The 72,089-nt window shown below is 39.0% G+C and overlaps 2 protein-coding genes across 2 annotated transcripts; both read right to left on the bottom strand.

Annotated features, from left to right (window-relative positions):
• Window positions 1-30,765: 30,765 nt before the first annotated feature.
• LOC130986302 (uncharacterized) lies at window positions 30,766-42,769 on the bottom strand. The gene is made up of 33 exons (XM_057909678.1): window positions 42,485-42,769; window positions 41,900-41,961; window positions 41,671-41,763; window positions 41,103-41,274; window positions 40,916-41,031; window positions 40,538-40,624; window positions 40,329-40,445; window positions 40,119-40,182; window positions 39,854-39,996; window positions 39,445-39,492; window positions 38,818-38,886; window positions 37,952-38,027; window positions 37,535-37,665; window positions 35,602-35,661; window positions 35,444-35,504; window positions 35,280-35,344; window positions 35,121-35,182; window positions 34,927-35,050; window positions 34,797-34,854; window positions 34,550-34,662; window positions 34,283-34,360; window positions 34,141-34,203; window positions 33,957-34,052; window positions 33,738-33,847; window positions 32,955-33,144; window positions 32,316-32,430; window positions 32,100-32,212; window positions 31,952-32,029; window positions 31,751-31,813; window positions 31,528-31,659; window positions 31,378-31,437; window positions 31,226-31,306; window positions 30,766-31,134 (listed from the first exon to the last, which is right to left on the bottom strand). The coding sequence occupies exons 1-33, from the start codon at window positions 42,600-42,602 to the stop codon at window positions 31,075-31,077; spliced, it is 3,078 nt and encodes a 1,025-aa protein (XP_057765661.1). The 5' UTR covers window positions 42,603-42,769; the 3' UTR covers window positions 30,766-31,074.
• Window positions 42,770-49,338: 6,569 nt separating this feature from the next.
• On the bottom strand, window positions 49,339-53,758 carry LOC131025561 (uncharacterized). The gene is made up of 5 exons (XM_057955358.1): window positions 53,040-53,758; window positions 51,274-51,287; window positions 50,765-50,871; window positions 49,650-50,629; window positions 49,339-49,465 (listed from the first exon to the last, which is right to left on the bottom strand). Exons 1-5 carry the CDS (start codon window positions 53,756-53,758, stop codon window positions 49,339-49,341), a joined length of 1,947 nt encoding a protein of 648 aa, XP_057811341.1.
• Window positions 53,759-72,089: the final 18,331 nt, after the last annotated feature.

The following is a 72,089-nucleotide window of genomic DNA, read 5'->3' as shown; positions in this document are numbered from 1 at the left end:
GAATAAAATTTTCTTGGACAGAGGAGTGCGAGAAGAGCTTCCAAGAACTCAAGGAAAAGTTGACTACTGCACCAGTGTTAGCCGTCCCAACAGCTGATAAGGAATACGTGATCTACACAGACGCGTCCAAAAATGGACTTGGCTGCGTGCTAATGCAAGAAGGAAGAGTGATAGCATATGCGTCACGACAGCTTAGGCCACATGAACTGAATTACCCGACTTATGATCTGGAGTTAGCTGCAGTGGTGCATGCGCTGAAGATTTGGAGACACCACCTATATGGAGTTAGGTGTGAGATATTCACAGACCACAAAAGCCTGAAGTATTTTTTTCGAGCAAAAGGACCTTAATATGAGACAAAGGAGGTGGCTCGAACTAGTGAAGAATTATGACTGCGGTATTAACTATCACCCGGGTAAGGCCAATATAGTAGCTGATGCATTAAGCCGTAAAACTCAATCTAGGTTGGGATGCCTCGTCACCCAATAGAATGAGCTCATCAAAGAGTTTGGAAAAATGAGCATAGAAGTGGTTAAACCACCAGGGATGATAGCAAGCGATACCTAACTTGAAAAAGATGATTGTAGAAGCACAAAGAAAAGACGAGAAAATGGAGAAACTACGGGAAGCAGTAAGGAAAGGAGGAGTCAAGAATTATCAAGAAGCAGCAGATAATGCTATCCTCTTTGAGGGAAGAATATGCATTCCCCGCGATGATGAGCTTAAGGATAAAATCATGAGTGAGGCTCACGATACCCCTTATACTGCCCACCCCGGAAGTACTAAGATGTACCAAGATTTGAAGAAGTATTTTTGGTGGGAAGGTATGAAACGAGACATAGCATCATTTGTATAGAGGTGCCTAGCTTGCAAGCAAGTGAAGGCTTTACACCAAAGGCCATTTGGAAAGTTGCAACCTTTAGAAATTCCGGAATGGAAGTGGGAAAACATTGCAATGGATTTTGTGACTAGTTTGCTCAGAACAAAAAAATGAAACACTGTCATTTGGGTAATAGTGGATCGACTAACAAAATGTGCTCATTTTATACCAATACCGATCACACACGGGTCAGACAAGCTAGCTCAGTTGTATGTTCGAGAGATTGTACGCTTACACGGTGTATCCGTGTCAATCACTTCAGACCGAGACTCAAAATTTACTTCTAGATTTTGGATGAGCTTACAAAAGGAGTTAGGTACGAGGTTAAATTTCAGCACCGCCTTCCACCCGCAGACAGACGGGCAGTCTGAAAGGACAATTCAGACCCTCGAAGATATGTTGAGAACAGTGGTGTTAGACAGGGGTGGAAGTTGGGAAGCAGTGCTGCCGTTGATTGAATTTGCCTATAATAACAGTTACCAGGCGACTATCGATATGGCACCATATGAGGTATTATATGGAAGAAAATGTAGATCACCGCTTTACTGGGATGAAGTGAGTGAGAGAAAAGTTTTAGGACCAGACATGGTCAATGAGATGGTTGAGATAGTCCGCCAAATCAGAGGGCGAATAAAGGAGGCACAAGATAGACAGAAATCTTACGCTGATACACGTCGAACTGAGTTATGTTTTGAAATAAGAGACAAGGTCTTCCTAAAGGTATCTCCTACCAAGGGGATAACTAGGTTTGGTGTCAAGGGAAAACTTAGGCCCCGATTCATAGGACCTTATGAGATTTTGGAGAGAATAGGCCCAGTAGCCTATAGGTTGGCGTTACCACCAAGCTTTGGAAACGTTCACAATGTTTTCCACGTATCACAACTCAGAAAATACGTTTTCAATCCAAAGCACATAATCTACCAAGAAGAGATGATCCTTTGCCCAGACTTGAGTTATGAAGAGAGACCATAGGCCATTCTAGATCGAAAAGTACAACAACTCAGGAATAAGGCAATCACATCAGTGAAAGTCTTATGGAGACACCACGGACAAGAGGAAGCCACGGAGGAGCTTGAAGACAAAATGAAGGAGAAATACCCCGAACTGTTTTAGAAGAAATATGCAAATTTCGGGACGAAATTTTTGTTAAGAGGGGTAGTATGTAGTGACCCGCTCTTTTATATATTTTAAATCCAGTAATGAGTGTTTATTTTTGTTCATCAGTGAATGAAAACGGTTATTATTCTGATATGAATTCAGCTTATGATCCTGAATTTATATTGTTAAAGCAGTCAATGATATTATTTCAGAGTTATAACTGACTTAGCAAAGTCATGTTATTTATTTAAGCAAGATGGAATTAGATTTTATTTTTATTCAAGTCGTGGATTATTTCCGACTCGTGAGTTAATTAAATCTGCGGATTTAATTTATATTCATTTTATAACTTATCGATTTTAACGAGATATCACATGTCGAAATCGAGATTTATTTAAATAAACAGTACAAACAAATACGAGCACGCGATCCACTTTATAGTTACCGAATCACCGAGACAGAGAAAATACATCAATAATTTTCCTCTACATTTTTTTTTCCTTTCTTTTTCTTCTCTTTTTCTTTCCATTAATTTTGTTCCCCACTTCTTGCCTACCACTATACTTTGCCAATCCTCTATTAATCATCACCCCACCATCTTGTTGTTCCACCTGCAATTATCGAAGGAAGACTTCAATTATTGCTGCCAAATCCTTAAGCCATTCCAGTTCATATAACTCAAGCAACAACCAAGCAGTTGAAAACAAGTGAGGTAATTCACTATCTCAATCAACCATTCCAGAAAACATTCATATCAAAGCATGATCATGATCAGTTATACATTTGTAATGTGATTCCACAAACAAATAGAAAGGAACCACTTTAGCTCACCATTGTCACTAATAGATGAACGAATATATCCATAGCACGCTCACTATTAGATAATTGAATTCAGATTTTCTCCTGAAGGAGTCTTTATGCATATTGATTTCTAAAACGCAACGAAAACAAACGAGACTAGAGAACTTAGCTTTAGGATGAGTGGTACTGGACTGTCGGAGCTCTGCGACTCACAGCGACGGTGGCTCCGGAAGAGACGACTGCCGGATTCTTGCTGTTAACAGCAGCGGCTGACGGTGGCGCTCCCAAGCGGCGACGTCCGGCGATAGAACTCCAAGCCGCGACCCGGCGAAACAGCAGCTGTAGTTGGAGGCGTGGTTCGAGCCTTCGACTCCGGAAATAGCAGCAACGACAGACCCCCCTGCTCGCCGGACTCGTGCGAAGCGGCGGCATACCCATCGCCCGCATCCAGCAGCAACGGCTCGGTGCAAGACGGCGGTGGCGATTCCATGCCGGAGCAACGCTGGCTTGAGGCGACAACGTCGCCGAAGATTCCAGTAGCAGCAGCGGCGTCGGGGCTCGGGGAAATCGACGGAGGCGGCGGAAATCTCGAAGGCAGCCGACGACGCAGCAATAGGCAACTGTGAGCAGGCCTTTGTTCGCCGGAAATCGCACAGCAGCAGCGGCTGACTCGCCGGATTTCGGAGCGGCGACGGCGGCGCCTCGGCTGGAACGAGAGGAAGAAATATAGAGAGAAAGAGCTCGGCCGATCTGAAAATCCAGAGAGAGAGAGAGGGAACCGAGAAGTGAGGGGAGGAGGCAACGGTGAGGCGGCGCGCCGGAGGCGGCGCCGCTCTCAGCCGATTGAAGAAGGCTGAGCGAGAAGAGGAAAGAGAGAGGGAGGCGTGAGTTTGAGGGTGAAGTCTCGACTGGTTTGAGGAGAAAGAGAGAGAGAGCGGCTCCCTGAAGAGAGAGAGAGAACCGAGAGTTGGGAGAGAAATTCATTGGGCCTTTATTTTTCTTTTGGGCCGGAAATTTGGGCCTCCTATTTATTTAATTGGGCTTAATTATTAAATTCTTTGGGCCTTGTTGATTTATTTTCATTGGGCTTGAGTTGGGCTGGCTTATTTATTAATATTGGGCCTCTCATTTTATTTAAATGGCCGATTTTAATTACTGATTGGGCCTCCGATTTTATTTATATGGGCTTTGATTTAATTATTGTTTTGATTCGTATGAGCTTTATTTAATTGAGTTGGACTTTATTTAATTTTCTTTGGGCTTCATAATTTAATTAATTCATTGGGCCTAATTTAATTAATTCATTGGGCTTTGTTATTTTATTCCGATTGGGCCTTCTATTTATTTTCTTTAGGCCTTGGTTATTTATTCAACTGGGCCCTAAATTTTTTTTTAATTACTTGAGTCCATGAATTACTCCAACTAAACTTTTCAATTTAATTATTGGAATGCCACGATTTATTAAAATCAAGCCCATATTTGTTTGATTAATTATTAGGCTGTCTTATGTTGAGCCTTTTAATTATTTGAACTTATTATATTATTTCTATTCCTAATTATTAAGCCCGAGAGATTTTATGAGGTTATTCAGCGAATAAGCCGAATTAATTATATCTTAGTAACGACACGAAGGATGGATTTATTTAATTAGTGGGTTAGAACACCTGAGGCGAACAAATTATTTTAGTTAATTACTCAACCACGCAAGATGAAACCTAGTTGGTATTTATTTGATCTGATAGCGAGGATTAATAGTAGTAATTCTCTAATATCATCTCGGAGTAATAAAATCATGCATAAAGATCATGCATAATTAATTCTGTATTCTCATTATTTGAGGATTTTACTCGAGCAATATCTTATTTATATTCTCGTAATAAAGGTCAAGCACGAGATTAATAATCAGTCAAGGAGCTACTGTACCACAAAAAGTTTCTAACAGGTGGGCATTACTTTCATATATATCAAATGAGTTTAAATGTTATGTTCAAGCAAGTTATTTCATGACTAAATTAATTGAAGTTATTTCAAATATTGTCTTGTCATAAAATGTTTAAATTTCAGTATGATATCTATCTGATGTGACTTTAATCATGTAATCGAATTCGGGTCTTGAGCAGTTGATAGCTATCCTGCCTTGACTAGTGTACACCAGTGACCGTGAGTCATCTAGCGGGTTGGCCGGTCAAGTGACCGTGAGAGGTGGCCACCTCTCCGGCACAAAGTTCCAGATATGATATATTACAAGAGAACTTAGACTGCAGTCGAACTTTAAGAATCACAAATGAATTTAGTAAGCTTGGGCCTTTTAGCGAAAAACTCCCTTGCTATACTGTTTACTATGGCATGACAATTTACAGTTTTGAAGCATGTATTTTATACTTAGGCATACGTGCCCACTGAGTACTTTTGTACTCAAGCCCTGCATATATTTCTAAATGTGCAGGTTGAGCAGCTGCCGATGGTGATGAAGTGACGAGCGGGATTCTTTTATCTTATTATATAGTAATGAACTCTAGGGTTACATGTCTTCATACATGTAATCAGAATCATATTCCGCTGCGTACTCAGAAGTTTTATGTTTATTTGGCTAAGTCAGAGATATCTGAACTTACTAGTTATTTGAGTCTATATGACTAAACTTCTGTTATATAATAAATATCCATGTTGTTAAAAATGATGAAATGCGATCCTTTCTTGTTTGATTATTCCCCTTTCTACCCCGCTTCTAATCTCCCTCCATTAGTCACGGTTTCCCCGGCTTAATTATCCTTAATTAGGTCCGGTCGTGACATTTAATTTGCTTGATTCTATCCATTAAAAATGTAAAATTGGAAAAATCATAAAAATACTCAATCATATATATATATATATATATATATATATATATATATAAAGTAAACACCCCTTAATACACATTAATAAGCACATCACATAGAATTGGTCATATATAGTTTTATATAGGAGAAAGGTAAAAGTTATCCTTTACCTAATCACATAAACACTTGAACTTTCTTTTCGTCTAATTGAACTTTTCTAATGGAAGAAATAATGACTTTGCCGTTTTACAAGAGAAATCCACCATCGCTATTTACGGGGACTACATTAAATTGAGTAATGAAGTTTGGTTCATGTGGAGTACTTAGTAATAATGAGAGGCTTTTTTTTCATAGAATTAAAATTATTGAAACTTAAATTTACCAATCGGTCCATTTTGATTTTTCTCGTGAATTTAAAAAATTGTTAAAAGATACACAAACTTAAATATTATTGCAATATTTCACAATTTGAATTTTATTCACAATTGAATTTGACATGGTGTTGATGTGGCACCATTCCAATCAAAACGACATTGTTTTGATTCTGGAACATATTTTTAAACGGATTATTGACGTTTAATTAAATACACAAATTTTGGGCTCATTTCGATTTTATCCACGAACTCTGGAAATTGTCAAAAAATACACAACTTTAAATATTATTGTAATTTTTTCATAATTTAAATTTTAGTTAAAATTGAATCTAACGTGATTTTGATATGGCACCACATTAAAACGACGTTGTTTTGATTCTAAAATATATTTTAAAATTCATGTCATGCATTTCTCCTTCTTCATTTCTCTTATCAAATGAAGAACCTAATGACGTACATTCATTGAAGAGAATAGAAGAGAAAAGTCTCACCGTCATCATCCAACACTACCATGCAAATATTTCATTTACATTGATTCATTAAAAGATTTCACCATTTTCTGATAGGGAAATTGATGATGTTGAAATTATGATGAAGTTCTTTAGATTATACGAGCTAGGGAGAGAGAAGATTTGAGAACGAGGGAGATCCATAGTTTTTGTAAAATTAGTGGGGGAGAGAGAGAGGGGGTTTCGTGTATGTGGGAGAGTGATGTGGCTTTTAAATACGGAGTACTTTTTTTGTCCTTTAAATATTTTTTAGGAGGAAGGGGTACGTGTTTTAAATGAAATTGTTGAGTGTATTGAAAGTGATGAAAAAATATTATAATTAATACTGGCATTGATGAAAATATAAAAAGTACGAGTAAATAAGGTATTATTAGTGATGAGATAGTGTCCTATAAATAAAAAAGAAAATTATTGTGAGACGATCCAAAAAAGAAAGTTAAAAAGTTATTTGGAAAAGAAGGAATTAAATATTTTTGATCTTTTAATATATTTCAGGAGCAAAACCTTAGAGTGGTGTCATGTCAACGCGTTATGCTAGATTTAATATATAAATTTAGATATTTTTTTATATAACTTTCAAAGTTTGTGAAAAAAGAAATAAAATAGACCCAAATGTCATGTATTAAAAGTCTCCAATAACTCCTCTAAAAAAAAAAAAAAGTCTCCAATAACTATTTCATAGAACTCGTTTTCCTTGGCTATTTTAGGTACTCGCTACCTGCTATTTAATTTCTTAAACATTAGCATCGCTTCAAATTTAGAGCATATCTTCAATTTTCCATGCCTTCTTCACTAGTATTTCAACACCTTCTTTTTGGTATACTAATTTGCTTTGGAGTTCCCAAACTCATCACCTTATATGCTTCTTCTGAAAATAAAATACCGATCTTATTTGATGCAAGTATATTATGATCTTAATTAAATAAAAGAAAATATGTTTTAATTGAACAGATAGAGAGAGTTTAGGTGTCTAGCTATATGACACGAGCTCTTTAGGTATAAGATGAAGGGTTGTTTTGCAATGCAATTTCCCTTATTTATTTATTTTTCCAAGTTTTCAACTTCGCAATAAGTGGTACTCCCTCCGTCCCACAAATCACTTTCTTTTTTCGGCCGTCCACGAATCTTGAGTTATTTTTTTATATGGCAAAAAAAAGTCTCTTTATTCACTTTTTCACCTACCACACTTAACACACTAAATATTACTCTTAATTTTCGTGCCGAAAGGAATTGACTCAAGATTCACGGGACGGAGGGAGTATTTATTTTATTGTTTTTCTTTTCCAGAAAAATGACATAATTAAGATGGCACACGATTTATTTAATAGGCCCGCTCAAAATATTAAATATTTACGATTAGGCGCTGATTTGGTTAACTCTCAGCCAAATGGCCTCGGTATATAGACTTAACATCCCTCTATTTATGAATTGTCCTAATTAATGTGAATTTAAAAATGTTTGATCTTCGATCCACTCTGTCTTTAGCAGTTAGCACTACCTGTTATTACATTTTCGTATTACATGCACTTTTTTATACTCCCTCCGTGTTTTATTGAGTGTCTCCACTCGTCAAATTGTATATATTAATAAAATAAAAAAATTAGTTTATAATCTATATAATACTCCCTCCGTCCCGGTTTTTGGTATCCAGTTGAGAACGGCACGGGTTTTAATAAAATGATTGATGTGTTGTGAGTGGAATAAGGGTCCCACATTTTATGTGAGAGTTAAAATAATTAAAGTGGAGTAAGGGCTCCACCTGCTTTTACTAAAAATAGAAATGGATACCAAAATGTGGGACGACCAAAAAAGGAAAGTTGGATACTAAAAGTTGGGACGGAGGGAGTATATAAAAAGACAGTTTAACGGTTATTTTTTCTCACCAAATTTTAAAAATTAGTTTTTTTTTAACTGCTTCCTATTTTTCAGCAAGTATACAAAAATTACGTGTTCCACTCATTTTTCTTTCTACTCCACCTTTTTCTTTTATGTTTTGATTTATTTTATTTTTATACATCTTTCTAATCTTTCGATTTATTTAATTAGCTTTATTTTAATTTTATTTTCAATTTTAATTTCTTTTGTACATAGCAAATATATGACATCAATTTATATCTATATTTATATAATATACAAAAGGATAATTTTAACGGATACTTTTTAATGTAATTTTTTAAAATGATTTAATACTCCAGAATACCTATTTTTTTCACAATTCACATTCAATCATGCATGTTTTTTTCTTTTTCTTTTTCTCTTTTTTCGTTTCAATTGTAATATAATTTGATTAATGTTAAATATTTAATATACATATCAAATTAAAGATTATGAAAATAGCTTTAATTTGATATAAAAATGGCTTTTTCCCTCCATTTATTCCCTCTCTTTTTTTCTCTCTTCTCCCACCATTTTTTCACTATTTTTTTTATATTTTAATTCTTTTCTAAACTAATTCACATTATTTTATTTTTTTTTAAAATACACATTTTAAATTTAATATAGTAAAAAAACCATGAAAAATGAAGTTAAAACGATTAAGTTATGAAATAAATTAAAAGTTAAAATATTTTATTTTATCTCTTTGTTAAAATTTTACAATTTTATATATATGTTTGTGTATGAAAATACTTATTTATTTATTATGCCGTATATACTACTCGATGATAATAATGCCTAATGCTAATTTTTATTATTGATTCTTTTTTTCATTTATTTAATAACTTTAATTATCATTACGCTTTATACAAAGTTGAAATTTTATATTTTTAAATTCAGGATTTTATTAAATAATTGACGGACGTGGATTGTTTTAGTTTATTTATATTAAAAATATATTTTATATTTATATATTTTAATTTTATTTAATATTTATATTTATTTATTTAAATATGTTGTTTAGTTTCACTGTTCATCGTGCAATCCACGAATGGTAATACTAGTAAATATATATGTACAACTAATTACTATATTCTAACAGATACTCCCTTCCAATTCTTTATATATGTGATTTTGTGATCATAACATTTTTGCAATTTATTTGACGTTCTGTCATTTTATTCCACAGATTCCCCTGTTCACTTAAATATGTGTTCCCATTTTCTATCATTCTCAATTAATATTTGATGAATCTCATTTCCTCCATATTTGATTTTATTGGCTTCAAATTAATTTAGGGGATGATAATTATGGCTCTGAGTATTTCGGCAGCAACAAATGAGTTCATTTTACTTCGTACGAAGAGGTTTTCTTAAATTTTTACACCAAAGTCATGCATTTGATTAAGAATAAACAATTTTCTAATAAGGTTAATTTAGGTAAAATATTTTATTAATAAGTGTGCACAAGCACAAACAGACATATGTAAAAAATTGGAGGGTGATTTAAATAAGGATTAAATATAAAGAATGTTATAATTATATTCTCAAATTTTGAAATGGGATACTTATTAGGGAACAAGGAAAATATTTTAAAAAAGACACTTAATAAAAAATAGAGGGAGTATAAATTATATAGTAAATTCATGTATTGATAAAAGTGAACTTAATTTCATCTCGACAGATCAGATAACCGACCTCGAAAATCTCTGGATGAGATGAGTCGTAATTATAAACCAATTTATTGCATGAAATCTTGAACTTCCATGAGTTTCAATCTAAGTGCAGAGGATCTCGACTCAAAAGAAATGTTACTTTGATACTAGAAATTAATTAATGAATATCACATCTCATTGCACATGCATCCCAAGAGATGTGGATAACTAAGTTACGAGGCCTCCAACATATATATTTCGATACGCAAACTTAATGTATCATTTCATGCATGAACCTTAATTAATTTTCCAAACTTTTTTTCCATTTCAATATATATATTCTTTCGAAATTATCATAAGTATATTATATTTTGGTTGCAAGTTGTAACGCTCTCCTCTCCAGAGAGAGAGAGAGAGAGAGAAGTTTCAGGTGTTGTTTTAGAGTTCCTCTGATTCTTTATAGCCCAACTTATTAGAAAGAAATTTGGTTGGAAACAAACATTAATTGGCAACTAAATGTAGATTAATAATTGATTTGACTCAACATTATATATAAAAATCATAAACCTTTGGTACATGATTGAATACTACATGTTCGAATAGAATATACTATATTATCACAACCCAACCTACCTCGGATGGCGGGCCTTACCAAATCTTATAACTAGTGAACATAAAGCTTTCCAAATATGTTGGCCAACACAATTTCCCAATTAATACTCCATTATTTCCACTCTAAATGTCTCATTTTCTATTTTGGATTGTCTCACTCCAAATGTCTCAGTTTCTTTTTTGGCAATATACTCTCTCTCTATACTTAATATTTAAACAATTTCCACCAATTCACTTTATCTACTTTATACACATTTCTTAATCTCCGTGTCCAAAAAAAATAAGACATTTGGAGCGGGACAGAGGAAATATGTATATATATATATAGGGCTGGAAACATCTATAAACATTTTATTTTGTAGTAATATATAAATTATGCCTCTCAATAAATATACTTCCTCCGTCCCATTTAATATGACCCCCTTGCCATTTTGAATTGTCCCATTACAAATCCAAAAAAAAAAATTATCTCACAAAAAATTGAGAGTTTTCTATCATTTTTCTCTTTTAATCACTCTTCTTCTTAATAACTGTGTCAAAAGTAAGGAGTCATGCTTAGTGGGACGGATGAAGTATTAATTATACTTCTTTTATGACGATATCAATTTCTTGTACTCACAACAATAATTCATAGTATATCTTTTTACTATGGCGGATCATATTTAAATACATGCATATTACAATGTCTTGATCTTTTAACGAAAATATCCCAAAGTATACATAATTACAAAGGTTATTGGCACTTATTTTGGGGATAGTTTGGCTTTGGACATGAATTTTAAAAGGTGTAAAAAAATATATGAACTTTAATATTGTAGCAATTTTATCACAAATTCAAATATTTGATATTAAAACTCTATAAAAATCTTACGATTTATGGGTTTAGAGATATCTTATATGATATTTTTTAGAGATGTCTTACACGATGTCATTTTTCAAAACGTCCAATGAATGCACGTCGATATTTCGACTTGCCACGTCATCTTTAATTTGAGCAAAAATTGAATTTGACATTTCTAAAAGATATCATATAAGACATCTCTAAACTCGTAAATCGTACGATTTTTATGGATTTCAAATATCTAATATTTGAATTTGTGATCAAATTGCTACAACATTAAAGTTCATGTATTTTCTTTACACCTTTTAAAGTTCATGTGCAAAACCCAACTACCCCCAAAGTTGGTGTATTTAGGCACTAATAACCCTAATTACAATTATGATGTGGCTCGGCGCTGTGAAGTACATTGCTGGATTATGGGGCTTGCGAATGCACTCAGGATGTGATTGGTATGATTGAATGAAGGTGGGAATGGAATGCTGATTCCTACCTTCATTCCATTCATTTGCTTGATATATATATATATTTTTTTTATAGGAATCATCATTCCATTTGGAACCATCATTCCTACATCTATGGATCATCATTCCTTCCACCTATCAAGGTATTAGCCATTCCATTTCATTATTAATCCTTCTAATTAAATTTAAGTTTTGACATGTATGATGAGAATAAGGCTTGTATTAATGGAAAAGTAAAAGAGTACAAAACATCCAAGAAAGCGCAAAAGAGAGCAAACAAAAGACCGAGCCTCATTAAAACCTTCTAAGAAGAAGAGACCTTAGAAGGAAAAAGAGTACTCGTGAAAGACTCACATTCGGTTCAGGAGCGGGAAGAGACAACTTCAGGAGTTCCGGCCTAACCATCACCCCTAAGAAGCTCGGCTCAAGAAAACCGGAAGAAGAAGAACCAAGAAAGAAAACAGGAGACCAACAACAAAAGAAAACAACCCAACCAAAGCCTAAGGGAACCAACGAACCTGCTTATATAACCATACGGATATGACTATGCGTCGACATATCCCTTGCAACCGCAATCCTAATCTCCTCAATCGCAAAAGGCCACCAGCCTTCCTGCCGATCATCATTGGCCATAATATCTGCCGGTTGATTACCCTCACGGTAAATATGCGAGACCATCAAAGAAAAATCCCGAAGCAGGCGAAGAGTATGCTGCCAAAACGCCCTAAATCTCCAAGGAACCTCACTCGAGCGAGAGTACAAAAGGTGAACCACATACATAGAGTCAGCCTCAACCCACAGATGCCGCCAGCCTCGGGTATGAGCAATGTGAATAGCATAGATCACAGCCAATAATTCCGCCTCGAAAGCAAAGCCGTTGCCGCCTTTAAAATGAAAACAACCTCGGACATGAGACCACTTGTCTCGAAAAACCCCACCCGCAGCAATAACTCCAGGAGCTCCCGCCGCCGAGCCATCTGTATTAACTTTAATCCATTGACCAACGGGAGGCCACCAGTGAACCTCCACCATACAGGGGGGAGGAGCAGCACGGCTCCTCACCCCAATCGCACGAGTGATCGAATAGTCAGCCCAAGAATTAGAAATATTACCCAACTTCCGGAAAACCCCATCAATCTCCATAAAGTAAGCCTTGACAAAGGCCAAAACCGCACGTCTATCAAAGCACAAATCCCCAAAAATAAGCGCATTGCGTCCCGACCAGATACGCCACATCAGAGTGATAATTCCCGCCTTCCAAAAGGAACCAATTTGGGAACTCCAAGAGAGATTCCAAGCCAGAACTAAGAAGGAATGAATATCCATGCACCCCAAGAGATTCTCTTTACCAAACCAACCTAAAAAATCAGTCCAAATAGGGCGAACACACGAGCACTCCCAAAGCACATGCGAAATCGTCTCACTATCTTGGAGACACAAAGAACAAGCATTGGGCGCAATTAACCCTTGCCGGATCAGAACATCAAAAGTAGGCAAGCGCCCATGGAGGACACGCCAACAGAGAATAGATCGCCTCATCGGAATAAAGTCCTCCCAGATCCATTTGCCCCAGCTAACAGCAGGAAAACGATGGCAAATATTAGAAAAAGCCAAAGAGGCCGAAACCTCACCCTTAACCGACTGTTTCCAATATCTCGTATCCCTCTGGCCGCCCATCGGAATACGCAGAATATCATCCACAATATCAGGAAAACGAGAAACAAAGGATGTCGTGAAATGCCAAACACCATCATAAAAATAATCACTAACCGAGAAGCTCAGAAAATCCTGCATATATATCGGAATTTTAAGTTTATCCACAAGCTTGTACCCAAGCCAATCATCCCGCCAAAAGTAAGTATGCTCACCACGGTCAATACAAACATAAGAATCATCCACCAACTGATTGACTTCTTCTTTCATCCCAATCCAAACAGAAGAGTTCGACACCGAATCCTTTGCAACCCCAAAATTGTTTAGATATCTCGATCTCAGAATGGAATGCGCCCAAACAGTTCCCTGAATTAACTTCCAAGCCAGCTTCATCAAATAAGATTTGTTCATTAACGTAAAAGATCTAATGCCGAGGCCGCCTTCTTTCAAGGGGGAGCAGACTCTACCCCAACTAACAGCACAGCTGGGCCGTTTATCAATATTTCCCGACCAAACGAAATTACGACATTTCCTGTCAAGGGAGTGTAGTAACGATTTTGGCCATTTGTAAACCATCATGGAGTGAACAATCGAACTCTGAATAACCGACTTGACTAAACAAAGCCTCCCAGCCATAGAAAGATGACGACCTTTCCATCGAGCAAACTTCTGGACAATCCTATCATGAATTGCCTGAAAGAAAGAAGCTCTCGGACGCCCAACGAAAATCGGAACTCCCAAGTAATTGAAAGGAAGGTTCCCGGTAGTGAAACTGAGCTCACGATGAATAGCACTTTTCCTGTCATTGAGAACTCCCGAACCAAAGTAAATGCAAGACTTCTCCAGACTACACTGCTGACCCGAAAGAGAGTCGTAGTACGAAAAGATCTGATGAATTTTTCTAGCATTCCGAACCGTAGCTTTACAAAAGATCATAACGTCATCCGCATAGAACAAGTGAGTAGGGAACTGAAAAGTTCGACTATAGCGCATAGGTTCTAGATGCCCAGAATCAACGCAGCTGCTAAAAAGCCGACTCAAGATATCCTCCGCAATTCCAAAGAGAATCGGAGAAAGGGGATCTCCCTGACGCACTCCGCGAGAACAAGCAAAATATCCCCGCAGCTGACCATTATAGAGAATAGAGAGCCTCGCCGAGCTGAAAATAATTGAAATCCAGTAAATGAATTTCTCATGATAGTGATTAGCTCGCAAAACTTGCAAGATAAAATCCCATCGAATAGTATCAAAGGCTTTCCGGATGTCAACTTTACAAGCCATATTACGTCCCCTGTCCGTGCGTTTCATACAGTTGAAACCTTCCGAGCTGAGCATGATGCAATCATGAATATTACGCCCGCTAATAAAGCCGAATTGATTGTCAGAAACATGAGACGCAGCCACCACGCCAAGACGAGAGGCAAGAATCTTCGAGATAATCTTGAATAAGAAATTCGAAAGGACAATCGGGCGAAGATCAGCAACAGTGTCGACTGAATCCTTCTTGGGAATCAAAATCATCGTACTGGAATTACACCCAGAAGGTAAATAAGAATGGCGAAAGAAATTCTGAACAGCCGCAATGACATCCGCTTTAATCACATCCCAGCAACTTTGAAAGAAGTTACCAGAGAAACCATCAGGGCCAGGAGCACTTGAAGCATCCATATTAAAAACCGTCGCCGCAATTTCACTCTCATCGGGTATACTCACCAACCGCGCATTCTGATCATCAGACACCCCCGACTGAAAAAGCGCATCAATCTCTAACTGATCTCCAGAAGGTCGACCATCATCAGCGAAAAGAGACGTAAAGTGGTCAATAATATGATTCTCAATAATAGTGGCATCATAAGTCTCTCTACCATCAATCTTGAGGCGAGTGAAAGGCGCATTCCGTTTCTTGAACTTGGTCAAACGGTGAAAAAACTCAGTATTCCTGTCTCCATCCCGAAGCCAGTTCGCACGGCTTTTTTGCTGAAGCAAACAGTTCTTATGTGTCAACGATACATTTAGCTTTGCCTGAAGACTAACCTCCTCATCAAAGAGATCGTTCGTATATCCAGAAGCAGAAATCTTCCCCTGAGTAGTCTCAAGCTGTTTCATGAGAGAAGAAATGGAGGAATCCACATTGCCAAAAACCTCTTTATTCCAAACCCCAATCTCCTTACGAAGCCTTTTCAATTTCAACATAACACATAAAATCGGGCAGCGTGTGCTGACAGTCTCCCTCCAAGATGTCGCCACCAGCTCCTGAAAGGTCGGATGCAAGGTCCACATATTAAGAAAACGGAAAGGCCTCCGACCAGTAGGGTTTGTCAATTTGCATTGCAACACCAACGGAGAGTGATCCGAAGTGAGGCGAGGCAGGACAGCAGTAACTAACGACGACCAGAGATCAGCAAAACCCTGCGAAAACAAAGCACGATCTAAAACAGATTCCACATGGTGTGGTAAAAATCTACGTCCCGACCAAGTGAATCGAAGCCCCTCCGTAGGGGATTCAATAAAGCCAGAGTCATCAATAAAATCACAAAACTCCTCACAAGAACCTCTATGTGGCGAAGCTAAACTCAGACGCTCATGAGCACCTTTCACCGCATTAAAATCGCCCATGAAAACCATTTTTCCAGAAACGAAACGAAGAAGATCATGCCAGAGATCACGGCGGTCATTTTGGTCATTCGAACCATGAACAAAAGCAATACGAAAATCATAACTATGCCACAGGCAGTCCACCACAACCACCTGATTAGAAGAGAACAAAACATTAGTAACAACAGAAGAGTGAACAAAAACCCAAATATTCGAACAGCGAGGAGACCGGCAGTTTTGATGCACCGGGATAAGATTCAACGAATGCCAGTAACTCTGTCTAACTTTCCGAAACGCCCGTTTCGGTTCAAGAATGCCCAACACCACCGGGCTAAAAGAATTACAATGCTCCTTCAGCAGACGTTTGGATTCATCCGTTAAACCACGGACATTCCATGCAATAATATTCATCAGAATTAATTTATGTTAGCGGAGGCAGCTCCGCTTCTTTCAACCTCTTCCGCCCAGCTCTCTTTGGCGACGCTCTCCATGGCTAGAGCGCTGTCTCTATTACTTGTATCAATCACAAAAGTACGCGACGTATCCCCCGTGTTACGAAGTTTACTTTTAATGCTTGTGTCCGCTGGCCTGTTTGCTGTGTTCTCCGCTGCCCTAGCAGCTTGGTCCTGTTTGGATGGTCTTCCTCGTCGCTTAGCAGGAGCAACTGTTTCTGGCATGGGCGCTTTAGCTATCGCCAAAATCTGCTCAAGTCTTTGAGCTTTCAAGGCATTATTAACAGCAATATCATCCGTTGTGGAAACGTACTTCCCACTGCTGTTATAGTTCACTTCTTCATCCTCATCCGAAACCTCCTCCGAGATATGTCCATCATTGATCGCAGAAATGTTGACTGGCTGATCAAACACCGAGTTTTTACAAGGTTTTAGACACTCGGCCAACCTATCAGGGCCGTAGTGTTCAGCAGAATTGGAATCATCCAAAGATTTACCCCTAGAAAGAGGTACCCGCCGCTGCTGCTCCGGTTCTTCAAGCAATTCAGTGCCTTCGTTAGCCAACAGGGCAAAACTGTTGTTCGACGCCGAAACCGGCAAGCTTAACTGTTTATGGTGATCATTTTTCTGAAGTGAGTAACATCCCGGGTCCGAACGAGCTGGGGAAACCTGTATGTCGCTTCTCGAACCCACCTCAACCGGCCTATCTCCCTTGGCTGTCTCCTGCTCATGTTCTCTCTCGTCTCTAGCATCACCAGAGATAGGTTGCCACTGTTTCCCATTTTTAACCAAAGGCATTTGACTTCTATCTTGAACATCCTCTTCCACAACCGTCTTCTTAACGGAGATTTTCCGACACTTTTCGATGGGATGTCCTGTAAGTTTACATTTTGAGCAATAGAAAGGTAAATTCTCATACGTGAATTCAACATAAAACGAAAAAGAATCGTTATCAATTAAGAGAGTAGTAGGAAAGGATTTGGACATATCTAACTCAATAAGAAGGCGCGCGAACTGCCCAAAATCACGACGGGCCGAGGCTCCGTCAATTTTAATAGGATGACCAATGTACCGCCCAATCCCGGCTAGAATCTCAGGATGCCAATACTCAATTGGCAAATAATGTATCCTCACCCATACATTCGCCATGGAAGAATTCTCTTTAAATGGATCAAAGTGTTTGGACCATTCTCGAAGACGTACATGACCACAAGATAATTCCCAGACCGGCTTGGCTTTAGCACGAGTTTTGTCTTCAGGAGTCCGGAAAACCAGCGTATAATACCCTTTCCCAAGAGGAATAAGTTGCCACTCAGATTCTAATTTCCAAATTTTGTGAAGTTCTGCCTTGAGAAGCAATGCAGGTTGAGGTTTGTCTCCTTTACGAAGGAAAAGACGACCAATAATAGCATGAGAGAATTCCTTACTGACTTCTTGCGCATATAGGTGCTGTGGAACTTTTAAGGAGAACTGCTCTCCCTCTTTGGTGGGACGTAATGAGTGAAACCGATGAGCAGGTAGGTCGGGACGTCTCGGTGGCCTGTTCATCGTGATATCAGCATACGATTTGGATTTGGGCATGTTATCAGCCCCCACATCCGAATCATTAGGGTTTGAGATAGCTGTGGCGTTGGGTATAGCAACTTCTCGTTCCTCCACAAAAGCAGAATCTGCTCCGTTATCGCCAGCCAAGCCCGCACCAGTCTTTGTGTAGTCATTCATCGGGGAATTATTGCAGGCAAAATTGTTCGAAACTATTGGGAGATTCAGACCTCCCGGAAAAGTCATGTGGTACCAAAAAACTCCTGCAGCAAGAGCCAGAAAAGCAAACAGACAGCAGCTAAACAAGGGAGCAACGCATAGCAACTTTGGTGCTTTTTGTCAAACAGCTGGTGTGCTGTTTTTGGGAAGACGCCAAGGAGACACTAGCCACCAGATCGGTCCACCACGCTGTCGGATCCGGCCACCAGAGTTTGGCCACCAGAAACGCAGCCACCGCCTGTTGGTTGACTGCTGCCAAGGGGACGCCGGTCGCCGGGCTTGTGGCTAGCCGGTGCCGCGCAGACACAGAGGGACTGCAGCGAGCAGCGTCGGGGTGGTGTCGTAGTCAACGCCGGGTTCGCCGCGCTGGTGGTGCTGGAGCGCCGGTCCGCGCTGCTGCTCTGCACCGGTCGCCGCTCTGCAAGTCGCCGCTGCTGCTGGATCTGCCGGTCGCCGCGCTGCAAGTCGCCGCTGTGGCTGGACTGCTGGTCGCCGCTCTGCAGGTCGCTGCTGCAGCTGGATCGTTCTGCTGGATCTGCCGGATCTGCAAGTCGCGCCGGATCTCAAAGAAGCATCGCGAATTTAGAGAATATATCGTTGTGTAGTTGCCCACCGGAATTTAGAGAATATATCGCTGGAGGAGAAGAGTCCGCGCCGCACCGGAAAGGAGGAGGCCGTCCTCGTGACTCTGGCAGACACGCCGGAGAAGACGTCGCCGACGCCGAAAGGATGACCAAAATCTCTGTTCTCAAACGCGTTCAAGAGAGAGAGAATTCCATTTGAATCAAGTTTTGACATGTATATTTGTATGAAACATGCATTATTATTATTATTATTATTATTATTATTATTATTATTATTATTATTATTATTATTATTATTATTATTATTATTATTATTATTATTATTATTCATTTTTTACTCAAAATATAAAAAAAGTATTTTTGAATAAAAAAATATTTAGAAAAAATAAAATCTTATCAACTTTATATAAGCAATAGTCTAATATATGGATTGAAATTAATAAAATAAAATAATTTCATTTCATTCCTAAACTTTTTTTCTAGCTACCAATTATAGGAATTGAATTAAACAAAAAATCACAATTCTATTCCTTTGGTACAGAACCGATCACCTACCCACCGTGGGCAAGAATAATGTGCCCACCATTGATGTGGCAATGTTAATTAGAGTAAGATAATTTTAATTAGAGTAAGATTTATTAATTCTCCTTTCTAATTAACATTGCCACATCAGTGGTGGGCACGTTATTCTTGCCCACGGTGGGTAGGGGATCGGTTCTGTCCTTTGGTATTCCTTGTACATACAAAGCGTGGGAATCATCTAATGTTTGTCATTCCTTCTCACCCTCATTCCATTCCCACTTCCATTCCATTCAACTCGTATTCCATTCCATCATACCAATCATCTCCTAGAGATTGGGCCCAGTATGAGAGGAGGATGAGGAGGAGGAGGAGGAGGAGGAGGAGGAGGAGGAGGAGGAGGAGGAGGAGTGAGGAGGGAGGAGGAGGAGAGGAGGAGGAGGAGGAGGAGGAGGAGGAGGAGGAGGAGGAGGAGGAGAGGAGAGGAGGAGAGGAGGAGGAGGAGGAGGATGAGGAGGAGAGGAGGAGGAGGAGGAGGAGAGGAGAGAGAGGGGGAGGAGGGAGGAGGAGGAGGAGGAGGAGAGGAGATGAGAGGTAGGATAGGAGTAGGAGGAGTGAGGAGGAGAGGAGGAGATGAGGAGGAGTAGAGGAGGATGGAGGAGTAGTAGGAGGATAGAGGAGGAGGAGGAGTATGGATGTATTATGATATTATAGTAGATTATTATTATGATTATTAATTAATTATTATTATTATTAGTATTATTATTATTATTATATTATTATTATTATTATTATTATTATTATTATTATTTAATTATATATTATACAACTTCAAGGTTGTTCCTATTGGGACAAAAATAATAATATGGCAACGTTCGTCGCATGTAACACCCTAGAGTGTCAATTAGTATGCAAATTCATCCAACTACTTAACGGATGTTAACACCATTCAACTTTTGTTTATAAATATGAACTTGCTGCTCGCCAAAAATCGAGGGGGGTCGGGGTGGATGCCGAAATTTGGGTATCTAGATATTAAGAGGTAGATGATGGGGAGAACATGAGAGGCGAGAGAGAAGAAGAAAGCAAAAGCAATTGGCGGAGATACTGTCGCTGCCAACTGATTTAGAGATGTGGGAGGCTGCGGCGGCTTTCGTTGCCGAGGAAGGAGGAGGTGCCGGAGTACGTGTGCATCGTGAGTGTGGGTGGCACAAGGTCTATGTCTAGTGTGTGCATCTTGTTTCGAGAAAAGGGAGAGCGAAGGTCGTTGCTAGTGGTGGTGTCCGGAGCGGCGGCGACTCCGCCAAGGAAGAAGAGGACGACCGAAGAATGAGATGGAAGGAGAGTCGTGGCTGTTGTTGTTCATCTGGCACACCGTGAAGGAGAGTATAGTGATGAGGGCGGCGACCATATGGCTGGTGTTGTGGTTGCAGGAATTCGAAGAAGGAGTCAGGGGAATTAGGGAACTAGGATTTTCAGAGGCGACGCCATCGCTTGATACACAAGCGGTGATGGCTGACTTGAGCATGCTTGTGTCGAAGGTCGTGGAGTGAGATGAGAGAGGCAAGGGGGTGTTGTTGTCCGCCAAATAAGAGAAAGAAAAAAAAGAAAATGTTGAGTGGGCCCACATATTAAAAATTAAAAAAATAATAATTTTTGGACAGAATGGTAACGTATGTTGCGCCTCCGAATGAATTTGCATACTAATCGACACCCTGCGGTGTTGAATGTGACGAACGTTGCCATAGTGTTATTTTTGCTCCAAGGGAGACAACCTTGGACTTATATTTGGTATTAACCCTTATTATTATTATTATTATTAGTGTTTGATATTGGCTAATACACTGTATTAGCTAATTTAGTACAGATCAGTCTAATATTTGGTGGAGTATTATTTAGTAATAATGTGGATGACCCGGTTTAATCCCACGATCCAGTATTATTAATCCAGATTTCTTAGGATTAATAATATCACCTCTCCCCTAAGATTAACTTAAACCAGGATATTCTGTATTTAGTCATGATAACAAATACCAACTTATATCCACGCTAAATATCCTGGTTGCAAATTATCCTACATAATCCTTGATTGAAAACCAAACGAGTCCTTATTATGCAGCATTGTATACTACAGGAGTGGCGAAAAGCATAAGAGCCGGACTTATATGACTTAATTGGGCAGGGTTGATACTGACAACGGAGATGTAGAAGCTAGAAGGGAGGAAGCCCTATTATATACGTTATGTAGCATCTGGAAATTCAATCTTAAATCTCATCATCGATCGTAAGCCGCACTCAGCTCTCAACAATTTACGAAAAATACTTGATTAATTCAACACTCATATTCATGCATGCGGCGGAAGAAAAACAAAATACTCCTTACTTATTAATCGGATTTAATTAGATTTTCATTGTAACTACAACCGAACCATAATGTATTCATAAATGTGAGGAAACACGTACGATTTTATCCTTGCTATTTAGTTTAAGAGTTGGGTACCTCATTCATTCGTGCATGATTGTTTCTTCATCTAGATACCAAGTTCCTAGTATTTTTTTTTCTCAATTTTATGGGAGATCACAATTTATGAATTTACCAAATTAAACGTCCAATGCATTAACATTTTAACAAAAATGTGCTGATATTCAATTTCTAATCTTGAAAATTAATATTGCATATCTCATCTGATGGTGGCGTGGATCTTAACCAGGGACGGAGCCGGGGGGCTAGAGCCCCCTCCCAAATTTTGAGTTTTTTTTTTTAAAATATATAGATATATGTTTATACCTATTATAAAATAATTTTGTTTTATAAAAGAGTATTTGGTTATTATATTCTCTCATATATATACTTAATTTAAGAATAATTCTGTTATTTAAAACTATATAATCTATGAAATATTGTTTGTTATTATTACTATTATACTTGTCTTTTAATAAAAAATGCCTAATATGTATGAAATGCTAAAAAAATTATAATGTATTGAAACTAATTTGTAATATATAGAAAATATATAATCTATGAACATGTTGTTTGTTATTATTATTATTATGCTTGCCTTTTAAAAAATGTCTTAAATATACGGAATGTCCAAAAAAATTTGTGATATATTGAAACTATATAATCTATGAAAATATTTTTCGTTATTATTAGTATTATGCTCGTATTTTAGTAAAAAAAATATCTTAAATATACAGAATGCCCAAAAAAAAATTCTCGGGGCCCCCGTACAATTTCAGCCCCCCCCCCCGAACTTAATTCCTGGCTCCGTCCCTGATCTTAACACAAATACCAGCTAGCATCAAAGCGATATAATTTGTTTCCTTAATTTAAAAATAATACTCTCTTCGTCCACGAAATATGACATTTTTAGTAAGCACAAGTTTTAATAAAATGGATTGTGAATTTTATGTGGTGGAAAAAGGGTCCATTCATTATATGAAACGAGTGGTTGAGACTGAATAAAAGGTATTTGTAAGGATAAAGATAAGAAAAAGATGTGGAGTCATGTCTAAAAAAAACTATCGTGCTTTTGGTAAACACTAAAAATGACAAAAGTATCATACTTTTTGTGGACGTCGAAGAGATTATAATTTTTGACAAACCACGTAACCATTCCGTGGCCGGGAAATTAATTTTGAACATTTTAATTAGTTTTCAAATAGTTAATTTTGATTATAAGTATAATTTGAGATTTTTTGTTAAATTTTAATATTAATTATAATTATATATAGTTTAAGATATTTAATTTAAAGGTTGAATAATTTGGCATTAAACCATGGTGTATGGATTACTATTTCCCTAATTTGGTAATATTATATTTATATAGAGAGAGGCCACCTGGGGTGGCGGGCCTTATCCATATGAGGATGTAGTATATAAGAAGCAAGAACCCCACCCAAACCCAAACCTTATAGTTGTGAAATTAATAAATATGTTGTTGAAATGGATTTATTTGATAATTTCCCACGTGAAATGTGGTTTAGATTTGGTTGTGGAGCCATGCAGCCCCCACGTGGATCCCGACCACGACTGCGCGGTGTGCTTGTGCGGAATCGGCGCCGGAGACGAAATCAGACGGCTGAGGTGCAGCCACGTGTTCCACACAGCCTGCTTCGACCGCTGGATCGGACACGGCCGGTGGACTTGTCCGCTCTGCCGGAATCACCTCACGAATATTCCGGGAAGCGAGATTCGCCGGGAAATCTTGCTTTTCAATTTCGCACAAGTTAGTTCGTCGGGAAATAAGGATACGTGGTGGCTGCGCTAGCTTAACTTCAAGCTGCTGCGACTGTTTCTATCTTCTTACCTTTTTTCTTTTTCTTTTTTCGGGGAAGATGCAATTTATGTGTAGTGAGGGAATTTCAGTTGTTTCGTTTGTATAAGTTGAAATCAAGTTTTATTGATTACTTCTTTATTTTCACATATTTAATTTTATAAAAGAAAAGGATATTGGCGTCAAAATACACGAATTTTGAACATATTTTAATTTTTTCCACAAATTTTAAAAGTTGTCAAAAAAAATTTACGAACTTTTATTCATTTTTATTTTTCTCACAAACTTTAAGAATTATCAAAAAAATATACAAATTTTGACTCATTTTATTTTTTTCCATGAAATATATTATTGTGAAAAATGATCCAAACAATTATTATATAATTAACAATAAATACTGCTTCACTTGAAGTTAGGTATTGGAAAGTTTTTCAATCACATAATCATGTAATGAATATTTCACATTATTGATCTGATCAAGAAATGTTAATTAGATTATATAATTGGACAATAGGTTATCATACACTCATTAGATTATACAATTATACAGAATTTATCCAGTGCAACATTAATAGTAGCTTCAAATTTACCTCATTAAAAGAAAACGTGGAATGCGCCAATAAACAAGCACGTGTAATCGATGAAAATTTTATTTTGTTCTATTTTTTGTATTTTTCATATTTGTTTACATATAATGTCTTGTCGAATTAAGAAAGATGTTTAGTTAAACTTATTTTAGAGAGCTCACAAGATGTTTGAAGAAATAATAATTAGTATTCTAAGTATTTGAATAATTAACCTTATAATTAAGCTAGAGAAAAAAATTGAAGAAAAATGAAATTGATAGTATATATGAAGAAAATAACAAATTATAATAGAACTATTTTTGTAAAATGATTGTTCTTTATAAGATTATGAAAAATTAAGTTGAAATCATAAATTCATTTTTGAAGAGCTTATAAAATGTTGAAACTTATTTTTACAACTTATAAGCTATTTTGAAACTTATTTTGTCAAATATATAAGTGTTGGAAATATGGTTTTAAGACCATATCTGAATTTAATTATTTAATTATATATTTATTATTTAATTAAAATAATTATTGGATGTTAATTTACGTTTCGAGTAGATGAACATGGTATACTTGAAGTCTCAAAACAGATTTCCGGTGAGTGAGATATTGTATATCAAAGATTGGATGAAGGCCATGACGTCGCGCACGCGCACACGCGCGCCTCCGCCGTCGGCGATCGATCGAACGCCACCGGACGGGCGGGTCGGGCACGGGCCGCGGCCAAGGACTTGGATCTTGGCAATTGGTGCTTTAGATAGTGTTTGAGTCCAAACTATATAATTTTTTGGACAAAATACTTTTGGGCTTTTGGATTAACTTTATTCTCGGCCCAACTGATTTTTGTGCAGTCCAACCTTTAGAGCCCATGCGCTTGCTCAGCCCAAGCCTCCAGCAGCATATCGGTTTTCGAAACTGTCTGCGTAACAGTTCAGAATTTGAATTATGCAACTGCTATTTTAATTCTGTAACCACATAATTCAAATGGTTTGAATTTAGTAACATCCAGAACAGTTCCTGCTGTTAATGCTCTTCATGGTGCAGATTAATCCCTTGCATGGTTGAGCTAAGCCTATAAATAAAGGTCTTAGAGCATAGTTTGTTCCCTACGAAATTCTGCATTCTTCATTCTTTGCATAAACATCGCTCAGTCCTTGATCCTGTTACGTTCGTCAGAGCTCGCCGGATTGTGGTGCTACATCCAACGAGACGTCACCGTTTTACCTTTGGGGAAGATTTGCCAACACCGTGAGCACTACCGGAGCGATAATCTTCTTGCGGGAAGAGTTCCATCTCGACTCGGCGCCATTTCACGTTTGTTTTAATTTCTTGTAATCTGTTTTGTTTCTAGTTTGTTACCTCTAATTGTTCTATTTTCTTAGTTCAGTTTTTTTTTAGTTGTAAAAATTCGTTTAAGTTGTAAAGTTTACTCGATCGTGTACCCGGTGATAACAATAAAAAATGAAAAAAGAGAGTAATCGCCAAATTAAAAAGGATAAATATTAGTAATTACCCTAATGCTCGAGTGAATCAACGAAAACGTCACGACTTAATTATAACGGAAAAACAACACTCAACATTTAAAAAAAATCATATTTGTATCCCAATTTTTTGTTTTTTGCGATCAGAAGCTAATGTATCTCGCCAAAGCGTGCACACAACACATCTGAGTTGGTCTAAAAAATCTAATATGAAGATAGAGTAATCGTCAAATTAACAAGGGTAAATATTAGTAATTGCCCTAATGCTCGAGTGAATCAACGAAAACGTCACAACTTAATTATAACGGAAAAATAGCACTCAAGATTTAAAAAAAATCATATTTGCACCTAATTTTTTATTTTTGGCGATCGGAAGCTAATGTATCTCGTCAAAGCGTGCACACAACATATCTGAGGTGATCTAAAAAATCTAATACGAAAGTCTTATATTTTAAAAAAAAATCGTTAACCGTTTACAAACTTCATTCTTATTACACTTAACATAATAATATTTCAATTCCCAATCTTTTCAATAGAAACCGTTTTCAACAATTTTTAGGTCATATCAGACATGTCAAATGAATGATCTGATTAAACACATCATCTTCTGAACGTTGCATTTTTTTTTGAACGTTGGATATTTTTTACAGTTACACTTACATTGAGACATTTTCATGAATACGAATTATCATGTCAAACTGACTGTATAGGTGAAATAAATCAGGTCAGAACCGGGGAGTGGGACTGGGCACGAGTCACAAGTCTAGACCTATTAATTCAAAGTAATTATTGTTGTGACGAAAAGTAATAATCGAAATTTAAAAAAAAATAGTGTTTGAAATAAAATCTTTCTTTATGATACTCTCTCTGTCCCATTATTCATGACACGTATTCCTTTTTGGGTTGTCCCAACCTACATGACACGTTTCATTTTTTAGAAAAAATCAGGGGTCATTTAAGTATTAAAATATTCGTTAATTACACATTTACACTTAAAACACAAGCCCTTAATTAAATGGACTCTTTCGGACCTCAAAGCAATTTATTCCATTTTTGCTCTCTCTATTCCGCCGCATCTGTGAACCCTAATTCTCTCTCTCTCTCTCTCTCTCTCTCTCTCTCTCTCTCTCTCTCTCTCTCTCTCTCGAATGTTCCACCTGAAACTCTAGTCTTCATCATCCTCCTCTCCCTCGTCGGCTCTCTTGGGTTCCGGCGGCCGACCTCTCTGCATTCGTCTCTCACCATGCCCGAAAATACCTTCGCCATATCCCCCAAAATCCCTATGATTTAAACCTATTGATTTCATCGTGCCCTAGTTCTTTTCTGAAAATATTGTCTGAGGGATTTGGGTTTCTTTTGGCCGTGATTTGTTTGATTTCGCCAGTTAAATGTCGAGATTTTACGGAGATCTGTTCGATTTTGACTGGATGGCGTCTTTGCAAACGTGGGTTGAATTGTCGATGATAGAAGTTAGATGCAGAGAAGAGGCGGCTCGCTGAGCTTCAGCCCAAGAAGGTAAACGGTCGATTCCTCCATCTACTCCCTATCCTCTGACGAATTCCGGTGAACAACCGGTGTCCGCTTCAGATTCCATTTCCGATGCTTACCCTGATTCCTTCTTCTTTTGTGAGGAAAATTGGGAGCATCGAAACATGAGCGATGCTGAGCTTTCTATGATGCAGATCTTGCTTCCTGCGTTCTTTTTGGTGAGATCTTTCCTATTTTTGAACAACTCTTTATGGTGATCTGTGATATGTGGGATTATGTTGCAATTGTACTGTGGGAAATGATAATTTGTGGTTGAAATGATAGGATTATGCTCATTCTGTATATGTGTTCTGTCCAAAAATTTGTACATCGATGATTACAATTTGAAATTATATGAGATGATCTGAAAATTTGATCTTGCATATTCCCTTGTTGATTATGGTTTGGTTTTTTATGGGCTATGTGCTGTGTGTAGTGCATGTTCTTGCTTGGCCCTGTTGGATGGCATTCTTAACTGTTGGTATATGCTTGTAGCAGTATTTGTGATCTATGTGTTGGATCTGCTTGAAGCAGTGTGCATCTGTGCATTTCAAACCTGTGCATCTGAATTTCATTAGAACTTTGCAAGCATAAAATACATTACAAAAACATGTGCATTTGAAACTCTACATAGAGTGTGCAGTTGTGCATCTGTGCATATGTGCATCTGTGCATTTCAAAAACATGTGCATTCAACAAAAACAACAAAAAGTTTGAAATTCTTGAAATCTTCAATATGCACTTGTGCCTCCTTGAATTTGTAGCTGTTGCATGCTACAAGTCAGCCCATCTGTTGTGCCTCCAATCATGCCTATTTGCAGCTGCCTTAAGAAACCTTCACTCTCATTAATATTCCCCTGCTCAATTAGGTAGGCTATGCATTCCCTAACAAGCCTTGAATCAACTTCAAGGTTTGAAGGAAGCATATCCTGCCTAATCAAGGCATCCTTCTTCAAATGGGGAATTTTGTAACAGTTTTGACCTTTTACCTTGAGTATTTCAATCATGCAGCTTTGTAGACTAAGAAAAACCTTGTTCAAGGTTTGTGCACTTAACTGTTCAAATGAATTTTGAACAGCCATAAGTAAGTCACTGACATTGTTGCAAACTGATTCAGTTTGTAGCGATTGTATCGCCCTGAACCACCCCAAATCATTTATGTTGGTGTCGGGTGAGTTTGGTGGTTGATGCACCAGGTGTATGTCAAAGCCATCACTAGAGGTAGCTGCCTTGAAATCAGGGTCATTGTCTTTAATGTGTGGCCGACATTATCCTGCTGTATGTAAATGACTTTGCTAGCAAAACTACGCCACTTTGCCTTTATAGCAGGTATAATCTGAAATTACAATAAAACATGTATACTAAGCATCTGAAATTACAATAAAACATGTATAATAAGCATCTGAAATTACATGAAAATATGGATAATAAGCATCTGAAATTACATGAAAATATGGATTATAAGCAGCTGAAATTACATGTATACTACTCATAAACTGAAATTATTTGGATCCCAAGCATTTTATTTGAACATTCCTTACATAAATCATTCACTTGCCATACCTTGTTAATTAGGCAATCCTTCACCATTTCTTTGGTGATACTTTGAATGGGTTTCCACTCCATTGTGCCTGCCTCCCTGTTCTTACTCTTCCTCTTTGCTGGTACCATTTCAGTAAATGGAAAAATGCCTATTTTTCCATCAAATATGCATTCTCCATCGGGGCCAAAGATAGGCCTACACACTGCAAACATAAACATCACCTTCGTGATGAATTTTTTGCTTTTACAGGTTCTATAAGGCTCAGTCTCTGCAGGGGTTAAGTAAAACCTTTGCTTGGTTTTGGTTATGTAGAACTATTTCTCATCAATGTGAATTGTGTTGTGCATGTTTTTAAATGTGACACTCCTCATAATCTTATCATACTCTAGGGCCTCTAATGAAAATCGTAACCTAAGCAACTTGTTAGGAGCTGTAAGGTCGGGTTTAATAGCATTGGAATGAACTTTGATCAGCCCTAGCTTAATCCATCTTCCTACAGTACTTTTGCTACATTGAATCCCACATGCAAGCCTTTCGAATGGTAGATCGTTTGGACAAGTCTAAGTTAGCAATTAACTGTAAATATAATTGCACTCTCTTTTGTCTTGGTCTTTGTATTTTTCGACTCATGGAACATATTACCTCACCCTTCTGTATTTACTTTTTTGCAGCTGCCCATACCCAATTGATTGTGCTTCGTGAGCTGCTCCATTTTGCAACAGCTGCTGAAATCTTCCCCCTAGCAGGCTTTCCCTCCTTGCTGTCTTCAAGGAGGAATTGGATTATTGTTGCCCTCTCAAATGTGGAGAGATCTTTTCTCGTAGCCATAGTGTAGTTTTTGTGTTTTTTTTAGTTTTGTGTTGTTGTAGCAGCTGTTTAGTTTGGTCTTTGTAAAGTGAATTGGTCTCTATTTATAGAGGGGAGAAAACTTGTAAAGTGTGATAAATTTAAAATTCTCAAATTTTCATTGAAAAGGCAGATTGGAATTGGATTATGGCGCCAGAATATTCTTTAGTTTGCACACTTTTCTTTTTGCTCCAAGTTTTACTTTAATTTGCACAGGTTCATGTTCATAATTTAAATTTAATGTTACAGGTTTAGATTTAAATTTAAACTTAATGTTACGGGTACAGAATTTAAATTTAAGACTTTAATTTAAATTCCAGAATTTAAATTTAAATTCCAGATTTAAATTTAAATTTAAATTAAATTAATATTTCAAAATTTAATTTAAATTAGAATGCAGAATTTAAATAACTTAATTAAAGAATCTCTAAATACAAACCTAACCAAATGGACCACACACCTTTACTCATTAATCTACTACTTCTTAATCTTCGTGCCCAAAAGCAATGTCCCATGAATAATGGGACGGAGGGAGTAATAATTATTTTTTGTTACAATAATAATTACTTGACCAAAATAAATACACCATTGCTGCGGCCTTCAATCACGCCCGCACCCTCCACTGCTCCGCGAGTCAAAACTGGTTGAAAAATACAAATTATTCAAAGTAATTATTATTGTGATAAAAAGTAATATTTTTAAAACATTACCTTTTTTTTATATCAATAATTATTTTTTCTAAATGTGTGTGTGTTAGTCTAGCGGTAAGAGATTAATGTCCAACACATGAGTCCGCTGTCGCTCTGCGCCCTCCTCGTGCCCACACCCTTCAGTGCTCTCATAGTCCAGCACCCACGCCCGCACCCTCGATCGGGTTGGGTCAATATAGTCTAACCTATACACTCGATATCACAGGAGACCAACTCTTATATGAATTCGTGGAATGTGGAGACAATAGCTATTTATTCGATCAAAATGAAAGTATTACTACACATTAAACCCCATTTGCGCGAAAGAAAAAAACCTGTAAATGAAACTCAAATAACAATCTTGTTCATCATATAGTAAATAGAAATACACATTTCCGCGATGCGATTTTCATTATACACCATAGATTAGTAAAAGAAATTACAAAGATGAATATTTCAAAATTTTGTTGTCCACTACACGCTACACATGACACAATATACAGGCAAAATAATTTCGCTGTTTTCAGACAACTAATCCTCGCTTTCAATCCCGGAGCACTCAAAATTTCGAAAAAATAAAAATAACAATAAAAATAAAAATAAAAATAAAAAATGAAGCATTCACACTGGTAAACATACCCTGAACAACAATCATATTCCTCGTTGTCTCAAAACCAACTCAACAGCATTTTGCTGAGGCTTGGTTAAACTCTGCATTTAAAATTCAAACTATAATAAGCTGCCGGAACAGTAAAAAATCAGAGTAAAAAAATTAACAGACTTGAGAGATTTAAGTGGGGACCTGGAAAAGATGTTGGAAAAAAGATCTATCGCTCTCACCAAACTTTACTAAGGATTCGACGAGATAGTTAACCAAATTAATCTGTGAGAAAGTGTAGAAGATTATGTTAGCAATGCATTTTGCAGAAGATGGTTACTGCATCTAAGAGGTACCTCATTTAGGGGATCGGCACTACAAAGAAATTCATCTTCATCGTCATCATCTTCTTCGTCCTTAACCAAGCAAAAGTCATGGATTGTCAATAACCAAGGTGACAAAAAATCACGGTCTGGGAAAACTGTGAAAGGTCAGTAAGAGAAAACCTTATTGAAAGCTTTTGCCATGGCATCTAAGTATTCATAACTAGGTCTGCTATGTGATGTAGCAGCAGCTGAATATAGGAAATTCTCCTCGTTACCAGCATCTCCATTCTGAGTTTCTTCCCAATCAGTATCCTGCGAAATGAATTCCCACAAATTTTTTATTCCAGCCCATAGTCATAGTCATGGATATGATCATAGAGATGTTAAAAGAGATCGTAGGTACCTCATCATCTCCATCTACTTGTTCTTGGATTTCCAATAAAGCATCAGCCAATAAAGCCAGAATCTGTTGTGCCAGGAAATAGTATAAGAATATAACGCAAAATTAAAGATTTTATCACAACAAACATGCATCCATAGAAAAGTTATGAGCAGGAGCTAAATCAGAAACTGAATTTTGGAATGAGTCATTTATAAAATATACCTTAGCAGGAAGCGGCACCTCTGTCCATTGATCTGGCACAATTTTAGATCGCGAGCGGGTGGTTATTCCTGCCTGAGACTGTATTTTCATGAAGTTTAGTTAAATGAAAGGTGATAAATGCGTAATGGAAAGAGAAGTGAAATTCAACCTTGATCAGATGGCCTTGAACATTCACATTCCCCAATTCAGCATGCCTTGTACAGAGTAACAAAGCCAAAGCAGTAGTCGTTACTTTAATTTGGTAGGCTCCTTGAACTTCCCCTGGATTAGATAATAGACAGGATACATCATTAGCCAGTTGTTATGTATAACTAACCAGCAAAATTAAAGACCACATTTAAGAATTAACACTAACACTACTTACCTTGTTGTTTGGTCCATTCACACATAAGATATGCAAAGGAATTTCGATGACCTTCAGCTGGGACTGAAACCAGCAAATCAATAAACTGTTCGACATGAGGTGAACTCATGTGAACCTGCATCAGAGAATTAATCATAAACTGTCAAATGAGTTTTATCAAACCACTCAGACATAAGAAGCCACATCTGCAACTAAACAGTAATAATTGACCACAATGTCTAATATTTAAGTGTATTAAAGCAAACACATAGTTGTAGTTTGTTATTCTCTTGTTTAATAGCACACTGCGCACATGGATAGCACGAAAACATGATTTGTCGCTTATCATGACTGCAAGCTTCAGCCACTGAATGGCTCAAGTCGGAACATTTAAACAACTGTGTCCAGGAAAGTATGATCAAGACAAGAATAACAACAGAATCAAATCTTAACTTAATTTCATGTTTCTAGACTCACCTTCATATTGATTTAATTGCTCTCGATAAATTAAGCTCTACATAAGACTAATACTAGAAAAATTCAAAAATCAAGTTTTTCTGTTATAAATAATTATCAAAAGCCATAAAAAGAAAATGGTGCACATTTAAGCTTGCCAGATCATTTGCAGAGAAATCTATGAAATATAAATTTGAAGCTAACCAATCTAGCAAATATTAGAAGCAATGAACTTTTCAATCCTGCAATTTGAGAAGATTGCATGCGTCTGACAAGTGCGGTGACGAGATCTCTAATATGATGAGCCATTTGTGTAGGCAGATGCAGAATGAGTTGTAAAATGTAGCTACCAACAAAAAGTGATCCCGAGCTTTCCAAATCAGGGTCCAGAAGCCTGCATAGAAAAACATGATGCTGGCAGTGGTTTAATTTAATACTATGATGCACAAACACATCTCAAAATAATCTAAAAATAACATTGCAAAATGCATAAAGTAATATTCAATGTCCACCCAAGTAGGAAGAAAATATGATTTCTCTAGAAGGGTCTCTTAACATCCTGGGTTGAGGCTTCTGTAAATTCTTGGAAACTATTACTTGAACTCCACCTATCGAGGCTTCTCCAGTTAACTAATGTGAGAGCATGAGGGAGACAGACAGAGATGTTGAGGGTATGCAGGCACATTGTTTGAGCTTTCTTGATCGTCTACCTATCTTCTACAAAGGCGATCACAGAATAAACAAAAGCTCTGTGTGGTTGACAAAGATACTTTCAACTGGTACTGTGAGAGCATGAGGGAGACAGACAGAGATGTTGAGAGTATGCATTGTTTGAGCTTTCTTGATCGTCTACCTATCTTCTACAAAGGCTATCACAGAATAAACAAAACCTCTGTGTGGTTGACAAAGATACTTTCAACTGGTACTGCAAGATACGATGGTCCAGGCAAAGCATTCTAATCACTAAGATCTAAATGAGTTAATTACCTTGAGACTACATCAAGTAAACTTCTCATTGTAAATCCAGGATCTCCACACCAAGCAAGCATATCTTGTTTCCCACCAGCCACGAGAGCAGCCAAGCATTGGGTTGCATTCTGATACATGTTAAAACATTCCTGGTATTATTTTACTATTTAACTTTTCAAGATTGCCAGATGACATGATCGGTTGAAGGAACTTTAGCTAAGAGAAAGCACTGGCAACCTGCATCTCGCCATGGTCATTACTTTGTAGGACTATTCTAACAACAGATTCGAAGGAAACTTGATATGCTGCTTTTACCACGTCAATAGGAGCATTCTGAACAAAAAGAATCAAATATCAGAACCACTCTTCCAATCACATGTGGTCGTTCAAATATAACTGCCATCATTAACAGTAGAATTACCTTCACTAACATTGTAACAAGATCCAAAGAACCAGCAACTAAACCTTCAGGTTGTTGCTGTGGCTGAGAAATGTAAACAATATAATAAGAACTGAGCTACCATACATTTCCCTTTTGTTAGCAATGATTAAAGGATGCATACGTTACTCAAGATTGGCCCAACATATGGTAAAACTCGAGAAACCAGAGGATGAATACATCCAGGAGAGTATTTTATTGCCTGAAAGGATAGGAAATAGGAAGGAAGATGTAAGTAATCATATTGGATATTTTCATTTGACAAAATTTTTAATTTGTAAATTATGAAAGAAGTATTCAACTCACAAAACGTTTGGTATAGTAGGCATAACATATTGGATTATACAAAAACCACACACAGGAAGGATAAAGAGGTGAATAAAATGTTTACCTCCAAGACCTCTAGAGCATCAATACTGATGAAAGGGTCAGAAACATGAGAAGCCCACATGTTAAGAATGATAGGAGAGATAACTGGCTCTATTGAGGCTGAAATTTCATGACCTACAAGACCAGGACAGACCTTAGTTCGTAATGAATGAGAACAAAGTTAGAAAACATCATAGGCACCCAAGCTAAAAACTAGCAAACTAGCTCAGCATTAATATGAAGTTAAATATTACTCCACTTGAACTTACCAGCTTTAACTACTGCTTGTAAAGTTTCAAGTACTAGGTGCATAGTCTCATCAGATGCCTACAAAGCAGGATACCATCAAACTATGAACAATATAAGGACCTTCTGACTGAATGTTAGGTGTCACCTCACATTTTTAAGAAGATCTACAAGCGATGATAATAAATCCAACGCATGACTTTGGAAAATTCCTCTTGTAGCATCAGGAAGAAGTTGGGATAGAGCTCGACATGCACCAACTTTCACAGCTGGGGGCCTGTACCAAGGAATTGGAGTAACGTACTATTGAAATTTATGTAATCAAATATCCTAAATCAAATTCTTACACATCCATGCCAACAGTCTTAATAGCAGCATATAAGAAATGCTCTGTTACTTGGTTGCTCATCTGCACAATTAATGAAAGCAAATAAGATCTTTAATGAGAACATGAAAGTGCTTTGTTGGGAGGATGAAAGCCAGAAGAGAAGGTTGCTTAGTAATACCACAGATGATAATTTTGCAACAGATGAGAATAACCGAGCATGGAGAAAGGGGTAATCATGCATGCCTGCGTAAGTAAGCTAGCAGATTTCAGTAGCAAGTAAACGCATATATGGTCTAAAGCCAGAAGTAATGTGGCATATGCTTCTTATAGAGATTGTCTAACCTGTTGCCATGTCATCAGTTAAAATTTGTTCTAGCATGCTTCCTACTGCGGCTGCAGAAACCTAACAAAGACCTTAAATATCAATATAGACTGCCTGCATACAATAGATACCATGAAACAATATTCATCTCTTCATTATAAGAATATAAAGGACAGACCTCAACTTGAAGCAATTGCTCGGACACAGAAGCCAAAGCAAAGAGAGTAGCCTCCCTTAACTGTCATCAAGTGATAAGTTGAGTATATTAAGCAGACCACACAAAGAAAACAAGTCAACCGTTGCTTTTTCAAAGGTAATAGAGTGCATAAAAAAGTATGAGAAAAGAAAAAATGAAAAAGAAAGCACCTATCTTAGTTAATAATTTCTGAGATTCTTATGAGAAAAGACTTCATCGGAGCAATTGCGAAATAAGGACAAAGATAACTTCTTAGAAGTATAACAAGACTTCTGTTGTGGTTCAATATTCTTCAGCCCAATACTCCATGTTGTAGAATATTATTGTATATAGGTTTCCTTATATATTGTAACCCTAGTTCTCCCTATATGTATGTGGGAGTCTCTTGTATTTTCTTTACTGAAAACATAATACACTACTCTTCTTCTGTCCTACATGTCTCAATACATTACTACTCTACATGGTATCAAAGTAGGTACAAATTCATTACATTTGCTATGATTCCGTTGATCAAACCCTAAACCTTAAATTTTTTATTAAAAAAAGAGGCCCAATTATTTATGTCTCCAGCACGAGTTTACTCAAAAGTCCATTTCGCCCTTTTGTGAATTTGTGATTCTCATTGTATATTTCATCAAACTTCCTGCTCTCACACTTCTCAACAAAACAGGGTTGCTAAATGCAAACATGTCATATTTCGGATGTTGCTTGTACACTTATGTCTTACATGCATGTTGCTAAGTATTTATTGGTCTGGTGTTGTTCTTACTGCATGCTTCCTTATTACTAGGATGCCTTCTAGTGTGTTGCACGAGGCTATTCCTTTTTTCGTGTCTTCATCTTGATAAACCTCTTTATCCTGTTTCTCCTCGCATATTTGGATGTGTCGGTTTTGTTCATGATCTTATTCCTAGGTTGGATAAGTTGTCCCCTCACTCTATTAAGTGTGCTTTTCTTGGCTACTCTAGAACTAAAACGGGATATCGCTGCCTTGACCCACTTACCCAGCATCACTATATTTGTGCTGACATTACTTTCTTTGAGTCTCAGTCTTTTAGTTTTTTATACTCTAGCTCAACCACCTGATCCATTAATCCCTACTACTCCTTTACCTGTCCCTGAAACTATTTCTCCTAGTCCTCTTGCACAACCGTTGCAAGTGTATACACAACATCCTCGACCATGACTATTTCTCCTAATCCTACTGCACAACTGTTGTAGGTGTATACACGACGTCCTCGACCACAACCTGCCTCAGAACCTATACGAGAACCGACCTCATGTCCATCACCTGATTCATCATTGCCTGCATCCTCTGAAGAGCTTCCCGCAATGGTAAATGTACTTGCACCACTAAACACCCAATGTCTAACCATATTTCTTTAACTTTGTTTGAGTCCGTTTTTGCGCCTTTGCTCTTTGTCTTTTGACTACAATTATTCCAATGTCTTACCTTGAGGCACTAAACACCCTCTTTGACAGGCTGCTATGGATGAGGATATGTGTGCTCTACTCAGTCGGTGTACGTGATACAGGTGTCTCACCTCCATCAGCAAACATTGTACCTTGTCGTTGGGTGTCAGCAAACATTGTACCTAGTTCTCCCTATATGTATGTAGGACAAAGAGAGTATTTTTTTGAAAACATAATATACTACTCTTCTTCTCTCCTACATACACTCCACAAAAACCAATAAAGGATTGCAAGTAACCATCCATATCCATTTGCTAAGCCAAGAGCAAATAAGAAAATATTTAGCCTAAATATACAAAGTTCACGGATTAGGGTAACGCGCGGGTGTTGGCACCTGGTTGTAGTGTTCAAGCCTATACAATATCAATAATTTTAGCATTTATGATGCTTCTCCTGCGAATAGAATGCATTTAGATTTAATTGATGCAACTGTTCAACTTACTCTCCACCAGCCAGAAATTCCATTATCTTTCTGCTTTTGGGACTCGCTTATTCGTCTTTTTATGGAGTCAACTACAGCATCTACTCCATCCACCCCGCAAGAAGTTATTATCTCTTCCAGTAATAGAGCACCTGTAACAAAGAGAAAAAAAATCAGGAACATATCCTTGAGCCACAGCAGATATCAAAACACAGGTATCATGCAGTTTTCAGATATATAATCAAATACACCTGGCCATTGAAGACCTCAGCCTTTGCTAGTCTAAAACTGGGCTCATGCAATTGTGAGGCCATTCAAGAAGCAGCATTTTAGACAGCAAAATTAATAGAAGGGCAATCAGTAGATTCAATAGAAAAGGCTGTGAGCTACAGAAGAAGTAGTCAGCTGACTGCCTTTAGAGTCCCAGAAACAATTTACCCGATACACGACAACTATAAGTATTGTCATCCTCATCAGCAACATACTGGTTAGCATCCACCGACCAGGTATGAACCTATATCATCCAAGTCACACAAAGATAGGATTATGAAAAGTAAAAAGGGAGAAGAGAAAATAAATGACTTAATAAGTTGATCAATGACAAACCAATCAAAATCAAAGCAAAAAATAGATTATGTACAATATTAGCTCATATGAATTGCTTTACCTAGAAAACCAAGTGTTAACAAATTGCAGAAACAAAATTCTTAACTCAAATTAATTTCTCAAGTGGAATTTCATCTATATCACATTCCCCACACTATTCAAAGAGAATATTCCAGAATCTCATATTATCAGTACAATAGTTATGTCTCTAAACATATGCTGTAGCAATTATAAAGTAAAAAAGACATACTAAGCTAAAAAGGGAAACAGTTAGGCCAATCAATAGACTAAAACTCGGCTATAATACTATATCACCAGTCACCACTAGCTTAGATGTTTTGGCTTAAGTTCATCTACATTACTTTTATCTCCATTCATGATAAATTTGTATCCTTCACGACTAAAACAGGGAAGAGAACTATATCAAACTGTCAAATGAAATTAAACGATAATAACCAACGTATCACATAAGCTCCAACACTAATTACTCATTTCTATTATGTCAATGTTTCAATTTCAAAGGTATCTATTACTATACTATAAAGCATTATTTAAGGCAGAATCCTTTCACATGACGACAAAAATGGTAAGTGCAATGCTCAGGAAAAGTCGGCATTAGTTACCATGCAAACTTTCCAAAAAATAAATAAAATGACATTCGAAAACATGGAACTCTAGAACAACTAGATATAGAGTACCTGTTGTTCTGTCATTTGTAGGAAACCGATGGTATAGTATACTAATTCTTTCAGATTGTTCATGATAATCTACATCAGAAACAAAATTTAACAAAAAGAATATAATATCATCACAGATTCACATTGAATAATGGATAGACAGGAAGCCAAAACAATATTATTTTTATTCTAAATAAAGGGTAAATATCACTTCAAACCCCAAACTATTTTTGCATTATCTTATATCTAAACTATCGAACAATGGTTTTTTCAATCATGAACTTTCGATTTTGTATCAATTGTACCCTCCATCCATTTTTCAGATCCGGAAGTTAACGTGGCTCGCCAGATGTCACAGTGTATTTTTTTTTTTTTAAACTTACATAGCACAAAACGGTGTCGTTTTGTTTTTTGTGTTTTACTAATTAAAAAAATCCATGTTGGATTTTACAAAAGTGGATTTTTTTCAATTATTACCACGTCAACTTTCTGGAGCCAAATAATGGATGAAGGGTACAATTGATATAAAATCGATAGTTCAGGATTTAAAAAATGTTTTTGATAGTACAAGGTATAATGAATAGTGTGAAAAAAGATTGGGGTTTAAAGTGATATTTACCCTTAAATAAAAGATGATTTGAACCATACCTTCACAAATTTTGGGCTTCCAACAACAGTTAGCAAAAATTCAAATAGCTGTGAGACCAAAGACCAGGGAAACGTGTTATTAAATAACATGTATTTCAGGCCCACCAAGTGAGATGAGGTAAAAATATATTCAGATCTTACATTCACTACCAATTCATCAAAACTATGTACAATTTGTCATCTAAAGATCAAATAGCATTTCATCTTTGAAGTTCTAGATAGATTTTTTAATTGCAAACAGAATCACATTTTTCCACAATAAAGAAACAAAAGGAAACCACTGGTCAGCCAAGAAGGCAAAGATATTTAATAAGCGACTAGTTTGATATTCAGTGATTGAGAGTTGTTTTCTCTTTCATCCTATTTCTTCATGCCGAAACTCCATTAGAACATGAACAAATGTACTAACCTGGATAACAAAAGACTCAAGACTCTTTTCAGTGCCATCGGAGTCGTATCTTCCATCGTAGGAATATTCAACACCTTCAATAGATGATCGCTCATACACTTTCAAGGATGACACAAATGTGTGCCATAATGGCCCTACGATTCCTGAGACATCATCAATCAACACAAATTGAGAATTTTGAATAATCAAGGCAAGGCTGGCAAGCATAACAATATATCATCATAACCACTGACAGAAGTTTTAATAGTGAATTTTATTAATATACCGACAAAATGAGTTTCCACTATGGATGGAAAGTTTTGAATAAACTGATTCAAGCACTTTAACACCTGAAAGAAGTATCAAGATGTTTCTGAGCTTAAAGGTCAACAATTAGGCATATAGATGGCATCAAGAAATAAAAAATTATATATATATATATATATATATATATATATATATATATATATATAAAAGACACCCAGAAAACAGCAACCTCCATTCGGGTGCTCCAATCATCTGGATCTTCAGATGGAACTGGATGTTGCAAGATTGATGAGAATTGCTTCATCCAGGGCTGGAGCATTGGTAACATGAAGGCAGTAGTTTCTGTCTAATTACCAGAAATCTCAAGAAAATGGTTAGTCTAGCGACTAGTAGTTAAGGTGTATTTAATCATCACATTAACAACCTATAGCTGAATACCTTATAGACTCCACTCATAACCCCCACAACGGAGATACAATTATAAGCTATTGTAATAGCTTTAGACCTCAGAAATTTATCGTAAATCTGCAAATATATATATCACAGCGAAATTAGAAAATGATTTGAAATTAACATAAGCATGAACAAATTTATGGTTATCCAGCCAAGCTAACAGAATGTCCTACAGAAATACAGAAAGGGAGTGAAATGTATTCATTACTCTACATTTGAGGCAAGTAAAGGTCAATTTCTAGTGCCACACTTAACATCTACAGTTTACTAAAAACATCAAACAGTTTCATGCTTTCTATAGTTGCAGTTGCAGAGGAAATCTGTAAAATGAATCTAGCATGTGAGATAATGAGAGAGATTAACCTGCGGAGATGATACAATGGTGTGCAAGCTTGGGAACAAAACTGGGATAATTTTTGGAACCATTTTATCATCCATGTCCGACGTAAGAAGAGCCAAGCATCTTAAAGCCCCATGCACTGCAGTAGCTAATATTAAGCTTATTTGCTTTAAGGAGTGCCAGGGACATTATAGGATAGAAAGGACTTACCAGCATTAAGTTTAGGCTGGTCATTAATCAAACTTAAAAGGAAGGATAGTAGTTCAGGCCAGTCTTCAGGCCAATCATACTGTGCAATTATTGACACAGCCACACTTACTGCAGTACAGATCTTCTTATTTGGATCATCTAGTGATGCTAGAAGTAGCCCTCGTATAGATTCCTGATAAAATAACAGAGTAAGGGTATCCATCATGCAATCAATACAGTGTAACTTTTATCCTACACATGTAACACAGAAATGAGTACCCAATTTCAGCTGGTATGACTGCACAATTTGGAATGCATCACAAATTCAGCAGGAAATTTGACACCAAAAGTTCTAAGCTATATACAAGAACAGAGTTCTGCTCTTACAAGCACAAAACATCAATTTTAGTAGAAAACTCAATGACTTCATGAATATGATCATAGGCTCAAAATATTTTAGAGAAGCAACAACAAGGACTTACACTACAGCCAATTTTAATGTAGAATTCAAAGTGTCAACCTTAATATACCTTTGAATTTACAACAGCTTAAATGTGTTCAAAAATTAAATATTAGACTGGGTAAGAACCTTCTCATTGCTTGCAACGACAGGATTCTCAAAGCCTTCCTCATCCGCATCCCAGTGTTTCTTAATATATTGCTTCAGCAATACTGCTGCTAGGTATATGCATGTTAATCCCACAAGGCATATAATAAAAGGACGTGGACCAGAACAAAACACACAAGAGCATCCATTTATGAAACCAAATACTATAAGAAAATTCTCCATCAAAAATATATTGTAACATGAAGGATATCTGCCTCAGCCCAAATGGAAGTTCTCGGTTTGCAGCAACTCTAGCCAAAGCAACGCCATAACCTGCAATAAAAGACCACAGAATCAATCCATCACTCAATGAAAGATAACAAAATGCGAAAGTTGCTTCAGACTTCAGTAAGATAGCAAAAACTATGCCAGTTCACCAAGGAAGATATCCAAAGAATAACAACTTCTTGTATAAAGAGATACAACTTCTCAATTCTCTGAAACCCGTGAAGATATCCAAAGAATAACAATTCTTGTGGCAAAACAGTTTATCAGTGAAGTTCCCATATCTGCTCTTAGCGTGGTTATGGCACTAAAAATCAACACCATAACCAAGATTGCCACATCCACCAAGAACCAACAAAAATACATGCTTCATGTGTCCAAACTTCAGCATTTCCCTAGCATTTCGACAAATTCATAATATAGAATGCAATTCGCCAATTCCTCAAAGCCACAATTCAATTAATAATCGAACATAAATCATGTGATATATATATATATATAAGAAACATCCATTCAAGTCAGGAAACAGTATCATCGAATGCTCAATTGTGAAATGAATTGTCTGAATGACCTGGTTGAAGCGATGCTTGCTGGAGTGAAGTCTCCGCGAAATTTCGAACTTGATGGTTGGGATCGAGTGAGGCGTTCAAGCAATTGATTAGCCATTGCTGATCTTGATCCATTTGCATAAGATACTTGTATCTATATGTGTGTGGATGGTTAGTCCCAGTTGTTGTGTTTCGGAGGCGGGATGAGCGCGGCAAAAGGGAGGGAGTTTCAGACTGTGGGTTTTGTAATTGAGGGTCTTTTATAGGCGTTAGGGTTTTTGCAAGACTGCTCCAGTCAAATGCGTAACGCTCTTTCCCTTTTTCTATTTCTTTTCTTGTTCCTTTTCTTTTTCTTTTTTTTTTTGAGATAACAACCTTATATTGAAATCAATTCAAGTCCTCCAAAACAACTTCCTTCAGCCAAGAAGGGAACTCCTCAAACCACCAAGTGGCTTGAGTCGTCGATCTAGCAAATTGTGCTAATCTATGCACCGCACAATTAGCGGATCACTGCACATGAAACACACCTGTCAGCAAATATCCTCTCGCCGCTTGGAGAATGTCGCAAATATCATTTGGGAGGAATTTCCTATCTTCTTCAGGTTTCGCCATTGTTCTAGCCGCCAATAACGAATCCGTTAAGAGCTCTATTCTCTCCAGTCCCATCTCCACACTCGTTGTAATACCATGGACTACGGCCATGATTTCCGCCATCAAAACACTGGAAGAATGAGAGGTTGGTTTTGCCATCGCAAACAAAATGTGACCAGCATGGTCTCGCGCAATGACCCCCACACCAAAAGCACCTCGCTCACAGTGGCGGATCCAGGATTTTTAAATTGGGGGTACAAAAATATAATCTCATAAACATAAATATAAAAGATACTTTAATGTTAAAAATACTATATCTTAAAACATTGTTCAAAGATAGTAAGATGCAAAAGAAAATTAAATAACTATATATCTAGTTTATCTTCCGACGAGTCTTCATTTCTTCAAAGCGTTTGACGACCTCATCATCGGAAACTTGTAGAAACATATCTTTCTCAATGAAAGTGACCAAACAATCATTTAATACTTGATCCCCCATGCTATTTCGCAACTTATTCTTTTTAACTCTTTTTATTCCTTCAGAATCGTCTCTCACAGTCTCACTTCGTGGCTTTCAAAAAAAATTGTATTTGTGTGTATGTGTTTCTCACATACAGATACAGCGCCGCTTCTTTCTAATTTTTTTTTTGCAATCTGTTGCTCTCAATTCACATACAGCGCCGCCCTTTTTGACTTCCAATGGGCCCAAGCCCATTAATATTAGTAACAGATGTATGTGTTTCTCGGTGGGATTGTTTGGATTGGGGGGACAAAATACTTAAAACAATTCTAATACATAATACTACTAGTAAAAAAAAAAAATTTTGGGGGTACAGCTGTACCCCCATCGCCCCATATAGATCCGCCTCTGCTCGCTCAACGTCCATCATGGCATCCACATCCACTTGCGCAACACCTCTCCTCGGCGCTTCACATTTCTTCGCATCAACCTTCACGCCCAGCAAGGCCTCCGCCGAGAAAGTTGGTTTTGCGGCTTGGAACACCTGCCATAAAGTCACACACTCAGCCTCTGTGACCTCCACCTTCTTTTTCTCATTGTCATCGAAGGCTCTACACGAAGCAACCTAAATCTGCCACACCATCAAGACCCACACCTTGTTGAGCTATTTCCACTTCATGTGGAATGGCCCCACAAAGCCAACAATTTTTGACCTTAGTTGTGCAGATGTAGTGTTGCATTAATTGCAACATTTACATTGGAAAGAATTTTGCAGCAAACAGCCCACCATGTATCTCGGCAATGCTGCGGATAAAAGATTTGCAGCCTCCTCCTATGAGTTCCATTCTACAATTGCGGCTGTAGGTGGCTATAGGGGAAGAAATTTGCAGCCCAAAATTTCCTATAAATTGAGGCTCATTCTGCCAAATGAAAGCGTGCAGAAGTGCGAGAGGTGTGAGGCAAAACAAGAGAGAGTTTGGTGAGTGCATTTGAAAGAAGAAAATTGTGAGGAAAAATCATAGGATTTTTCATCTCTCTTAAAATAGTAGCTCAGTCCTCTTGTGTTTTCCAAGTTATTAAACTTGAGTTTTGTGTTTCCCCTATTTTGTGTAGGGAGAATTTTGTAAGCCTACTGACTCATCCAAAAACACCTAACGGATGGACTCGAATTTATACGAGGTCGTCCTAGGGTGGTAAGGTGACTCAAGTCGTCTCACAAGGAAGGCTAAACAGGGCTCTAATCGTATTGCTCACAAGAAACTTAAAAGAAATCTAAACACTCTAATCGGGTAATTGGGTCTGACACTTTCTCTCCGATTAACTAATGCGTAATTAAAATAAAGCATATAAAGTTAACTAGGCAAAAGATAGGAAGCCAATAAGAACGCAAGAAGGAAAACAAAGCTAAGGTTCTAAACTAGCAATCTAGAAAGCAATCATCAATTCAACACCATAAACAACGATTATCTAGGCGAAATAACATATTAACATTTAATCAAATGAATGTTAAGCAAACACACACAATCCAAGAGAATTCCGCAAGCAACTCAACGACGAACTAACTAGAACATGGTATTTGAACATTAACGAAATCAACAAGAGTTTCCAACTCCAACACTAAACCAAACGATCATAAACTTGTAAACATCAAAGATTAATAACTACCTAGGCAAGAAGGTAAATCAAGCATAAGATTCGAATGCAAAGAAAATCTTAATCTCCATAAAAAGAAATCTCTAAACTTTCACCAACAAGAAGGGAAAAACGTAAGCAATAGCAACGAACTACGAATCACGTAGATTATCTAAACTCAACAACAATCATCTCTAATCATTACATCCATCAAAAGTATAAAACAAAGATTCAATTAACCAAAGAATTCATAAACAAAGAGAATCAAAGGGAGTTCTTACAAAACATAGCAATCCAAGGAAAACCAATCCGATGAAGTGTTAATTGACATCCAAAGCAATCCAATGAATCCACAATCGAAAGTAATTGATTTGAAACTCTAAAAACCCAAGGAAAAATGTGGAAATCGCCCTTGGAGGCTGCTGGGTCGAGAAGTGATAAAGTGAAACCCTAGAAAGGGGTTTTTAAACGAAAAAGTGTACTGTCGGATCTGCACAGAGGCGGCGGCGCCGTGAGCGCCATTCGCAGTTTCCTCCAAAATCAAGCACGGCCCGCGCCGTAGAGCCGCGGCCGCCGTCTCTGCGGCGGCCGCCGTGGCACGGCGGCGGCCGTGGGGTTGTCTTCGAAAATTGCTCCGATCGATGCTAAAAACACTTGACAACTCTCGATTCCTGCACACGACAGTAATATATCCAAAAAGATCATCGAGCACGTGAAATATAAGGCAAAAAGTCATGAAACATGCTCGAATGCACAACAGAAATATACGCAAAAACTGCCCAAATACGAGGTAAACAACCCCCCCACACTTAAATCCTTGCTTGTCCTCAAGCAACATACACAAAATCGAAGGAAAACCCACAAGCGATTCTTCTCACCAAGCAAACACAAATCAATCCAAGTCCTTCAAGAAATCAATGTCCCCCAATCAAGTGTTCAAAGTTAAAATTTTAAAAGTGCAACAACAAGGTGATACAACTCAATCCGATCAGACCCAATTCTCCGCTAAGGGTGAATTTCCTAATGCAATTTCCTTTACAATCATGTCTCATTCCTTTTTCAAATTCTTTCACGTTTTGCATTACACTTGGCATTAAGTTATTTTCGATCTTAATAGATGGGCCAAAATTCACGAGATTGCACTTTTGGAGGTGATCCAAAATGTTTTCGTGTGGTTTCCCATGCTCATAATGAAATCATTAGAGGAGCAGAGACCCAGACTATCAGGACTCAACAACCAACCAGACAATTCAAAACAGAGACAGATATTAGGAAATTGCACTGAAAACACTCCCCTTAGCATCTACCGGACAAATCACGTCAAGAGTTGCTCATCAGGGTGTTGCACCAAAATCTTAAACTAATTACACTTCATTGGGAACAAATCAATCAGGAAAAACAAGGAAAACAAACCAACAGACACAATCCAGAATCGCCAGTGAATCACCATCAATCATGTGATGAACTTAAGACAGGCAAGAAAACAAGAGAAGGGGACCATTTGCCCCAAGACAAGTAAAATAGGGCACCACACCCAAGCATGCAACGCAAAGATAAGGTATCATAAAAACTGCATGCGGCACAACCAACAACGCAACCAAGGCAGAACCATAAAACCCCCAAAACTCCCCCAAAACTCATAAATCGCGCCCCGCCCCCACAGAGAAAAACATGCACTGTCTTCAGGGCACAAAAAAGAGAAAGTTTAAGAACATCCCTGGGTAAGAGTGCAGCCACACGGCGACGGCGGTAGAGAGGGCGGCGACCACAACCTGTAAAACGAGCAACCAGAAAAACCCACAAAAGAAGACAACATAAAACAAGAAAGAAAAGAAAACAAAATAAAATGAAATAAAACAAAATGTACAAAGGTGGGTAAAAGGAATGCTCAGTTGGGGCCCCGAGGGGGGCCCGGTGGAGGGTGCCAGAACTGGTCCTGGTTCTGCAACGAGAAGGCGGCCCATTGCCTCTCGAGGTCAGCGATGTAGTAGTTGGTGTCCGTGAGTCCCTCGTTGGCGTCGGTGAGGCCCTGGTTGTACTGGGCAAACCGAGCATCATATGATGACACCTGTTCACGCAAGCGCGTGACCTCTCCACCAATGGTGTTGACATGGCCATAGATGTCGCCCAACTGTTGCTGCATGGGCGTTACTTGGCCTCCCAGATGGTCCAGATGACCATAGATGTCGTCGATCCTTGCGTAGATGCCGCCCACCGAGTCCTCCACTGAATCAAAACGGGAGGAGACCTCCTGGCGGAACTGGCCAAAGGACTCGTCAAAGTGGGCCTGAAACTGCTGAAAGGCATTGCAGGGGCCGGCCTCAGGATCATAAACGAAATGAGGTGGTGGCACAGGTTCCTCGTACTGCTCCTCATCATCGTCCTCATCATCGTCCTCATCATTGTCATCTAAGACATGGCGCGCCGAGGATGACGTGCCCTCGCCCCGATTCAATTGTTGCAAAATGGAACGAACATTGGGGCGTTTGGCCTGTGGAATGATGGTGAAGTCTTTGGCCACAAATGTCTTGAGCTCAGATCGATCAATCAGCCTTGTCTCAGAGGCACGCAGGTGTTCGGGGACCTGGGTCGGCGTGAAGAGGCCGAAATGGAGGGCCAGGGCGGTAGAGATGGGGCTCAGGGAAGGCTTGAAACCCCCATACCGGGCCATGTTGTGAAGCTGGTTCCAAATTATGGTTGTGGCGTCAATCTTCTTCTGTCGCTTTGCACACCATAGCATATAGAGTTCGGTCTCATTGACTTTGTTTGCCTGCTCCTTGCCCAGAATGCAGAAAGACAGGAATTTGTGGAGCACGCCAATGTCGGCGTCAATGAGTTGGTTGCTCGGGGCACCCTGACCGGTCCAAGTGGACAATCCAGTCAATTCTTTCCAAGCATTAGCCGGCACCCACGTATCCGGGAGTCCCTTCAATCGCTTCGGGTGAAACCCAAAGACTTCACTCATGATCCGGTAAGTGACGACGCATGGCGTATTGAGCATGCGGCAATGAAGCTGGGACTTGTCCGCGGTCATGTTGAGGGTGCAAAGGAATTCCAAATGCAATGGAAGCAACCCCGGCGGCGTGGTTTGTGTAAACTTGAAAAGTTTCAAATTCTTCAAATGTGTCGTGATATCTTGGTCAAGTTTCACCCTTCGGAGCAGTGGCCAATCGAGACAGCGAGGCTGGGTAACCTTCTTCCCTTTAAGGGCCGTCCATCGAGTGCCCTCCCAGTCCTCAAAGATAGCAAAAAGAGCATTATAGACATGCCGGATGTCCTTCGGTGGCGAGGGAGGGCGGGGGATAGGCGAGGCCGGCTGGCGGCTAGAAGAGGCCGGCGGGCTTGGTGGGGACTCGTCCTCGTCTTCGTTGACTATGAGGCGGCGGAGGCGCTTGTAGGTTTTGAGGGGTGCCATGGAATAAAGTAGATGGAAACAGATGGTTGCGGCTGTGCTAACGGGGGGCGGTTCAGACGGCGGCGGCCGTGAAGGAGACGGCGGATGTGAATCACGGCGGCGGCCGTGTATACGTCGGCGGATGTGAATCACGGCGGTGGCCGTGTATACGTCGGCGGATGTGAATCAGCGGGAGGAGACAGCGGTGGTAGTGAGACACGGCGGCAGGCGTGTATGCGGCGGCGGCCGTGTATAGAGGGAGATGACGGTTGTGAGCGGCTCTGCGCCGCCGGCTGGTTGCAGAGACGGCGGTGGCTGCAAGAGTGGTGAGGACGGAGGTTGATGGGCGACGGTGGGGAGTGGTGGTCGGAATGGCGTTGAAGCGAGAGAGAGAGAGATGGTGCGGCTGGTGGCGTTGGTAGGGGATGGCGGTGGTGGAGGTGGACGGCGGTGGAAAGTGGACGGCGGTGTTGGAGGTGGACGGTGGTGGAAGTGGACGGCGGTGGGCTTGGGAGGGAAAGGGAAGGATGTGCGGCGCGGGTGGGCTGATGGGGGGGAGAAATAGGGTTTAGTTGTTTTTAAAGGGGGAGGGACGGGCTGGGCTTGCTGTCGGGCTGGGCGGGCTGGGATGGGGGTGACGGCGGCCGCCGTGGCACGGCGCCGCCGTGCACCCCCTACGGGGTTTTTGCTTGAATATGGGAGTTGGGTGGAAACAAATGGGGGGGACGGCGCCCGCCGTGATACGGCGGCGCCGTGGACGGCGGCCGCCGTGAGGCGGCGGCGCCGTGACCCTCTTTCGTCTAATGGTGATTTTGGGTTGCGGAGAACATATGGCCGCCGTCGTGGGGCGGCGGCGGGTGTCCCGGGGCGTCCAGCGGCCCCTTATCGCTGTCTTCGAACTCGGAGAGAGTCCGATAAACTGAAAGCCTGCAAAACCATAAAAATACACAAGTGAAAACCCAACTTAAACCGGCAACGAGAGGATAAAACACCTCGAGAACTCACTCTACACAAAACAAAAAGGAAAAGAGAAACGAAAGAAACGTAGGTTGCCTCCCACGAAGCGCTCTAGTTAAGGTCGAGAGCTCGACTATAATAAGCTTGTCAAAACAATGGGTCGTGGAGTGCTTGGGACTCCACTACGGCAGCAACCACTTCATGCTCCAAGTAAGGCTTCACCCTATGCCCATTGACGGTAAACGACTCTTCGTTGTTCTCCTTGCTTAAGACCACGGCGCCATGAGGGAGAATCTCCTTAAGAATGAAAGGGCCACTCCAACGAGACTTGAGCTTGCCCGGGAAGAGTTTCAACCTTGAATTGAACAAAAGCACCTTCATTCCGGGTTGGAGATTCTTGGGCACAATACGGCTATCGTGCAACCGCTTGACTTTGTCTTTGTAGATCCTTGCATTCTCGTACGCCTCGTTGCGCAATTCATCAAGTTCTTCCATTTGCAAGGCTCTATGCTTCCCTGCAGTTGTAAGGTCGCAATTTGTGGCCTTGATTGCCCAATAAGCTCGGTGCTCAACCTCTACCGGTAAGTGGCATGATTTCCCGTAGACAAGACGGTAGGGACTCATTCCCAGGACTCCTTTGAAAGCGGTGCGATACGCCCACAAGGCATCATTAAGCTTAAGTGACCAATCCTTACGGGAGGGTTGGACCGTCTTTTCCAAGATGCCCTTGATTTGCCGATTACTTGTTTCGGCTTGCCCCGAAGTCTGAGGATGGTAGGGTGTGGCCACCTTGTGAGTGATGCCGTTTTTCCTCATAAGCTTCTCAAAAAGCTTGTTGCAGAAGTGTTTGCCTCCATCACTGATTATGGCCTTGGGAAATCCAAATCTACATAATATGTTCTCCTGCACAAACTTCAAGACGACATTAGCATCACATGTCCTTGTGGGGATGGCTTCAACCCACTTGGACACATAGTCTACAGCAAGCAAGATATACTCAAAACCGTAAGACATAGGGAAGGGGCCCATGAAATCGATCCCCCACACATCAAAAATCTCAACCACAAGAATGCTCGTGAGAGGCATTTCATTCCTGCGCCCAATGTTACCAACTCTTTGGCATTTATCACAAGCAAGATAAAAAGAATGAGCATCTTTGAAAAGATTTGGCCAAAACAAACCAGATTGGAGGACCTTATGAGCCGTCTTTTGTCCACCAAAATGCCCACCACAATGGGCTTCATGGCAAAGCCTCAACACTTGTTGTTGCTCCACATCCGGGATGCATCTTCGAATCACCTCGTCCTTTCCCAACTTGAAAAGGTAAGGATCTTCCCAATAATATTGCCTGCAAGTAGCCAAAAACCTTTTCCTCTCTTGAGATGTTAGATCGGGTCTTAATTCCCCACAAGCAAGGTAATTGACAATATCAGCAAACCAAGGCACAGAGGCAATTTCATAAGTATGTTCAAACGGAAAAGACTCATGTATGGCATCTTTACTCGACTCAACCACATTATGCTCAAGTCTAGATAAGTGATCGGCAACGGAGTTTTCACTCCCCTTCCTATCCTTAATCTCAAGATCAAACTCTTGCAATAATAAAATCCAACGGATAAGGCGTGGCTTAGCTTGGGACTTAGTCAACAAATACCTTAGTGCCGCATGATCACTATGGACAATTACTTTAGACCCAATAATATAAGCACGAAACTTATCTAAAGCAAAAACCACAGCAAGCAACTCTTTTTCAGTGGTGGTGTAATTCACTTGTGCACTGTTCAAAGTCAAGCTAGCATAGTAAATCACACGCAACATTTTGTCAACACGTTGACCAAGAACGGCCCCCACAGCGGAGTTTGAAGCATCACACATAATCTCAAAAGGCAAAGACCAATTGGGTGCAACAACAACAGGTGCAGTGCTTAATTTGAGCTTCAGCAATTCAAAAGCATGCATACAGGTTTCATTAAAATCAAATTCCACATCTTGAGCAAGTAGACGACATAAAGGTTGGGTAATTTTAGAGAAATCCTTAATGAAACGCCGGTAAAACCCGGCATGACCTAGGAAACTCCGTATACCTTTCACATCAATTGGTGGGGGTAATTTTTCAATCACCTCCACCTTAGCCCTATCAACCTCTATACCATCTTTTGACACCACGTGGCCAAGAACGATGCTACTAGTCACCATGAAGTGACTCTTTTCCCAGCTAAGAGTTAGCCCACTCTCTATACACCTTTTCAAAACCAAATTAATTTTACCCAAGCAATCACTATACGAATTTCCAAACACGGAAAAGTCATCCATGAAAATTTCAACAAAATCACCTATCATTTCCGCGAAGATCGACATCATGCACCGTTGAAAGGTCCCCGGTGCATTGCACAGCCCAAAAGGCATCCTCTTCCACGCAAAGGTACCAAATGGGGTTGTGAACGCCGTCTTGTCCTGGTCCTCCGGCGCGATTGCTATTTGGTAATAACCTGACAAACCATCAAGGAAACAGTAAAAATCATGACCAGATAAACGATCCAACATTTGATCAATAAAAGGGAGAGGAAAATGGTCTTTTTTTGTTACGGCATTTAATTTCCTGTAGTCAATACACATACGCCAACCCGTAACCGGACGGGTCGGCACCAACTCCTTGTTGTCATTGAGGATAACCGTAATTTCTCCCTTCTTGGGCACCACATGCACCGGGCTTACCCACTCACTATCGGCGATAGGGTAAATGATTCCTTCGGCTAATAGTTTGAGTATCTCCTTACGTACTACCTCCATGAGGACGGGGTTTAATCGTCGTTGACCATCCCTCTTAGGTGTTGCTCCATCCTCGAGGTAAATTCAATGCATGCACGTAGCGGGGCTAATGCCACAAATGTCGGCAAGACCCCAACCAAATGCTAACTTGTTGCTCCTTAGCACTTCCATCAACGCCATTTCTTGCTCATGCGTGAGCTCGGCGGATATTATCACGGGCTTCTCCTCTCCTTCTTCCAAGTACACATATTTTAGGTGTTTGGGGAGATCCTTGAGTTCCAACTTGGGCTTTTTGCACTTTGTGACATCTTCAAGCACCACAGGCTCATCAATGGGGAGTTTGTCTCTTCGTTCTCTCTCTCTTTCCTCGGTTTCCCGAGCAAACTCCTCCATATCCGCCGATCCTGCAAAGACGTCCACTATCTCTTGTTCCTGCATATAAACCATCTCGGCGAGGCTATCAATAACATCTATATAAGAGCATTCATTAGTAAATAAAGATGATGGCAAAGCACCACTATGATGCACAGAAAAAGACACAGACTCTCCTAACACTGTCATTTTTATTGTTCCATTTTTCACATCAATCAACGTGTTAGTGGTAGCCATGAATGGTCTTCCCAGCAATAAAGTATGCTCCTTGCCATTCTCATGAACTTCTCCTATCTCAAGCACAACAAAATCGACAGGTACTGTCAAACCACCCACTCTAACTAGAATATCCTCAATGACCCCGCGAGGATACCTAACTGATCTATCTGCCAATTGCAAGCACATTCGAGTGGGTTTTAAATCGCCTAACTCTAGTTGTTTAAAAATAGAGTACGGCATCAAATTAATCCCTGCCCCCAAATCAAGCATACCCGAGGCCTCCTTACCATTCCCCAACGCAATATTGATAACAAAACTACCTGGATCTCGTTGCTTGGGTGGCAAGGGCTGTTGCATGATGGAATTGGCAACCTCGGATACAAGAATCTTCTCGTTGTCAACAAACTTTCTCTTCTTGGATGCCAGCTCTTTAAAGAACTTCACATAGGCCGGGACGTTTCTTATCACGTCCAGAAGTGGTAAGTTGACATTTACCTTTGCCAACATGTTGTAGAAATCGGTGAATTGTTGGTCTTGCTTCTCATTCCTCAACCGACCTGGGTACGGAATCGGTGGTCTGTATGGCTTTGTGGCCTTGTGAAGCGTCACTGATGGCTCTCCTTGCTGCTCTTCTTCTCTCGGTGGAGGTAATTCTTTCACCATCTCCTCCTCACGAGTTTCTTTAGGGAGCTCGTCAGTGGGGATCTCAACTTTGTTGTCCACCTTCTTCCCACTTCGTAAGACTGTGACAGCTTGAGCTTGATGAGGTTGCAATCCTTGTCCATGGAGTTTCCCTGGCTGTTGCTGCTGTTGCATCTGGTTCAAAGTCCCTGAGAGTTGTCCAACGGTTGTCTCAAGACGCTTGATTGTAGCAGACTGTGACTCCATGTTCTGTTTGGTCATCTCCATAAAGGATTGCATGGTGTCCTCGAGAGACGACTTCTGCGGTTGAGCTGGCTTCTGAAATTGCTGGGGCGCATTCTGGTATTGCTGCTGCTGCTGAAAATTCCCTTGCTGCATAGGGAACTATTGATACTGCTGATACTGCGGTGGCTGCTGCTGCTGCTGATAAGCTTGCTGGTAGTTCTGCTGCTGAGGAAAGGGAAACTGCTGTTGAGATGGGTAAAATTGCTGTTGGTTCTGATACCCATATTGCTGAGGAGGACGGCGGAATTGATTTCCCTGATTTGATCCCGACCCTTGGCCAGGAGCTTGATTCCTCCATCCAGAATTCTGCTGAGCTCTCCAACCAGAGTTGGAATTCTGTTGCCCTTGATTAAACATGGGCCTATGCTTAAACTGAGGCCTCCCTGGGTATCCCTGAGCAGCATAGACCTCTGCCTCCCCTTCGGGTGTAAACTCCCCCATTCGATGGCACTCGTTGGTTCCGTGGCCAAAATCGCCACATATTCCACATCCTTCTGATGGCGGTGACTGCGCTAGGGGTGCTTGAGCTGGCGGTGCTTGAACGGATTGAGGCTCCACCTGGTTCATTCTTAAATGCTGAACTTGCCTCATCAGGTCCGCTACTTGCTTCTGCAGTTCATTATTTGGGACTACAGCATTGGCTTCGACCCTCCTTCCTCTGACTGATTTATGTTGAGAACTCGCGGCAAGAGTGTTGAAGATCTCTTTGAGCTGATCAGCTGTCTTTCGGGCAATGTTGCCCCCAGCGGTACTGTCCACCATAAACTGTGCCGTGTGAATCAATCCGTCATAGAAGAACTGCATCAACATAACAGGTGCTAACTGGTGCTGTGGACACTGGCGAAGAAGCTCTTGGAATCTCTCCCAAGCCTCGTGGAGAGGCTCGTCAGCTCCTTGCATGAAGTTCATTATTTGTGTCCTAATCTCCTGCGTCTTGTGATTAGGGTAGTATTTGAGCATGAACTTCTCACTCGCCTCTGCCCATGTGGTAATGGAGTTTGGCGGCAAGGACAGTAACCACGTTCTAGCCCGGTCCTTGAGTGCATAAGGTAAGCACTTGAGTCTCAATTGATCCTCGGTGAGTTCCAGTAGTGGGAAGGTCTGCACTTGAGTGCAGAAGTCACGAATGAATTGTAAGGCATCCTCACTCGGCATCCCATAAAAGAGCGGCAGCAGGTTTGAATCGTTGGGCTTCAGATTGTAATTTCGGACCGCCGTGGGAAGCACTATAGCTGACGTGCTAGTGGTCCCAATAACTGGCCTGGAAAAATCTCCCATGTACTGAACATTCTGCTCCGCCATTGCTTCTTGGTCAGGATTGGGCCAAGCTTCTTCTTCTTTTTCAGAATGCACTGAAAATGTCTCCTCAAAAGCTTCCAGAATGGGATTGGAAGCAATTCTCTCTTCACAATTTTTCTCTCGAAACGGTGATTCCACAAAACTTCTCGAACTGGACTCGGACTCCTTCTCCAGGCTTGAAAGAACCTCCCGAGGTCGATGAATGTTGTCGTAGTAAGGTGCAAGCTTTCTCTTCAAGCTTCTACGTCCTTGCATACACAACACGAACAAACAAATCAAACGCACCGGAGGGAGAAAATAACCGAGTCAAAAGAAATAAACAAAAATAAACACGGAAAACAATGCAACACAATCAAATGCCTAAAGCCTTCCCCGGCAACGGCGCCAAAATTTGACTCATCCAAAAACACCTAACGGATGGACTCGAATTTATACGAGGTCGTCCTAGGGTGGTAAGGTGACTCAAGTCGTCTCACAAGGAAGGCTAAACAGGGCTCTAATCGTATTGCTCACAAGAAACTTAAAAGAAATCTAAACACTCTAATCGGGTAATTGGGTCTGACACTTTCTCTCCGATTAACTAATGCGTAATTAAAATAAAGCATATAAAGTTAACTAGGCAAAAGATAGGAAGCCAATAAGAACGCAAGAAGGAAAACAAAGCTAAGGTTCTAAACTAGCAATCTAGAAAGCAATCATCAATTCAACACCATAAACAACGATTATCTAGGCGAAATAACATATTAACATTTAATCAAATGAATGTTAAGCAAACACACACAATCCAAGAGAATTCCGCAAGCAACTCAACGACGAACTAACTAGAACATGGTATTTGAACATTAACGAAATCAACAAGAGTTTCCAACTCCAACACTAAACCAAACGATCATAAACTTGTAAACATCAAAGATTAATAACTACCTAGGCAAGAAGGTAAATCAAGCATAAGATTCGAATGCAAAGAAAATCTTAATCTCCATAAAAAGAAATCTCTAAACTTTCACCAACAAGAAGGGAAAAACGTAAGCAATAGCAACGAACTACGAATCACGTAGATTATCTAAACTCAACAACAATCATCTCTAATCATTACATCCATCAAAAGTATAAAACAAAGATTCAATTAACCAAAGAATTCATAAACAAAGAGAATCAAAGGGAGTTCTTACAAAACATAGCAATCCAAGGAAAACCAATCCGATGAAGTGTTAATTGACATCCAAAGCAATCCAATGAATCCACAATCGAAAGTAATTGATTTGAAACTCTAAAAACCCAAGGAAAAATGTGGAAATCGCCCTTGGAGGCTGCTGGGTCGAGAAGTGATAAAGTGAAACCCTATAAAGGGGTTTTTAAACGAAAAAGTGTACTGTCGGATCTGCACAGAGGCGGCAGCGCCGTGAGACGACGGCGCCGTGGACGGCGGCCGCCGTGACACGGCGGCGCCGTGAGCGCCATTCGCAGTTTCCTCCAAAATCAAGCACGGCCCGCGCCGTAGAGCCGCGGCCGCCGTGGGGTTGTCTTCGAAAATTGCTCCGATCGATGCTAAAAACACTTGACAACTCTCGATTCCTGCACACGACAGTAATATATCCAAAAAGATCATCGAGCACGTGAAATATAAGGCAAAAAGTCATGAAACATGCTCGAATGCACAACAGAAATATACGCAAAAACTGCCCAAATACGAGGTAAACACCTACTATATACATAGTGGAAGATTTCTGGACTACGGTCTCGTGGTTTTTCCCAATTTGGGTTTTCCACGTAAAAATTCTTGTCTCATATTTTCTTATATTTTGCACCAAATATTTTTCTTGGTTTGGATCCCATTTTTTAATCCAGCAAGAGGGAAAAGAATTATCCTGGTTCCGCTGTGCAAGTGTCATTTATTTTGACACTCTTGAATATTTATTCACCACTTTTCCCAACAAGTGGTATCAGAGCCACCTTGGTTCTGAGGCGGATTAAAAATGGAGGAATCGTCGTCGCTTGGTGGTATGTTCAAATTGAGCGGATCAAATTACTCAATTTGGAAGCCAAGCATGTTAGATCTTCTCTATTGTAAGGATCTCTATTTGCCCTTACATGGAGATGATGCCAAACCAAAGGATATGAGTGATGATGAATGGCTCATCATGCACAGAAAAATAGTTGGTTACGTCCGGCGCTTCATTGAACACAGTATTTTTCATCATTTTGCTAATGAGGAAAAAGCTGACGTTCTTTGGAAGAAAATGGAAGCTATGTTTGAAAGGAAAAACGCTTTAAACAAAGCTTCCATCATCAGAAAAATCGTTCGCTTGCGATATGCAGAGGGTGCCAACATGACGGAGCACCTAAATGCATATCAGGGTCTTATCAACCAATCCACCAACATGAAGATTTCTCTTGATGATGAAGTCGTAGCTTTATTGCTACTCAGTTCGTTGCCGGACAGTTGGGACACTCTTGTAGTGTCAATTAGTAACTCGGCTCCAGGTGGAGCATTGACCTTGCAGATGGTCAAAGATTGTCTTCTTAATGAAGAATCCAGAAGAAAAGATCAAGAACGTTCTTCTGAGACAAAGGCGATGATTGCTGAAAACGGAGATCGAGGGAGAAGTAAAAGTAAAGGCTCTCAATACTCGAGAGATAAATCCAGGGGGAAGTCTAAACCCAGAAAAGACTTCAAATGCCATTATTGCGGTGGTCCAAACCACTATGAGAGAGACTGCAGAAAGAAGAAAAGAGATCAAGCGCGTGAAAATAATGAAAAAACTGAGAAAGACACAACAGCAGTTGCAACTGATGGCGATGTTGTCGTAGTTTGCGATGATGCCCTTGTGAGTTCGTCATGCCAACAAACAGACTGGATCGTTGATTCGGGTGCATCATATCACATTACACCACATCGTGATATGTTTGCATCCTACACCGGTGGCAGCTTTGGCAAAGTCAGAATGGCCAATCATGGTGTGACAGAAGTTGCTGGTATAGGAGACATTGTCCTGCTTACTGACACTGGATGTAAGCTTATCTTAAAAGATGTCCGACATGTTCCTGATATCAGACTCAATATTATTTCCACTGGCAAGCTCGACGATGATGGCTACATCAACCATTTCGGCGAAGGAAAATGGAAGCTAATCAAAGGCTCTCTAATTGCAGCAAAGGGTAGAAAGCAAAATTCTCTCTACATGATGCATGCAACGTTGTCCAATGGAGAGGTGAATGCAGTCGTAAAAAATTCCTCCATTGAGATATGGCATAAGAGGCTTGGGCATCTGAGCCAGAAAGGTCTGGAGATCTTGGCTAGAAGAAGCCTCATCCCTGAGGTTAAAGGAATGCACTTGGAAACCTGTGTTGATTGTTTGGCCGGAAAACAACACAGAGTTGCATTCAAGAGCTTCTCTCCCTCAAGAAGAGCTCAACCTCTTGATTTGGTGCTCACAGATTTGTGCTACATGAAAGACAGAACTCTTGGTGGCGCACTATATTTCGTCACTTTCATTGACGATTTTTCGAGAAAAGTCTGGTGTTTTGCTTTGAAAACCAAAGACCAAACGTTGGAGGTCTTTAAGAATTTTCAAGCAAAAGTCGAGAGACAAACAGGAAGGAAACTAAAGTGTGTTCGTGCAGACAACGGCGGTGAGTACCAAGGCCCGTTTGAGCAACACTGCAGGAACCATGGTATTAAGCTTGAGAAAAGCGTCCCAAAGACCCCTCAACACAATGGCGTGGCAGAAAGGATGAACAGAACAATTTGTGAAAGAATCAAATGCATGCTGTCGCACTCCAAACTGCCAAAATCCTTTTGCGGTGAAGCTATGAGGACCGCAGTTGACTTGATCAACCTTTCTCCATCAACTCCTCTGGGTGGTGACATTCCAGATAGAGTTTGGTCAGGAAAAGACGTGTCTTACAAACACTTGAGAGTGTTTGGCTGCAGGGCTTTTGTTCACATTCCAAAAGATGAGAGATCCAAGCTTGATGATAAAACCAAACCATGTATCTTCTTGGGATACGCTCATGAAGAGTTTGGTTATAGATTATGGGACCCAGTTAACAGGAAAGTCATCAGAAGCAGGGATGTTGTATTCCTTGAAGATCAAGTTCCTGATGATGCGAAGGAAAAGCCTGAATCTAATTCAGAAGTTCCTGTCAACTTAGATCCAGTTCATTCACCGACATTCCAGAATTACAGGGGAGATACCCAATCGGAGCATGGTGATCCGGTTGATGATGAAGCAGGTGACGATCAGACTCCACCTGTACAAGATGATGTCCCTCCAGTCAGAAGGTCTACCAGAGAAAGACAATCTTCTACCAGATATAGCCCACATGAGTATGTAATGCTCACTGATGGAGGAGAGCCACAGAGTTTTGTAGAAGCCATGGCGCATGACCAAAAGGAGAAGTGGTTAGAAGCCATGAAGGAGGAGATGAACTCCTTAGTTGAAAATCACACCTATGACTTAGTGAAGTTGCCAGCCGGCAAGAGATCGCTGAAAAATAAGTGGGTCTACAGATTAAAGGCTGAGGAGAATAGCTCACAACCAAGGTACAAGGCGAGACTGGTTGTGAAGGGTTTCAGTCAGAAAAAGGGTGTTGATTTTGAAGATATTTTCTCACCAGTGGTGAAGATGTCTTCAATCAGAGTGGTGCTCGCGATTGCTGCCAGTTTGGACCTGGAGATCGAGCAACTTGATGTGAAGACTGCATTTCTACATGGAGATTTAGACAAAGAAATCTACATGGACCAGCCTGAAGGTTTCAAAGTCAAAGGAAAAGAGAACCTTGTATGCAGGTTGAAGAAGAGCTTGTACGGCCTGAAACAAGCTCCCAGACTATGGTACATGAAGTTTGAGTCCTTCATGTCAACCCATGGCTACAACAGGACCACCTCAGATCACTGTGTTTTCTTCAAGAAGTTCACAGGATGTGATTTTATCATATTGTCAGTCTACGTTGACGATATGTTAATTGTAGGCCATGATGCCAGCAAGATTGATAAGCTGAAGAAAGAGCTAAGCAAGTCTTTTGCGATGAAAGACTTAGGCGCAGCTAAGCAGATCCTTGGAATGAAGATCTTCAGGGATAGGAAGAGCAAGGAGCTCTGGTTATCTCAAGAACAATATATTGAGAAAGTTCTTGAAAGATTTAGAATGAGCAAGTCGAAGCCAGTCGCCACTCCACTTGCGGGTCATATGAAGCTAAGCTCAGCACAATGCCCGATAAGTGAGACAGAAAAGGAAGAACTGCAAAAGATTCCATATGCTTCTGCGGTGGGGAGTCTAATGTATGCTATGATATGCACTAGACCTGACGTCGCTCACGCAGTTGGTGTGGTTAGTCGATTTCTCTCAAACCCAGGAAAAGAGCATTGGACAGCAGTGAAATGGATATTTCGGTACCTGAGAGGTACTTCTAAACTTTGTCTGAAGTTTGGTGATAACCATATTCTTCTTGAAGGATATGTGGATGCAGACATGGCTGGTGACATAGATTCCAGGAAATCCACATCTGGATACCTGATGAGACTTGCAGGGGGAGCTATCTCGTGGCAATCGAAACTTCAAAAATGCGTGGCATTATCCACAACGGAAGCTGAGTACATTGCTGTGACAGAAGCTTGCAAAGAGGTGTTGTGGTTGAAGAAGTTTCTACAAGAGTTGGGCTTGAAGCAAGAGAAGTATGTGCTTTACTGCGACAGTCAAAGCGCAATTCACTTGAGTAAGAATTCGAGTTTTCACTCGAGATCGAAACATATTGATGTGAGATATCACTGGATTCGAGATGCACTTGAAAGAAAACTAATGCAGCTCGAGAAGATCCACACCGATGAGAATGGTGCAGATATGTTTACCAAGTCCTTACCCCGAGATAAGTTTGAGATCTGCAAACGTGAAGCAGGTCTAGTTGAATCTCCACATGACATGGAGGGGGAGAATTGTTGAGCTATTTCCACTTCATGTGGAATGGCCCCACAAAGCCAACAATTTTTTACCTTAGTTGTGCAGATGTAGTGTTGCATTAATTGCAACATTTACATTGGAAAGAATTTTGCAGAAAACAGCCCACCATGTATCTCGGCAATGCTGCGGATAAAAGATTTGCAGCCTCCTCCTATGAGTTCCATTCTACAATTGCGGCTGTAGGTGGCTATAGGGGAAGAAATTTGCAGCCCAAAATTTCCTATAAATTGAGGCTCATTCTGCCAAATGAAAGCGTGCAGAAGTACGAGAGGTGTGAGGCAAAACAAGAGAGAGTTTGGTGAGTGCATTTGAGAGAAGAAAATTGTGAGGAAAAATCATAGGATTTTTCATCTCTCTTAAAATAGTAGCTCAGTCCTCTTGTGTTTTCCAAGTTATTAAACTTGAGTTTTGTGTTTCCCTTATTTTGTGTAGGGAGAATTTTGTAAGCCTACTATATACATAGTGGAAGATTTCTAGACTACGGTCTCGTGGTTTTTCCCAATTTGGGTTTTCCACGTAAAAATTCTTGTCTCATATTTTCTTATATTTTGCACCAAATATTTTTCTTGGTTTGGATCCCATTTTTTAATCCAGCAAGAGGGAAAAGAATTATCCTGGTTCCGCTGTGCAAGTGTCATTTATTTTGACACTCTTGAATATTTATTCACCACTTTTCCCAACACACCTCGTACTCCTCATCATTCAATTCCTGACGCATTGCCAAAGCTATGCTCAAAAGGTCCAGCCCCTTCGCTTCTTAGAGTACCTTCCAGAATTGGGACGCCCGCCAAATGGCTCTCAATTTCGGGCAGAACAGGAGTGCATGTTCAGTAGCAGCCCAACGATCTCCACACCTTTTGCAAATGCCATCCACCAGAACTTTATGGGCTTTAAGGTTCGTCTCCGTTGGGATCACATTGTTCAGCGCACGCCAAAAGAAGACCTTGGCTTTGGGAGGTAAAGATAGGCTCCAAACTAATTTGCTCCAAATTTTCGTTTGTCCTTCGCTAGACGACGGGTTCGGTTCGAAAAAGACCTTATCCAGTAAGTATGCGGATTTAACCGAGAAGACACCTCTGCTGTCATGGAAACATCTGAGATGATCGAGCTGCCCATGCTCTTTAATCGGAGTTCTCAAAATGGCTTCCGCTTCATGGGGCCAAAATCTCCTCCTTATCTCTCCCTCATTCCAGCCTCCTGTTGGTGTGATGAGAGTCGCTACCTTCCCATCATCTCTCGTGCTCTCAGCCCTCCCCACCATATTGTCGTTGCTCTTCCCATTCATCCACACATCTCTATAGATGTCAATCTTCGTCCCATCACCCACTGCCCAATGCGAACCGCGGGCAATCAGTCCCCGGCAGCCAGCAATAGACCTCCACACATAGGAAGCGTTCGATCTCACTCTCGCATCCATCAAATCACCATTTCGAAAATAACGGCCTTTAAAGACCTTAGAAACCAAAGAATCCAGCCTTTACATCATCCTCCACCCTTGTTTAATTAGCAAGCAAAGTATTATTGAAACATCTGAGGTCTCTAAACCCCAACCCACCCCATTCTTTGAGCTGACACAAGTAATCCCATTTTTTTCCAATGAAGCTTCTTCTTCTCATCCTTGTCCCCCCACCAGAAACCAGCGCAAAGTTTGTTAATATCATTAAGAATAGCTTTCGGGATGCAAAAACACTGCATGACATAGTTTGGAATGGCTTGAATAACGGCTTTAATTAAAACCTCATTTCCTCCCCCAGAAAACTCCCTTTGATTCCACACCGTCGACTTCTTTTGAACTCTCTCAACCAAGTAGTCAAATTGCAAGCGTTTCTGGCGAAGCGAAAATGCTGGGAGCTCGAGATACCTTTGAATACCATCACCTTTCCTGACTTGCAGAACAACCGAAACAGCCTCTTCATCTAGCAGCGTGGTGTTTGGGCTGAAAGAGATTGAAGATTTTTGGAAGTTCACCTCTTGTCCCGATGCCTCCTCATATGTATTGATGATTCTTTTCACCTCTGAAGCTTTTTGCCCGTTAGCCTTAAAGAAGATGAGGCTATCGTCCGCGAAGAACAAGTGACTAATAGTGAGTTGATGAGGTATAATCGGGACCCCATGCAGCAGCCCTTGCTTTTCGAAACTCTTGAACATTGATGAGAAACCTTGTGCACAAATGACAAAGAGGAAAGGTGATAACGGGTTGCCCTATCGCAGACCACGCGATGGGACAATGGTACCAAAAACTTTTATGTTGAGAGTGAATTTGAAAGTAACCGAGCGCACGCACCTCATGATAAGTCTCATGAGAGAGGCTGGGAACCCCAATTTATACAGCATTGCCTCCAAGAAGCTCCACTCCACCCTATCGTACGCTTTGCTCGTGTCGAGCTTAAGTGCGGCAAAACCTCCAATCCCTTTCTTCCGTGCCCGAAGCCAATGTTGACATTCAAAACTAATGAGAACATTATCAGTTATCTACCTTCCCTTCAGAAAGGCGCTCTGCGCCTCATTGATAACCCGGTTCAAAACGTTCCTCAATCTGTTCACTACAACCTTGGAAATGATTTTATAGGTCGTGTTACACAAACTCAGAGGTCGAAACTCTGCCACTCTCGTTGGATTCTCAACTTTAGAAATGAGGGAAATAAGAGTTTCATTATGGGGCTTCACCTCTTCCTCGTCATTCAAGATTGCCAAGACGTCGCGAGCAACCGTATCTCCAACAGCTGACCAGAATCGCTGGAAGAATCGGGCATTGAATCCGTCAGGCCCCGGGGCTTTAGTGGGGTGCATGTCAAAAACAGCTCTTCTGACCTCTTCCTTCGTGTATGGTTGGGACAACAGACTCACATCATCCGCTGAAACCCTCTCATCGACATTATTGACAACCCTCTCGATGATCTCCGCCTCAAGTTGGTTAGACTTGAAAATATTCTCAAAATACAGCTTGATGATCGAGGCCTTCTCATTCTTATCATAATGCAACATCCCATCCGCATCTTGTAGTGCCTTAATCGAATTCTTCTTTTTCCTCTTAGACGTCTGCGAGTGAAAGGCTCCCGTATTCCTGTCCCCGTTGGCAAGCCAATTGGTACGCGATCTCTGTTTCCAATGGCATGCTTCTGCTTCCACCATGGTTTCAATTTTTTTAGTGAGCACCAGAATAAGCTGACCATTCTCTTTGCCGCCCTGTTCGTTCAACAATCTCGTGCATTTCTTACGCATCTCACTGATCTCTTTCGACATCTTGTTAAACTTCTTGCCTGCCCACTTTTTAAAAAATATCTCGCACCGTCTCAGTTTATCCGGGAGGTCGACAACATTGTGCAAGGCAGCCCATTCACACAGAAAATTAGGAACAAAGTTTTCATCAAGGAACCATCTGTCTCTCATCTATCCACTTAATATAATTTCTACTTCTAATATTCTCCTCTTTTTGCCTTTTTGGCATTTAATCTTGATCAACCGAGGATATAAATATGACTAATACAACATTAGATTTGATACAAATTTTAATAAAATAAGTATTTAATGAATGTATGTTTAGTGGATAAAAGGTCCCACTATGTAAAAATGCATAATTATGATTTAATTGAATGGAAGTCATGTGTATCATGTGATTTTAAAAGGTTTTATTATGTAAAAGTACGTAATTGTGATTTAATTGAATGAAAGTCATGTGTGATTTTTGATAAATAAAAAGTGTTTATAAAATTTAGATATAAAGAGAAAGCGTGGAGCTATGTCTTAAAAAGAAAATGTAATATATTCTTTGTAGGCGTCAAACAAGATAATTATTATAGTATTATATATTTTGGACGAGGAGAGTGGTATCTTGTTTTTCTAATGATATGATAAATACTACTCCCTCCGTCCCACGAATCTTGACACATTTCTAAATATGGTAATAATTATTACATTCTCTCTCATACTTTATCACTTTTATTATTATCTTTCTCCCACTTTATCACTTTTATACATTATTACCTACACACTTAAAACACTAATCTACAACTCCTTAATTCTCGTGCCGAAACCAAACGTGTCAAGATTCATGGAATGGACGGGGTACTATTGATATGAATGATTTTAATTTTTTTTTTTTTTGTAATGATATGATAATACTGTTGATATGAATAACTTCATATACTTTCATTTAGGATAAGCTCAATATGGGTAAAAGTCATGGATGAATTTAAGTATAAAAAGTCTATTATTCATATATTTTAAAATATATACTAATTTTAATTTTGCTCCTATTGAGGTTTATATAGACTCTCTTCTAGCTACTAGAGTTATGGCAAATCCGGAGGAAGAATATGACTTGTTGCCTCAAGACATTTGTGAGATTGTGCAAACGGCTTGAAATAAAATGTTTGTTGATGTCTTTCATATGTCACGTTCGGCTAATAGAGCCGCTCATTCTCTAGCGAATTTCACGAGTTATAGTTCTCGGTCACATGTTTGGACCGACAATTTCTCTTTATGGTTGGAATACATTGTAAAAGATGATTTATCTTAATATATTTCTTTTCAAAATACTAATTTTTATACTACAGTGCATTGCGAAAAGTCTTTTGAAAACATGACGGATTTGGACAAATTAAGGAGGCAGACCTAATAAATATCTAGGACAGAAGCAAGTCTGGACACAATACAATACTAAAATTTATAGGCTAAATTGTATGATAGTTTGATGGATTTAATTACAATGAAATTCATATAGCATATAAAAATACGAGATTAATTAACATATAAAAATACGAGATTTGTGTCGAGAAATATATATTACGTTTTTGTCTTAATATATATACGTGCTCCTATAATGTATATATATGTTCATATAAAATGGAAAATATATAATATCATGCTTAATGTAATTTTATTTTATGATCATACTATTTTTCGTACCTATTCCCCAATAAATGCAGGTTTTGGAACGTTTGAAATCAAATCAAATAGTACTAATTTGTTTTATCAAACATTGGTTGTTCTAGCTGGTTTTTTATTTTATTAGTATTATTTATTATTTTTATTTTCCTATTATTACTATTATTTTATTTTATAAATTGTTGGTTAATCATAATCATAGCTGTGGGAACAGCTCAGCAGGTCTTATTTCTCGCTGTCTTTAAACCATTAGCATCATCAAAGTGTCTCATCTCTAATTTCCTATCTCAATTTTATTGACGGGCCTTCGTTATAGTATCATTGAGTAAACAATAATGCTATTTGGACAAAATTTGTCCGGACAAAATATAGTTAAATACTTTATAAAATAAATTTATTTTAAAATTTTGGTTCAAAATAAAATAGGATTTAGCTAGTTTTATTGTTTTCTTTATATTGTAATTTTTTCTGTAATTTTTTAATAATCTTTTTTATTATTATTATTTTTAAAGTACACTAACTACAAATAAAATAACAAAAAATAACAAAAATTGTTAAAAAATTATGAAAAAACTACAATATGGAGAAAACAATAAAACTAACTAAATCCTTTTAAACTTGAATCAAAATTTATAAATAAATAGATTTTTTTAAAAAAATTAACCTTATTTTTGTCCGGACAAATTTTGTCCAAATAGCACCACTCGTAAACAATAATGTTATTCCCTCATTTCCACGAATTTTGACACGCGTTTTTTTTGGGCCGTCCCACGAATCTTGACACATTTCTAAATAAGGTAATAGTATTACCTTTTCTCTCCTACTTTATTACTTTTATTATCTTCTCTTTCTTACTTTATTACTTTTATACTTTATTAATTATACACTTAAAACACTAATCTACAATTCCTTAATTCATGTGCCGAAAACCAAACGTGTCAAGATTCGTGGGACGGAGGGAGTAAAATTGTATCCTATTTTTTTTTTCTTTTTAGGATTACAAGAGTCATCTGATATATAATCAAATTAATACCCAAAATCTCTCACAAATGAGAGTCTTTGGGCGTCTCAGCTTTGCCACTAGAGCAATGTCTCATTGGTGTATCCTAATTATTTTTATTCTACTTTTCAACAAAACTAGCATTTGCACCCCGTGCAATGCACGAGAAAACATTTTTAAATTTTATATTTATATAAAATTAATAATAATTCAATTATTATACTTATAAATATAATTAAAAAATTCACAATTATAAAATATGATATTATGAAAAATAAAAAAAAAATAAGTTGAAAAAATTTAAAATAAAATACTAATTAAAAAGAATTAAAAATATATTTATTCAAAAAAGATGAGAGAGGAGATAGAAATTTATAAAACTTTAATATTTAAACAAATTTAATTTTTACAATTTGAATCAAATATTTTCACAAAATATATTAAAGCTCTCATCGTGATCTTTAATTTGATATGCATATTAAATATTTTATAATTAATCGAATTTCACAATTTTGTAAAGAAATGTAACAACAAATAAGAAGTTAAAGAAAATGAAAATAAACTAAAATATATAGTTTAAGCATAAACCTTCTATTTTATTATAACTTCAAAATTGTCACTTAATTTTAAAATTAATTTGAAATTAATTTTAAATTGAAAACTCTCTGTTTAATATAGTATAAATTAGAACGCCTTGGACCAAAATAACACAAGTTTTTTTGTTTGAGTTAATTGATTTCTTGAAAAAATTGAATTTGGGGCTTTAGTGAATAGTGCAAAATCGAACTTTTCTACAAAACTGATAGGGGCCCTAGTTTCGGTTTGGCTCTTCAAATTGTCCGTTTCTTCACTTGTTCTACCGCATTCCGACACTAGTCTATTTATTTCATCAATTGATATCAACATGTTCATATCTCTCCCATGACCTCTAATTGAATTAAATACGCACATTTAACAATATATACATATAGCCAATGGGTCCAATTGCTTTAGTGATAAAATTGAAGCACTCAAAAACTCTTCTTTGTGAAAGGTTTTGGGTTCAATCTTGTCTGCATGCAGTGATGTTTTTTCACTTTAGATGACGTTGTATTCTCACCCGTATACAGTGTTCTATTGTTTGATGTTGAGGTCTCACACGTAGGATGTTTCTCGGTGATATTTTCTCACCGTTTAGGTGATAGTGAGGCCCCGTCTGCGTGCGAATTGCATAACTAATTATATTCAAATACCTCTTGTAATTAAACTATATATATATATATATATATATATATATATATATAGGGAGAGATTCAAATAAGAACCACTAAATAAAATTAGAACGGAGAACCATTTTAAGTCATTCGATCATCAAGATCTACGGTGGATGCATCATCTTGGTGGATGAATGCAGATCCTGGGTTCGAATCCTGAATGGAGCAAAATTTTTATTATTTTCGGATGCATTAAATTTAATAGCGAATGCATTAATTTATATAGCAGATGCATTGATTTTAATGGTTCTTATGTTCTCACGATAAGTGTGGTTCTCATTATAACCACACCCTATATATATATATATATATAGGAATGGGATCATATAGATCCCAATGCTTATAATAGATCCCTAGATCCAAATCTTGACCACACATTTATGACATGTGGCGCATCAAGATGGTGACACGTGGCAAGGATTCCAAGGCAAAATCTGGAGGGGTAAAATTGGAATGTAATTTTCGGATTTAATAATTAAAAAATATATATATTTTTTTTTAGATTTTCTCAAAATAGATATATTTTAGATGCATATAGTTTCACACAAAGATGCATAAAGTTTTCACATGAAATGCATAACTTTGAACAGAAAAATGCATTTACTTTTTCCAGTTTTGGTATTTTCACCACCCCACCCCATACCACCCCCCAATCCAGCCCACACCACCCCCCAACCCTCCCCATTACCACCCCCCAAAAAAAATCATGTTTCACATGCATATAAAATCAAACAAAAATGCATAAAGTTTTCACATAAAAATGCATTAAATTATACAAAAATGCATTTCATTTTAATAAATCTGGTAGTTTCGCCACCCCACCCCTGCCCCTGCCCCCCCCACCCCACCCACACCCCCCCCCAATTTTTTTTTTTTTCAAAAACTGATTTTCTAATTGCTGGCCCACCCCCACCCCACCCCCCACCGACCCACCCCCACCCCCCCAAAAAAAAATTTATTTTTTTATTTTTTAAAAAACTGATTTTCAAAAAAAAAAATTTGGGGGGGGGTGGGTGGGGGGTCAGTGGTCAGAAAATCAGTTTTTGAGAAAATAAAAAAATAAAAAAAAATTGGTGGGGGGGTGGGGGGGTGGGGGGGGGGGGGTAGGGGTGGGTCAGTGGTCAGAAAATCAGTTTTTAAAAAAAAAAAAAAAAAATTGGGGGGGGTGGGTGGGGGGTGGGGGGTAGGGGGTGGGGTGGGGTTCTGGGGTGTGGGGGGTGGGGTTGGGTTGGGGTGGGGTGAAATCTTATGCATATTTATATGAAACTTTATGCATTTTTATATGAAAGTTCATGCATTCTCGTATGAAACTTTATGCATCTAAAATATACCTATTTTGATAAAATCTAATTTTTTTTTTTTTTAATTTCGAAAATTACATTCCAATTTTACCCCTCTCCAGATTTTGCCTTGAAATGCCTTGCCACGTGTCACCATCTTGATGCGCCACATGTCATAAATGTGTGGTCTAGATTTGGATCTACGGATCTATTATAAGCATAGGGATTCACCGGAACCCAACCCTATATATATATATATATATATATATAGTATTTACCTCGTTTAAAAAAAAACAATATATATACGTACAACATGCCTGAACAACAATATATACATATAACATCAAAGAAGCTGTCGATGCATATTTAACGATCAAGAATTAATATAATGGACATATCGTCAACATGATTTGAAGCGAATGTAACATTTAGCATTGGATTGGAAATCACTATTATAATAAATTTTCTCCTAATTCAATCGTTTTTTTTTGGTATTGTTTTAGCTACATTCCCCCCCCCCCCCCCCCCCGTTGAGTCTTGGGTAATTTTTTTAAGTAGCGTTCGGTTTTAGGTTTATAAATGCTTTCTTGATGTTTTACAAAACAGGCTTTAATATTATTGTTTAATTTTATATATATTTACGTTTTAATTTAATAGCGTTAAAAGAATGACTAATTCATAAAATATGTGGTGAAATGTGTTATAACAGTAAATGTGAGTACCGATCAAAATACTACAACTTAGAAAGTAACATGCATGAACAGTAACAAGAACAGACATCAGAAATGGTAGTACCGGTTCGGTTAAACAACCTACGTTTGGGGGCCTCGCTCAGATAAAATTATCCACTATGAAGTTAAAATATACAAATGACTTACACAATAAGGCTCTCGGACACCAAAAATGATAACCCAATTCGGTTAAACAACCTAAGTAGGGGCCTCGCCCAAGGAAAATTATTCACTATAAAGTTAAGATATACTCCCTCCGTCCCGCTATTCAAGTCTCATTTTTCTTTTTGGGTTGTCCCACCGATAATGTCCCGTTTCCTAAAAAGGAAATAATAAGGGGATGCTTAACATTAAATGAGATCACTAATTGTTCAACTAATAAACCCTTAATTAATTCATTTCCCCTCTATTCTCTATCTCTCTCTCTATCTCTCTTTCTCTCTCTTTCTCTCGTCTCTCTCTCTCTGTGCCTGAGTTCCACCACCGTCGTCTGCTCGTCGCCGGAGGAAACCTTCTCCTCCACCTTCACCGCCCTAGCCGTCTTCTCCTCCACTTGCCTTTCCCCTGCTCGTCGTCGGAGGAAGCCTTTCTCCGCCCTCACCGCAGCGCCTCGCCGCCTGTCACTTCTCTCATCGGTGACCGCAGCGCCTCGCCGCTCGTTTTCCGGCGACCAGGGCTCTGCCCTTCTCGTGCCTTCCATCTGCAAAGAGACTCTCGGCTCTCTCTCTCTCTTTCTCTTTCCTCTCTCTTTTGTATTTTTGAAATGCACATTGATTGAAGTATTTTTCGTAAATGCAGATTTTTTTTTTTAGTTTTTTTGGAAATTGCAGATTTGGGTATATTTCGAATTTTAAGGAATAATTAATTTAATTATAGGTTATTAAAAATTAAATTAATAAGAAAAAAATTAAGACTTTTTGATATTGATAAAATAAAATAGAAATAATTAGTTATTCCCTAATCACAAAACTTAAACAGTGGACCACACTCCTTATTCACCTAATTTGCTTCTTCTTAATCTCCGTGCCGAAAAGTAACGAGACTTAAATAGCGGGACGGAGGGAGTACAAAGGACTTACACAATAAGACTCTCTTTTACTTAGCCTCTATATCTTCTCAAAACCTCATCAACGGTGAATAACTGAAAGTTAGAGAACGATTAACTTCTTGGGCGCACCTAATCCCTTGAGAAACAAGAACCAAAAAGTACTACAGACAAGAGACGATACAGTCGGTACCAGTTCGGGAGGACACCTAACAGGAACAAGAATACTCGACTACATTGTGAGAGCTATTATGCACGAAATTCCCCTAGCCATATTGAACGAAATATGGCCTCATTTTATAGATGTAGAATCATAGACTTCTTCAAGTAAAACTCGTCCATGATAATCTTGATAAATTTGATGTCGATTCTTTTGATCAAAAGAAGTCCATCACACGTAAAACTCTTTGATAAATTCGAGTGCGTATTTTGAAATTAATAGACGGGTAACACATCTGGTATCTCAGAAAGTATCAACCACGTTTTAAGATGTCTATAAAATGACAACAACAAAATAGAGTATTCGAAGCTCTAACAAGCATTAAGAGCATCCACAACGGCCATGTCGAGGGCGGTGTCGACCCGGGGCGAAGGAGGCGGCCGCGCGCTGGAGGGGCGCCCAGATGCGAGGCGGGGTCGAGGCTACGGCACGAGGCGAGAGAGGAGATGAGATGGCGCGTCCTGCGGACGCGCCTAATTTAAAAAAAAATATATCCAAAAATCGGCTATTTTGGCAAAATTCGACCGTTTCCAAATTTTTTTAAAAAAAAAAAAACGACCGTTGCAAATTTTCAACGGTTATTTTGATTTTTTATTTTTTTTTCTTTTTTCCCCTTCTATAAATACTACTCT

The sequence above is a fragment of the Salvia miltiorrhiza genome, chromosome 5, assembly GCF_028751815.1.
Source record: "Salvia miltiorrhiza cultivar Shanhuang (shh) chromosome 5, IMPLAD_Smil_shh, whole genome shotgun sequence".
Classification (NCBI taxonomy): domain Eukaryota; kingdom Viridiplantae; phylum Streptophyta; class Magnoliopsida; order Lamiales; family Lamiaceae; genus Salvia; species Salvia miltiorrhiza.
Note: the sequence above shows the minus strand (reverse complement) of the source record. Positions and strands in the feature narration are given on the sequence as shown.

Excerpts from the sequence above, each read along its gene's own strand:
- LOC130986302 (XM_057909678.1), bottom strand. The coding sequence starts at position 42,602 with ATGCAAATGGATCAAGATCAGCAATGGCTAATCAATTGCTTGAACGCC. Across the intron at positions 41,032-41,102 it reads CCAGCCTAAACTTAATGCTG|TGCATGGGGCTTTAAGATGC; the intron begins GTAAGTCCTTTC and ends TAGCTACTGCAG. Across the intron at positions 32,213-32,315 it reads TGAATGGACCAAACAACAAG|GGGAAGTTCAAGGAGCCTAC; the intron begins GTAAGTAGTGTT and ends TATCTAATCCAG.
- LOC131025561 (XM_057955358.1), bottom strand. The coding sequence starts at position 53,758 with ATGACCAAACAGAACATGGAGTCACAGTCTGCTACAATCAAGCGTCTT. Across the intron at positions 50,630-50,764 it reads GATGCATCCCGGATGTGGAG|GCTTGTGATAAATGCCAAAG; the intron begins CAACAACAAGTG and ends TCTTTTTATCTT. Across the intron at positions 49,466-49,649 it reads CAAGCACTCCACGACCCATT|GCTTTCAGTTTATCGGACTC; the intron begins GTTTTGACAAGC and ends ATGGTTTTGCAG.